This window comes from Gymnoscopelus braueri, assembly GCF_963280865.1.
Source record: "Gymnoscopelus braueri genome assembly, chromosome: 2".
NCBI classification, from domain to species: Eukaryota; Metazoa; Chordata; class Actinopteri; order Myctophiformes; family Myctophidae; genus Gymnoscopelus; species Gymnoscopelus braueri.
The window spans coordinates 58,952,763-59,024,851 of NC_137604.1; the positions used below are offsets into that span (position 1 = coordinate 58,952,763).

The 72,089-nt window shown below is 44.7% G+C and overlaps 2 protein-coding genes and 1 long non-coding RNA gene across 3 annotated transcripts; all 3 read left to right on the forward strand.

Moving 5' to 3' along the window:
* Window positions 1–48,826: 48,826 nt before the first annotated feature.
* Window positions 48,827–51,052, forward strand: LOC308098222. Its single transcript, XR_013934272.1, has 3 exons — window positions 48,827–48,899; window positions 50,282–50,352; window positions 50,568–51,052. It is a non-coding gene; the product is annotated as an uncharacterized lncRNA (long non-coding RNA).
* Window positions 51,053–52,517: 1,465 nt separating this feature from the next.
* Window positions 52,518–55,925, forward strand: LOC308096565 (uncharacterized protein; the record flags this gene model as incomplete). Its single annotated transcript, XM_080443982.1, has 9 exons — window positions 52,518–52,559; window positions 52,867–52,951; window positions 53,173–53,350; window positions 53,435–53,543; window positions 54,487–54,565; window positions 54,669–54,810; window positions 54,917–55,044; window positions 55,249–55,318; window positions 55,804–55,925. Exons 1-9 carry the CDS (start codon window positions 52,525–52,527, stop codon window positions 55,923–55,925), a joined length of 948 nt encoding a protein of 315 aa, XP_080300108.1. The 5' UTR covers window positions 52,518–52,524.
* Window positions 55,926–56,685: 760 nt separating this feature from the next.
* Window positions 56,686–60,645, forward strand: LOC308096576 (uncharacterized protein; the record flags this gene model as incomplete). Its single annotated transcript, XM_080443993.1, has 5 exons — window positions 56,686–56,815; window positions 57,544–57,692; window positions 59,012–59,155; window positions 59,700–59,780; window positions 60,236–60,645. The coding sequence occupies 5 exons, from the start codon at window positions 56,686–56,688 to the stop codon at window positions 60,245–60,247; spliced, it is 516 nt and encodes a 171-aa protein (XP_080300119.1). The 3' UTR covers window positions 60,248–60,645.
* Between the last annotated feature and the right edge of the window lie 11,444 nt (window positions 60,646–72,089).

Here is a 72,089-nt window from a genome sequence, read left to right on the forward strand (position 1 = left end):
CGGTGGACACTGGACCGGCGCCGGGGGACACTGCCGACACTTCTGACATACGCACGCGTGCGGGGACACCTCCCCTACAACGCCACACTCTCGGATAAGCCCGAGAGATGTAAAAAAAAGTGTGGCGGACCGTCCAGTGAGGTCAGAGGTCAGAAAAGTGCAGTTTTCAGACAACGGTGGACACTGGACCGGCGCCGGCGGACACTGGCGACACTTCTGACATACGCACGCGTGCGGGGACACCTCCCCTACAACGCCAGACTCTCGGATAAGCCCGAGAGGTGTAAAGAAAAGTGTGGCGGACCGTCCAGTGAGGTCAGAGGTCAGAAAAGTGCAGTTTTCAGACAACGGTGGACACTGGACCGGCGCCGGCGGACACTGCCGACACTTCTGACATACGCACGCGTGCGGGGACACCTCCCCTACAACGCCACACTCTCGGATAAGCCCGAGAGATGTAAAAAAAAGTGTGGCGGACCGTCCAGTGAGGTCAGAGGTCAGAAAAGTGCCGTTTTCAGACAACAGTGGACACTGGACCGGCGCCGGCGGACACTGCCGACACTTCTGACATACGCACGCGTGCGGGGACACCTCCCCTACAACGCCACACTCTCGGATAAGCCCGAGAGGTGTAAAGAAAAGTGTGGCGGACCGTCCAGTGAGGTCAGAGGTCAGAAAAGTGCAGTTTTCAGACAACGGTGGACACTGGACCGGCGCCGGCGGACACTGCCGACACTTCTGACATACGCACGCGTGCGGGGACACCTCCCCTACAACGCCACACTCTCGGATAAGCCCGAGAGATGTAAAAAACAGTGTGGCGGACCGTCCAGTGAGGTCAGAGGTCAGAAAAGTGCAGTTTTCAGACAACGGTGGACACTGGACCGGCGCCGGCGGACACTGCCGACACTTCTGACATACGCACGCGTGCGGGGACACCTCCCCTACAACGCCACACTCTCGGATAAGCCCGAGAGGTGTAAAGAAAAGTGTGGCGGACCGTCCAGTGAGGTCAGAGGTCAGAAAAGTGCAGTTTTCAGACAACGGTGGACACTGGACCGGCGCCGGCGGACACTGCCGACACTTCTGACATACGCACGCGTGCGGGGACACCTCCCCTACAACGCCAGACTCTCGGATAAGCCCGAGAGGTGTAAAGAAAAGTGTGGCGGACCGTCCAGTGAGGTCAGAGGTCAGAAAAGTGCAGTTTTCAGACAACGGTGGACACTGGACCGGCGCCGGCGGACACTGCCGACACTTCTGACATACGCACGCGTGCGGGGACACCTCCCCTACAACGCCACACTCTCGGATAAGCCAGAGAGATGTAAAAAAAAGTGTGGCGGACCGTCCAGTGAGGTCAGAGGTCAGAAAAGGGCAGTTTTCAGACAACGGTGGACACTGGACCGGCGCCGGCGGACACTGCCGACACTTCTGACATACGCACGCGTGCGGGGACACCTCCCCTACAACGCCACACTCTCGGATAAGCCCGAGAGATGTAAAAAAAAGTGTGGCGGACCGTCCAGTGAGGTCAGAGGTCAGAAAAGTGCAGTTTTCAGACAACGGTGGACACTGGACCGGCGCCGGCGGACACTGCCGACACTTCTGACATACGCACGCGTGCGGGGACACCTCCCCTACAACGCCACACTCTCGGATAAGCCCGAGAGATGTAAAAAAAAGTGTGGCGGACCGTCCAGTGAGGTCAGAGGTCAGAAAAGTGCAGTTTTCAGACAACGGTGGACACTGGACCAGCGCCGGCGGACACTGCCGACACTTCTGACATACGCACGCGTGCGGGGACACCTCCCCTACAACGCCAGACTCTCGGATAAGCCCGAGAGGTGTAAAGAAAAGTGTGGCGGACCGTCCAGTGAGGTCAGAGGTCAGAAAAGTGCAGTTTTCAGACAACGGTGGACACTGGACCGGCGCCGGCGGACACTGCCGACACTTCTGACATACGCACGCGTGCGGGGACACCTCCCCTACAACGCCACACTCTCGGATAAGCCAGAGAGATGTAAAAAAAAGTGTGGCGGACCGTCCAGTGAGGTCAGAGGTCAGAAAAGTGCAGTTTTCAGACAACGGTGGACACTGGACCGGCGCCGGCGGACACTGCCGACACTTCTGACATACGCACGCGTGCGGGGACACCTCCCCTACAACGCCACACTCTCGGATAAGCCCGAGAGATGTAAAAAAAAGTGTGGCGGACCGTCCAGTGAGGTCAGAGGTCAGAAAAGTGCAGTTTTCAGACAACGGTGGACACTGGACCGGCGCCGGCGGACACTGCCGACACTTCTGACATACGCACGCGTGCGGGGACACCTCCCCTACAACGCCACACTCTCGGATAAGCCCGAGAGATGTAAAAAACAGTGTGGCGGACCGTCCAGTGAGGTCAGAGGTCAGAAAAGTGCAGTTTTCAGACAACGGTGGACACTGGACCGGCGCCGGCGGACACTGCCGACACTTCTGACATACGCACGCGTGCGGGGACACCTCCCCTACAACGCCACACTCTCGGATAAGCCCGAGAGGTGTAAAGAAAAGTGTGGCGGACCGTCCAGTGAGGTCAGAGGTCAGAAAAGTGCAGTTTTCAGACAACGGTGGACACTGGACCGGCGCCGGCGGACACTGCCGACACTTCTGACATACGCACGCGTGCGGGGACACCTCCCCTACAACGCCAGACTCTCGGATAAGCCCGAGAGGTGTAAAGAAAAGTGTGGCGGACCGTCCAGTGAGGTCAGAGGTCAGAAAAGTGCAGTTTTCAGACAACGGTGGACACTGGACCGGCGCCGGCGGACACTGCCGACACTTTTGACATACGCACGCGTGCGGGGACACCTCCCCTATAACGCCACACTCTCGGATAAGCCCGAGAGGTGTAAAGAAAAGTGTGGCGGACCGTCCAGTGAGGTCAGAGGTCAGAAAAGTGCAGTTTTCAGACAACGGTGGACACTGGACCGGCGCCGGCGGACACTGCCGACACTTCTGACATACGCACGCGTGCGGGGACACCTCCCCTACAACGCCACACTCTCGGATAAGCCCGAGAGATGTAAAAAACAGTGTGGCGGACCGTCCAGTGAGGTCAGAGGTCAGAAAAGTGCAGTTTTCAGACAACGGTGGACACTGGACCGGCGCCGGCGGACACTGCCGACACTTCTGACATACGCACGCGTGCGGGGACACCTCCCCTACAACGCCACACTCTCGGATAAGCCCGAGAGGTGTAAAGAAAAGTGTGGCGGACCGTCCAGTGAGGTCAGAGGTCAGAAAAGTGCAGTTTTCAGACAACGGTGGACACTGGACCGGCGCCGGCGGACACTGCCGACACTTCTGACATACGCACGCGTGCGGGGACACCTCCCCTACAACGCCAGACTCTCGGATAAGCCCGAGAGGTGTAAAGAAAAGTGTGGCGGACCGTCCAGTGAGGTCAGAGGTCAGAAAAGTGCAGTTTTCAGACAACGGTGGACACTGGACCGGCGCCGGCGGACACTGCCGACACTTCTGACATACGCACGCGTGCGGGGACACCTCCCCTACAACGCCACACTCTCGGATAAGCCAGAGAGATGTAAAAAAAAGTGTGGCGGACCGTCCAGTGAGGTCAGAGGTCAGAAAAGGGCAGTTTTCAGACAACGGTGGACACTGGACCGGCGCCGGCGGACACTGCCGACACTTCTGACATACGCACGCGTGCGGGGACACCTCTCCTACAACGCCACACTCTCGGATAAGCCCGAGAGATGTAAAAAAAAGTGTGGCGGACCGTCCAGTGAGGTCAGAGGTCAGAAAAGTGCAGTTTTCAGACAACGGTGGACACTGGACCGGCGCCGGCGGACACTGCCGACACTTCTGACATACGCACGCGTGCGGGGACACCTCCCCTACAACGCCACACTCTCGGATAAGCCCGAGAGATGTAAAAAAAAGTGTGGCGGACCGTCCAGTGAGGTCAGAGGTCAGAAAAGTGCAGTTTTCAGACAACGGTGGACACTGGACCAGCGCCGGCGGACACTGCCGACACTTCTGACATACGCACGCGTGCGGGGACACCTCCCCTACAACGCCAGACTCTCGGATAAGCCCGAGAGGTGTAAAGAAAAGTGTGGCGGACCGTCCAGTGAGGTCAGAGGTCAGAAAAGTGCAGTTTTCAGACAACGGTGGACACTGGACCGGCGCCGGCGGACACTGCCGACACTTCTGACATACGCACGCGTGCGGGGACACCTCCCCTACAACGCCACACTCTCGGATAAGCCAGAGAGATGTAAAAAAAAGTGTGGCGGACCGTCCAGTGAGGTCAGAGGTCAGAAAAGTGCAGTTTTCAGACAACGGTGGACACTGGACCGGCGCCGGCGGACACTGCCGACACTTCTGACATACGCACGCGTGCGGGGACACCTCCCCTACAACGCCACACTCTCGGATAAGCCCGAGAGATGTAAAAAAAAGTGTGGCGGACCGTCCAGTGAGGTCAGAGGTCAGAAAAGTGCAGTTTTCAGACAACGGTGGACACTGGACCGGCGCCGGCGGACACTGCCGACACTTCTGACATACGCACGCGTGCGGGGACACCTCCCCTACAACGCCACACTCTCGGATAAGCCCGAGAGATGTAAAAAACAGTGTGGCGGACCGTCCAGTGAGGTCAGAGGTCAGAAAAGTGCAGTTTTCAGACAACGGTGGACACTGGACCGGCGCCGGCGGACACTGCCGACACTTCTGACATACGCACGCGTGCGGGGACACCTCCCCTACAACGCCACACTCTCGGATAAGCCCGAGAGGTGTAAAGAAAAGTGTGGCGGACCGTCCAGTGAGGTCAGAGGTCAGAAAAGTGCAGTTTTCAGACAACGGTGGACACTGGACCGGCGCCGGCGGACACTGCCGACACTTCTGACATACGCACGCGTGCGGGGACACCTCCCCTACAACGCCAGACTCTCGGATAAGCCCGAGAGGTGTAAAGAAAAGTGTGGCGGACCGTCCAGTGAGGTCAGAGGTCAGAAAAGTGCAGTTTTCAGACAACGGTGGACACTGGACCGGCGCCGGCGGACACTGCCGACACTTTTGACATACGCACGCGTGCGGGGACACCTCCCCTATAACGCCACACTCTCGGATAAGCCAGAGAGATGTAAAAAAAAGTGTGGCGGACCGTCCAGTGAGGTCAGAGGTCAGAAAAGTGCAGTTTTCAGACAACGGTGGACACTGGACCGGCGCCGGCGGACACTGCCGACACTTCTGACATACGCACGCGTGCGGGGACACCTCCCCTACAACGCCAGACTCTCGGATAAGCCCGAGAGGTGTAAAGAAAAGTGTGGCGGACCGTCCAGTGAGGTCAGAGGTCAGAAAAGTGCAGTTTTCAGACAACGGTGGACACTGGACCGGCGCCGGCGGACACTGCCGACACTTCTGACATACGCACGCGTGCGGGGACACCTCCCCTACAATGCCACACTCTCGGATAAGCCAGAGAGATGTAAAAAAAAGTGTGGCGGACCGTCCAGTGAGGTCAGAGGTCAGAAAAGTGCAGTTTTCAGACAACGGTGGACACTGGACCGGCGCCGGCGGACACTGCCGACACTTTTGACATACGCACGCGTGCGGGGACACCTCCCCTATAACGCCACACTCTCGGATAAGCCAGAGAGATGTAAAAAAAAGTGTGGCGGACCGTCCAGTGAGGTCAGAGGTCAGAAAAGTGCAGTTTTCAGACAACGGTGGACACTGGACCGGCGCCGGCGGACACTGCCGACACTTCTGACATACGCACGCGTGCGGGGACACCTCCCCTACAATGCCACACTCTCGGATAAGCCAGAGAGATGTAAAAAAAAGTGTGGCGGACCGTCCAGTGAGGTCAGAGGTCAGAAAAGTGCAGTTTTCAGACAACGGTGGACACTGGACCGGCGCCGGCGGACACTGCCGACACTTCTGACATACGCACGCGTGCGGGGACACCTCCCCTACAACGCCACACTCTCGGATAAGCCCGAGAGATGTAAAAAAAAGTGTGGCGGACCGTCCAGTGAGGTCAGAGGTCAGAAAAGTGCAGTTTTCAGACAACGGTTGACACTGGACCAGCGCCGGCGGACACTGCCGACACTTCTGACATACGCACGCGTGCGGGGACACCTCCCCTACAACGCCAGACTCTCGGATAAGCCCGAGAGGTGTAAAGAAAAGTTTGGCGGACCGTCCAGTGAGGTCAGAGGTCAGAAAAGTGCAGTTTTCAGACAACGGTGGACACTGGACCGGCGCCGGCGGACACTGCCGACACTTCTGACATACGCACGCGTGCGGAGACACCTCCCCTACAACGCCACACTCTCGGATAAGCCAGAGAGATGTAAAAAAAAGTGTGGCGGACCGTCCAGTGAGGTCAGAGGTCAGAAAAGTGCAGTTTTCAGACAACGGTGGACACTGGACCGGCGCCGGCGGACACTGCCGACACTTCTGACATACGCACGCGTGCGGGGACACCTCCCCTACAACGCCACACTCTCGGATAAGCCCGAGAGATGTAAAAAAAAGTGTGGCGGACCGTCCAGTGAGGTCAGAGGTCAGAAAAGTGCAGTTTTCAGACAACGGTGGACACTGGACCGGCGCCGGCGGACACTGCCGACACTTCTGACATACGCACGCGTGCGGGGACACCTCCCCTACAACGCCACACTCTCGGATAAGCCCGAGAGATGTAAAAAACAGTGTGGCGGACCGTCCAGTGAGGTCAGAGGTCAGAAAAGTGCAGTTTTCAGACAACGGTGGACACTGGACCGGCGCCGGCGGACACTGCCGACACTTCTGACATACGCACGCGTGCGGGGACACCTCCCCTACAACGCCACACTCTCGGATAAGCCCGAGAGGTGTAAAGAAAAGTGTGGCGGACCGTCCAGTGAGGTCAGAAAAGTGCAGTTTTCAGACAACGGTGGACACTGGACCGGCGCCGGCGGACACTGCCGACACTTCTGACATACGCACGCGTGCGGGGACACCTCCCCTACAACGCCACACTCTCGGATAAGCCCGAGAGGTGTAAAGAAAAGTGTGGCGGACCGTCCAGTGAGGTCAGAGGTCAGAAAAGTGCAGTTTTCAGACAACGGTGGACACTGGACCGGCGCCGGCGGACACTGCCGACACTTCTGACATACGCACACGTGCGGGGACACCTCCCCTACAACGCCACACTCTCGGATAAGCCCGAGAGATGTAAAAAAAAGTGTGGCGGACCGTCCAGTGAGGTCAGAGGTCAGAAAAGTGCCGTTTTCAGACAACAGTGGACACTGGACCGGCGCCGGCAGACACTGCCGACACTTCTGACATACGCACGCGTGCGGGGACACCTCCCCTACAACGCCACACTCTCGGATAAGCCCGAGAGGTGTAAAGAAAAGTGTGGCGGACCGTCCAGTGAGGTCAGAGGTCAGAAAAGTGCAGTTTTCAGACAACGGTGGACACTGGACCGGCACCGGCGGACACTGCCGACACTTCTGACATACGCACGCGTGCGGGGACACCTCCCCTACAACGCCAGTCTCTCGGATAAGCCCGAGAGGTGTAAAGAAAAGTGTGGCGGACCGTCCAGTGAGGTCAGAGGTCAGAAAAGTGCAGTTTTCAGACAACGGTGGACACTGGACCGGCGCCGGGGGACACTGCCGACACTTCTGACATACGCACGCGTGCGGGGACACCTCCCCTACAACGCCACACTCTCGGATAAGCCCGAGAGATGTAAAAAAAAGTGTGGCGGACCGTCCAGTGAGGTCAGAGGTCAGAAAAGTGCAGTTTTCAGACAACGGTGGACACTGGACCGGCGCCGGCGGACACTGCCGACACTTCTGACATACGCACGCGTGCGGGGACACCTCCCCTACAACGCCACACTCTCGGATAAGCCAGAGAGATGTAAAAAAAAGTGTGGCGGACCGTCCAGTGAGGTCAGAGGTCAGAAAAGTGCAGTTTTCAGACAACGGTGGACACTGGACCGGCGCCGGCGGACACTGCCGACACTTCTGACATACGCACGCGTGCGGGGACACCTCCCCTACAACGCCACACTCTCGGATAAGCCCGAGAGATGTAAAAAACAGTGTGGCGGACCGTCCAGTGAGGTCAGAGGTCAGAAAAGTGCAGTTTTCAGACAACGGTGGACACTGGACCGGCGCCGGCGGACACTGCCGACACTTCTGACATACGCACGCGTGCGGGGACACCTCCCCTACAACGCCACACTCTCGGATAAGCCCGAGAGGTGTAAAGAAAAGTGTGGCGGACCGTCCAGTGAGGTCAGAGGTCAGAAAAGTGCAGTTTTCAGACAACGGTGGACACTGGACCGGCGCCGGCGGACACTGCCGACACTTCTGACATACGCACGCGTGCGGGGACACCTCCCCTACAACGCCACACTCTCGGATAAGCCCGAGAGGTGTAAAGAAAAGTTTGGCGGACCGTCCAGTGAGGTCAGAGGTCAGAAAAGTGCAGTTTTCAGACAACGGTGGACACTGGATCGGCGCCGGCGGACACTGCCGACACTTCTGACATACGCACGCGTGCGGGGACACCTCCCCTACAACGCCACACTCTCGGATAAGCCCGAGAGATGTAAAAAAAAGTGTGGCGGACCGTCCAGTGAGGTCAGAGGTCAGAAAAGTGCAGTTTTCAGACAACGGTGGACACTGGACCGGCGCCGGCGGACACTGCCGACACTTCTGACATACGCACGCGTGCGGGGACACCTCCCCTACAACGCCACACTCTCGGATAAGCCCGAGAGATGTAAAAAAAAGTGTGGCGGACCGTCCAGTGAGGTCAGAGGTCAGAAAAGTGCAGTTTTCAGACAACGGTGGACACTGGACCAGCGCCGGCGGACACTGCCGACACTTCTGACATACGCACGCGTGCGGGGACACCTCCCCTACAACGCCAGACTCTCGGATAAGCCCGAGAGGTGTAAAGAAAAGTGTGGCGGACCGTCCAGTGAGGTCAGAGGTCAGAAAAGTGCAGTTTTCAGACAACGGTGGACACTGGACCGGCGCCGGCGGACACTGCCGACACTTTTGACATACGCACGCGTGCGGGGACACCTCCCCTACAACGCCACACTCTCGGATAAGCCAGAGAGATGTAAAAAAAAGTGTGGCGGACCGTCCAGTGAGGTCAGAGGTCAGAAAAGTGCAGTTTTCAGACAACGGTGGACACTGGACCGGCGCCGGCGGACACTGCCGACACTTCTGACATACGCACGCGTGCGGGGACACCTCCCCTACAACGCCACACTCTCGGATAAGCCAGAGAGATGTAAAAAAAAGTGTGGCGGACCGTCCAGTGAGGTCAGAGGTCAGAAAAGTGCAGTTTTCAGACAACGGTGGACACTGGACCGGCGCCGGCGGACACTGCCGACACTTCTGACATACGCACGCGTGCGGGGACACCTCCCCTACAACGCCACACTCTCGGATAAGCCCGAGAGATGTAAAAAACAGTGTGGCGGACCGTCCAGTGAGGTCAGAGGTCAGAAAAGTGCAGTTTTCAGACAACGGTGGACACTGGACCGGCGCCGGCGGACACTGCCGACACTTCTGACATACGCACGCGTGCGGGGACACCTCCCCTACAACGCCACACTCTCGGATAAGCCCGAGAGGTGTAAAGAAAAGTGTGGCGGACCGTCCAGTGAGGTCAGAGGTCAGAAAAGTGCAGTTTTCAGACAACGGTGGACACTGGACCGGCGCCGGCGGACACTGCCGACACTTCTGACATACGCACGCGTGCGGGGACACCTCCCCTACAACGCCACACTCTCGGATAAGCCCGAGAGGTGTAAAGAAAAGTTTGGCGGACCGTCCAGTGAGGTCAGAGGTCAGAAAAGTGCAGTTTTCAGACAACGGTGGACACTGGATCGGCGCCGGCGGACACTGCCGACACTTCTGACATACGCACGCGTGCGGGGACACCTCCCCTACAACGCCACACTCTCGGATAAGCCCGAGAGATGTAAAAAAAAGTGTGGCGGACCGTCCAGTGAGGTCAGAGGTCAGAAAAGTGCAGTTTTCAGACAACGGTGGACACTGGACCGGCGCCGGCGGACACTGCCGACACTTCTGACATACGCACGCGTGCGGGGACACCTCCCCTACAACGCCACACTCTCGGATAAGCCCGAGAGATGTAAAAAAAAGTGTGGCGGACCGTCCAGTGAGGTCAGAGGTCAGAAAAGTGCAGTTTTCAGACAACGGTGGACACTGGACCAGCGCCGGCGGACACTGCCGACACTTCTGACATACGCACGCGTGCGGGGACACCTCCCCTACAACGCCAGACTCTCGGATAAGCCCGAGAGGTGTAAAGAAAAGTGTGGCGGACCGTCCAGTGAGGTCAGAGGTCAGAAAAGTGCAGTTTTCAGACAACGGTGGACACTGGACCGGCGCCGGCGGACACTGCCGACACTTTTGACATACGCACGCGTGCGGGGACACCTCCCCTACAACGCCACACTCTCGGATAAGCCAGAGAGATGTAAAAAAAAGTGTGGCGGACCGTCCAGTGAGGTCAGAGGTCAGAAAAGTGCAGTTTTCAGACAACGGTGGACACTGGACCGGCGCCGGCGGACACTGCCGACACTTCTGACATACGCACGCGTGCGGGGACACCTCCCCTACAACGCCACACTCTCGGATAAGCCAGAGAGATGTAAAAAAAAGTGTGGCGGACCGTCCAGTGAGGTCAGAGGTCAGAAAAGTGCAGTTTTCAGACAACGGTGGACACTGGACCGGCGCCGGCGGACACTGCCGACACTTCTGACATACGCACGCGTGCGGGGACACCTCCCCTACAACGCCACACTCTCGGATAAGCCCGAGAGATGTAAAAAACAGTGTGGCGGACCGTCCAGTGAGGTCAGAGGTCAGAAAAGTGCAGTTTTCAGACAACGGTGGACACTGGACCGGCGCCGGCGGACACTGCCGACACTTCTGACATACGCACGCGTGCGGGGACACCTCCCCTACAACGCCAGACTCTCGGATAAGCCCGAGAGGTGTAAAGAAAAGTGTGGCGGACCGTCCAGTGAGGTCAGAGGTCAGAAAAGTGCAGTTTTCAGACAACGGTGGACACTGGACCGGCGCCGGCGGACACTGCCGACACTTCTGACATACGCACGCGTGCGGGGACACCTCCCCTACAACGCCACACTCTCGGATAAGCCAGAGAGATGTAAAAAAAAGTGTGGCGGACCGTCCAGTGAGGTCAGAGGTCAGAAAAGTGCAGTTTTCAGACAACGGTGGACACTGGACCGGCGCCGGCGGACACTGCCGACACTTCTGACATACGCACGCGTGCGGGGACACCTCCCCTACAACGCCACACTCTCCACTCTCGGATAAGCCCGAGAGGTGTAAGGAAAAGTGTGGCGGACCGTCCAGTGAGGTCAGAGGTCAGAAAAGTGTAGTTTTCAGACAACGGTGGACACTGGACCGGCGCCGGCGGACACTGCCGACACTTCTGACATACGCACGCGTGCGGGGACACCTCCCCTACAACGCCACACTCTCGGATAAGCCCGAGAGGTGTAAAGAAAAGTGTGGCGGACCGTCCAGTGAGGTCAGAGGTCAGAAAAGTGCAGTTTTCAGTGAAGTATATCTTCCAGCCATAATCATACCTACAATGAGCCAGAACTCAACTTGTTTAATTAGTACATACATAGTTAAAATAAGAAGTCTGCCAGAGATCCCTTAAAAAGGCAGGACAGGTGAAGGGTGGGGGATACCTGGCCATTTACATTGGCAAGTCAGCTCAGGGACAAAGACAACACCTCACTTTGGAGAACAAAAGAAGCATGTGTTTTCACCTGGACTAGAAAGCTTTTGTCTCATTGTATTCACTTCGTTTGAAGCCCGGCACCATGTGGATCTATTTAGCATGTCTGTGAGAGCTATTGTCTCCCCCAGCCCCGTTTTAAGAACAGAGCTACTAGTTCAGTTAGAACCTGGGTTAAAATACAATGTTACTAAGATGTTATTATCTCTTGGTGAAAATATATACTGAAGTCAAAATGAACAAAAGTATTTAACTATGGCCTGTGTAGGTTTAATATAGGTAAAAGCCAGGAGAAGTAAAACGTATTCACATGAATGGATGCTGTGTTATTAAAGCCTTTAAAGTTAACTATTGTTTACAGATGAATAAGAATGTAATTCCTGGTATCATTCTAAAGTGTATGTTGTACAAAGTATTAATCTAATAACAAAACTTCATTGTGAAACATGGTTCTGTACTGAAAGTAGATATTGCTAAATTGACTCCCATGTACTGTGTGATCTAGAATATTATGCGCAGTAGCGGTCCGCCCGGCCACGACGGATCAGCTCCCGATTGGCTGAGAAGAGGCAGAGGAGGAGCCCTGTCTAAGGAGCGTGTTTTTGAAATCTTCTGTATATAAACCTGTTGTTTAGAGAGTAGCAGTGTGCTGCGATTTCTGGACCCTCCTGCAGTAACCATTTTGATGCTCCTTGTCGACAAATAAAGAAAGGAGATGAACCTTATCAACCTTCGGATTTTGCTGTCTCCCTTTGTTCTAACATTCTCACTAAAGGCTTGAGTTCTTACACGGTTTGAATCCACGGTGTTTCCACACAAATTATACATCAATTGGCGTATGTCGGCAGACGGTTTTAACTATCCGCTTGGAGAGGACTATTTGTGGGTCTGTGGAGTTTGAATTCTTCTCAAAACGGTGAGTTGCTTAGCCACATCTTACGATGGTTTTTTCTAAGGGGATATTCGTTAAAGAACCTTGTATTCTGTGTGCACGCTCGTGGATACGCTGCCTTTGGGGGGGGTGTATGAATTTAGGGGGAGCCGTGGTGATAAAGGAGTACTTTTGGAGTACAATAGACAAGTTGGGTGGGTCTTCTTAGAGGATTCATGCGGCTTGTTTTTGTTTGTTTGTTTGTTTTGTTTTTACATTGGTAAGGCGGTCAATATATCTGGTAACAGGATACGCTCGTTATGCGCATGAATAGGACGCAGGGACTTTTATTTTATATGACTTCAGCGTAACTTGATACTACAGATTGAGACTGGGGGATCACAACAAGTCGGACCTTGCTCGTTGGCTGCCCTTCCCTCATCCTTTGAGTTGTTATAATGGTATGGAGTGTTTAGTGGCAAATTGTGTGTACTCGAAATGCGTTCGGGAACTGCGACGCACTGACGTATGAGTCGGACAATCAATGAGATTAGTTTGAGCGTGAGAGTATAAGCCAGCACTCTGTGCTTATGTGTGGCGTCTGGGATGCCATGTTTATTTTTTTACGTAGACCCTGTTATAAGCTCTGAGCGCGGTGCACTGCGTTCAGAGACATAGGCGCGCGGTATACTCCGTGTGATACTTAGCCCGTAAAATGTCTATGATAGATGTGTAAGGAGTGCCACTGTATGTAGGTGCGGTTGGCTTAAGAGGCATGATTTTTGGTTCAGTGGCAGGTATATACTTTCTTTGAAGTCATTGTTCGAGTTGCGAAGAGTGGGAGTTTTTTCAACGTCCCATCATACTCGGACCTTTCCCTTGGAAAAAGTGTTATCGTGTCGCTGTGTGAGTATATTTGAAAAGTATGTAGGTGATGTTTTTGGCGAATTGATGTTTTGTTTCTGTCTAGGAATACTTGCGAAATACGTTGCGTTTATGGTTGGGGCTTGTAAAGTGACTCTGCATACACTTTGTGTTTTTCTACTAAAAAACATGCTCTTATTGTTAGGTGTGACTAAGGTTACACAGTTCTCTGCATGAAAATTTGGCTGGCTATTTCTCATTTTTCTTCCATTGTGCTCTCTTTGTCAAAACACAGCTGTGTTTCTTCTGACTCCTTTCTTTTTTCTTTCTTGCTAGCTGTTGCTAGTCGTTAGTGCTTCTTTGAAATGTCTTTGTGCATTTTCAGGAGCACGGAGTCTTTCGGGTATATTTCTACATGTCCCATTCATGGCTACACTGTGTGTGCTGCTTATAACCGTTATTATCTTGTGGGTAATGGCGATTGGATTTGTAGTAGGCCCAAATCTTTTTCATCTCTCTTAGTCACACGGGTGAAGCATATTTTGTTGGGCTTCGGCGTGTAATAATTGTCCTTTGGTGATTACGTTTGGTGCTGAGATCAGATTTTAAAAAGCTATAGCTCCATTGTCTTGCGGTTTTTCGGCCATCTTGCTTTGTAGTTTTTGGGAGTTCTTTTTTTGTAGGCTTGTTTTGCGTCTGCTTCATTTCCCCTATTCTCTTTTCCTTTCACAAGTCTTTCTGTAGTTTCTTTATTTTGATTGGCTTTTCATGATTTATTTCACAGCTACAAATATTGTGAGCTTTTTCACAAGGCGTTTGCCACAGGGAACCTAATTTTCAACTATATTGGGTGCTTTGTGACTTAAGCCATTTACATGCGTGTGATATTTTAGGATAGCTTGGTTAATATAATTCTCTCCTTCTAATCGACTTCCATTGTTTCTATATGCTGTTTTTACTGCATTCATAGTAGCACGGCTATGGTGTGTGTGGTTTAAATTGTATTTTCTTTATTTCTTTTCACTTATAACATTGTTACAATAACTCTTCTATGCGGTTTATTCTGCTTTCGTGGTAGCAGTATATTTCGTCAATTTATGGTTGGTTGCTATTATGCATGTGGAGAAGTGGTGTGGCCTTTATTTAATTTCGTAGTATTTCCATTGTTCATACTTATGGTTCTGTGAAGTTGTTTCGGTTTGCCGGTTGGTAGCTGTGCTCAAGTATGTGTTTGATGCTTTGTGTTGTGATGTAGGCTTGTGCTGGATGAGTTAGGAATGTGTCTGTTATGGTGATTGAAGCACTTAGTTGTGATGACAATTGTTGATGCAGTGATTTAGTTGGATGAGTTAGGCATATGCGCTGGTCGCGTAAACTCGAAGTCATTCTTTAATGTGAGTTTATTTGCAGTGTTGATGCAGATGGTTTTAATGTGAGTTTATTTGCAGTGTTGATGCAAATGGCTTTTCCATGATTGATTTTTCAATAAGGTATATTTGTGGTGGTGACACAAAATGACTTATTGGCGTGTTGGTATCCATTTTCGACACATTTCAATTGTTTTATGTGTCGTCGGGGGATGATGAAGCTGACATAAATAGTATGAAATTATTATCTAGGACTCGTGTTGAAATTACATAGATGTGACTATTTAGGTCTAAAAAACAATGAAAATGATCCGTTTGGATTGTTGAATGTAGTTGTGAAAAAAGGACGAAAAATAATTGTTAAATGTAGTAATAAATACATAGGAGTAGGTTAATTATTTCGATTTGTGCTAAAGTATTGTGTTGAGTACTATACTAATAATGATAATAAGGAATAGAAGTGTGAAAAAGATTTGAATTCGGTCCGTTTTGTGTTTTAGACACAACAGATTTAATTTAATAATTTAACTGGATGTTCGCTATAATTTTGTTCCTCCTTGTATTGACTTAAGGCTACTTTTCTGAGAAAAAAACTAACCTGGGACGCTAGGGACTCGACGGAGTCAATGTTATTTTTTAGATATGCCAAGGGTCGATTATTTAGGTAACATTTGTGGCAGCATTTGGACAAATTATGTTATTTAATAGGTCAAACAGGTGTGGTACAATCTGTGTGTTTTAATTCATGGAAGTATTACATTTTGGTTGACTAGGTCGTAAGTGATGCTTATTTTTGGCTGAGTTCAAAAAGGTAGTAATTAAGGTTGGGTGTTAAGATAAAAGTTTTTAGTGTATTGGCCGTTTGGCTGAGCGATACTATATATTACTTTGACAGACTGAGAATACCTTAGTTGTATTTGTACTAGTACAGAGGAGTATCGGATCAAATTCTTTGCTGAGGTGCTGTTCTATAATATTTGACTAATGTTTTTTAAAGGGAGTCGAAGTCTCCTGGTTGCTAGAAGCAGCTATTATACTATAAGAATTTTGTGAAGCCTAGAGTGGCTATTTTTAAGACTGACGAATTCGCTCATACTGAATGTAAATTTATAGGTCACCGTTTTTGAGTGCACGTTTTAAAATGTTTTTTCCTATAAACGTCGGAACGACCGTGTACATAATTGAAGATTTAGTGATTAGTATCTTTTCAAAGAAGTAAGTTGGAATCTGTTAATTTTTTTAACTGTTTGTAAAAAATAATCCCCACTTGAATTATTTTGTGTACATAGCGTTAGTTATGACGTCTGAACAGGAAGTGTCCATCTCTTTCCCAAGTAGATAGTTTGGGAGTTGTAGTTTTCTGCCACAAAGGTAGAACTCAGAACTACAGAACATTGTGTTCTCATTTTAGTTCGTCGATTGTCGCCCTCTGGTGGTTGAGAGATATATTTAGGTTAGTGTGGTGAGTGGTGACGTGTCTTCCAGTGGGAGTAGTGTGTATTCATGAAACCGCCCCTTCCAGTGGTTGACACATCCAAACATTTGACTGACTCCACCTGGTGGTCGAGACGAAGGTTGCATTTTCACTGTATGAATGAGAAGCTTGGAGGGTTTGTGCTCGTTAGTGTTTTAACATTTCTGACTTATAGAGTTAACTCTTCTTTTAACAGTCTTTATCTAACAAGTTATTCAGCCTATTGGTATTCTATGGTGTCTAAGTGTGCTTGATTAATGTTGTTTGTCTGTACTGCATGATTTAATGTTGGTTGTCTGTACTGCATGATTATTTTTTCTAATTTAATCCATTCATGTCTATCAATAGCTTTCCGTGGGAGGGGAGCGTCACATTCGAGTTGTTTCCAGTCCTGGCTAATAGAGGACGGTTCATGTCTGGGATTAAAGTAATGTATTGACCAGACTTACAAATTTATACAAATTCAAACATTTGTCTTATATTTGATTTGGAATATTAAGAGACAGTTCAAGTAAGCTTTTGAAGTAATTTAATCTTTAATTATCATTCATACATACACACACTTATAGTTCTATACTGTTATACTTAGGATATATGAGCAACACTAGTGGGTTGACTCACATGTGTGCTGAGTGATAAAGACACGTCACACTTGCATTATAATATTCTCATATCAATACTCCTTCTAAACTGTTCTTAAGGTACTGACAGAGGTCCGTTGTGGACTCAAGACATTTATGATTTGTGTGTGATTTTTAGATAAAGAATAACCATATTGTAAGTAAGATCTGATTCCAGAGGGGAACACCTATAGAGGTTGAAATAACGTAACAATAATTGTGATTTAATATCATTTGGATATTTGATCAATAATTATGGGGCAGCAGCAGAGTTCCTTGGAACAAAATGATTCTTTCATTGACGTGATCAATATGATTTTGGGACAATGGGAGGATAATTGGCCAAAATTTTCTGGGCCTTGGCCACAAGACAGCATATTCGACCCAGAAATTATTGACACATTAGGAATGCTTGCCAGAGCATATCAGAAAGATTGCTCAGACACAGGGGCAAAGGAGAATACAGTGTTTAAATTGTTTTTCAAAAAGGGTAAAAAATTAAATGAGGCTTATGTGAGATACCAAGCCAGAATGACAACCGCACAGGTGCACCCAGAACCAGTTGAGAAGAGCGTTTCATCTTCTGATCCCACTACGCCACCGGGTGAGAAACCTATCGACCAATTGTCAGCCCTGGACACAGGGCATTGCAGTGACAGTGGACTACGAGATGGGCTGGGAGCTGGAGCAGTGGTTGATTTGGCGAGACAAGACCCGAAGAGCAGAGGTACAGCAGGTGTCCAGGAAATAGGTGACGGACAAGCAAACCCTACGCCGTTACGACGACGTCAGAGAGGTCCATTCAGAGGGCTGTGCTACATCTGTCAGGAATATGGACATGCTTGGCGCCAGTGTAACCAAACACCACCGGCTGTCAACCCCATTGCTCCACGTTCAGCCCCCGCTCTTCAAGGTACCCCACAGTTTTCACCAGGTTTCAAGCCGTCTGTCTCTGGTCCTAGGCACAGTGGTGTTCCGGCTTCACTCCAGGGAGTCGACCGGGCGGTGCAACAGGTACACACAGTCTATCAACGGCCGGTCCCCCATCCAGGTGGCTATCAGTCTGCACCACAGCAGACTCACACCCCTTACATGCAATGGACTGAGTCAGAGTTGGTGCCACGGGTGCCCCCGGTACCTGCACTGCAAGATACATATCGACTAGGACGGATGTCCAAACGTTTGTCTGAGGCCATGGGCAAGCGGGGTTACACGGGCTGCTATACGTGTGGTCATATGACTCATTTTGCACGAGATTGTCCACTACCTGGACAATTCACTCCAGTTATTGCTCCCTGCCGCATGGATGACAAGGCGGTACATGGCTAGGGACATTTGAAAAGAAACGTACAGAGACATTACTTTAGACTGTGATGGAGGCTGGACATATTGGAACAGGTGACGTAGGGCAATGATGGAATACATAACGATGGCCAAAACGCAAAACCTCCTATCTGAAAAATGTTCATTGTTGGGAAAATGAAAAAGAAAACTACAAAATGTTGTATTTTTTTTGCACAATGCTATTTTTTTATGAAACCCATCACATAATACACAGTTTCTGGATGTCTGGACTATATTACATTATCATATGTTAATTACACTTATTTCATATAGCAAATGCAGATAGGAGGTTTTTCCCCACTTTTCCTGGATAATTCTGCAGATAGGAGCTTTTACACTTCAATGTTAAGTGATTGCATAACTAAATAATGACAAATAATACTGGCTGTAAATACATACATTTACAGCTGCAAACAGTTGCATCAGTGGTGTGGTCTAGTTTTTTTCCCGAAGGTATACGATAATCATTCCCTGAGATGCGCGTGGTCGTGGGTATACGCTAGCGCGTTTTCAATGGATTAAATGGTAGACTGTATACGTTTTTCCCAAAAAAATCTGCACTGTATACAGCGTATACAGCGTAACACGGTAGAACACACCACTGAGTTGCATTGAATGCTTTTTTATTTTATTCAACAAAAAAAAAAAGTTTGCAGGGCAATGCTCACAAACAATGTGCTAAGAACAGTCCCCAGCAAGAACCTAAACTAAAAGTGCTTACAAATAAAATTTACAAAAAGGACAACAGGAATACAATTAGGTGGACTACAAAACAACTGGCCCAGGCACCCCTCGACATAATCCCCCCTATACTCTCTACCCCCCAACTCCACCACCTGAAATACCTCCCCACTCCCACAACCCCCATTCCCCCCAACCAGCACACCACATGCCCCAAACCCCACCCACCTAAACCCTCATGCCCTCCAACTCCCCTAACTCATACAACTGGATCACCAACCTTGTGTCCAGTGTGGACAGTGGAATATGTAAGATCATTGAATGTCTTAAAGAGCCTATAAGCAAGGAGGAAAGACGGATGCCTTGACCCTAGAATCACCAAAGCCAGGGAGGAGATGAGAGCAGCACACAGGGACTTTGTCGCTGACCAAAAGGGAGAGGGTCTGAGGGAGGAATATAAGCGGAAGAAGGAGGAGCTATACCACGTGTATGCAACTGGAACAACAGGAGCTGACCCAAAAGATCAGGGACATTAAAGAGGTGCATGTTAACCAGAAGCATGGCAAGAACTGGAAGCTCATCAATGACGTTTCTGGCAGAAGCTCTTCTCAGACTTCTGGAGAGAAAGCGCACAGGAACGAGTTGAAACATGGTACCAGCACTTCAAAACACTCCTAGGAAATCCTCCTTCAACCGAAGAAGAGGATGATCCGATGTTCCCGTCTGGTATGGGAAGGTCATGGAAGACAGATCATTCACCATGGATGAGTACCAGAGGGCCAAGGCTACTATCAAGTGAGGCAAGAGCTGCAGGGAGGATGGAGTGATGTATGTGCCCATAGACGAGGTGGTGTTGGATTTTATCAAGCACACACGTCTAGCGAGCTGCCGAAGCTGTGGCGCAAAATGATCATCAATCCAGTACCAAAGTCAGGCGACCTCACCAAGACAGACACCTCCAAGGCATTAGCCTGAGCTCACAAGTCGCAGGTTTTAGACCCATCTCAGACCCTGTACTGAGAAACTCGCAGAACGGCTTCCGCCCGGAGCGAACAGCAGGCGGGCAGGTACTGGTGCTGAGGAGGATACTGGAAGGAGTAAGGGAGCGGAATCTTTCAGTGGTGATCACCTTCATGACTTCCAAAAGGCTTTTGGCACCATCCACCGGGGGAAACTGATGAACATTCTCTGGGCCTACTGAGTTCCTGAGAAGATGGTTCAAATGATGGAGACAAGCTACTCGAGGCAGTCCAGGACTTCAAATAACTTGGGCCTGGACTGCTTCAATGGAATAGGACCTGAAGGTCCAGGGGGTACTTGACTAGAATGCCTTGCATGGGATGAGGAGAGTGTGGAAATCAGACATGGGAGAAGACCTCAAGAGGCGGCTGTTCGTATAGCTACAGTGTCAGTACTGCTGTATGGGGCTGAGACATGGACCGTCACAGCACAACAGGAAAGGGCCTTGGATGGAGTCTACACAAGAATGCTACGAATGGCACTAGTCACATGGACGGACCACATCAGAAATGTGGTCCTCTACGGTAACTTACCATGGGTCACAGACAAAGTCAGAGAGAGAAGGATGAGGCAGGGCACTGCGTAAGGCACCCATAACTAGTGGCAAGCAAACTGACACTATGGGAGCCAACCCAGGGCAAAGCCAGGAAAGACAATAAGTGCACCACCCTACGTAGATGAACTTCGGCGTAACAGCTTAGCTAACAACACTGTAGAGCTCAAGACCCTGATCAACACCCTGATGCTAGATAGGAGAGTGTGGAGGGCAGCGATTCAGGAGTCCTGAGTTGGTGTTGGCTAGACCATACCCCCCCCATACCCTATACCCCCAACTCCACCACCTGCAATACTCCCCCACTCCCACAAACCCCATCCCCCCAACTGCCAGCCCACACATCTCCGCCTCCATAACTCAAACCCCCATCCCACTTCAGGAGTCCCGAGTTGGTGTTGGCTAGACCACACTCTTGCATCGCATCGCAAAGACCCAATCCTATATGATCCGGCCTAACTGGCCTATGCCCCCCTCAACATATCCCCCCCATACCCTATACCCCCAACTCCACCACCTGCAATACTCCCCCACTCCCACAAATCCCATACCCCCCAATTGCCAGCCCACACCTCTCAACCCCCATAACTCAAAACCCCATCCCACTCCATACCCTCATACCCCCAAATCCCACCCAACCCATTACCCCCACTCCCAGAACCCCCGATCTCCATGCCCCAAACCAGCACACCACAACCCCCAAACTCCACCCACCCAAACCCTCATGCACCCCCCACCCCATAACCCCCCAACCGCCACCCCACACCTCCCACACCCCATAACTCCAAACCCCATCCCACCCCCATACCCTATACCCTCCAACCAACACACCACAATATTCTCACAGGTTTGTTGGCTGCCACGGTGTTCACGTGTGATTTTGATCTGCAATTATTAAAAAATCACGACATGGACGTTCACATCTAAGCAGCAATGACAACCTCTAACCACAAGTTCAAAATGTTCAATGCCAAAACCTCCTATCTATACCTAAAAATGACCTCCTATCTACATAGATGCACATAGGAGGTTTTTACCTAGAAATAGTTAGGCTTACAAACAAACATTATGTTGTTAAATAATGCTTTTTTTATGCTCATTTTGAGATCAAGACATTCTACAGTACTGTAACAAGTAATACCATTAACATTTTTGATCAACTCACACTCTTGGTGTGATAAAAGTTTCACCACCTGACACTAATCATTAGCAATCAACAAGGCAATGCAATTAACTTGACAGTTACTAACAAATACTTAACTAGTAAGGGTGGAAGACACTTTTTTATTTTGAAAATAATTGATTACTACAAACTGAAAGACATTTAGACGGTCTACATAACATAGAATTCCCAAGTTTCAGCTCTGTCTGCTGCTCAACTAGTTCTGGTGCAGATAAGAGGTTTTGCGCTTCAACATTTTAGCACTAATTGGCACTGAACAAGATAGGAGGTTTTAGTCAAATGACTTTTTCTGACAAAATGAGGGGCGGGACTATCTTGCAGACAGACTGAGCATGTGCAGCATAGCCTATAGTCCTCATCCACAGTGAAATCCGAAAATCATGAAATTTGCACTTAGGAGGTTTTGCATTTTGGCCATCGATAAACCGTTGTTGACAAGAAAAGAAAACCCTGAGTCACCGTTGAACTTGACATGATCAGACTACGGCTTGATGAAAAAAAAAAAAAAAAAAAAAAAGCAGCAACTTTCATTTTCTACCTATTTTGAAACATAATACTGATCACTGTCCATATTCTAATTGGAGATTTAGCATTGAGTCTAATATGCTTTCAGGTGGTTGACTAAATTTGTACAAAATTCTGAACCTAGTATAGGATGGATTGTTGGGAGGAGCTGGAGATGCTGTTGGTCTTTTTTGACACTTGTATTTCTTTCCTGTTATAGGAAAGTGTCACAGGAATTTCGTGTAAAACTATTGTAAATACTAGAAACAAATTTCCTACGAAAATTTAAGTGTGCCTGCGTTGGCTGAGGGTTTTGCCTATAACTTTGCCGTGGTACCACGAAACGGTGAAAAAAGTAATAGCCCGGTTGGCTGTTGGGATGAATGGGGGAAAAAAAAAAGACCACTAGGGGTCTGGCAGTGCTCCGAGGAGCACTTATTCTAGTTGGGCATATATTCTGAATTCTACATATTCTGACTGTCCAAAGACAAAACATACATAATGAATAAAAAATGTAAGCCCATTTAAAAAAAAAATAGGTGACGAGGCTTCCCACAACAACATGGATTGTTGTCCAACATGGAGTGGCAGTCCTTCTACACTGGTAGGTACTTTAGCACGGGCCAAGACATCCCTGTTAGCCACCTTGTCTTCCCAAGAGATGCAGAGTATTTGCCGAAGACGCCTTCAGTAGACTGGCCATAGGTGGATCGATCATGTGTGACAGTCCCCTTCATGTTGTCATGGAGTGTTGGAGGACAGCCAATTCTCTGAAGTACCTGCACAGACCTCTACTTACCAGGTAAAAAGAGCCCTTCCTCCGGGCCTGGCTCCAGAGGAGGGCCCCGGGCTTCCTCCTCTGGAGCCTCCTTCCTTAGTCTTGTTACCTAAACTTCATATCCGTCCAGTCTGGCTAGCTCGCCTGTTTGGTATCTATCTTCCAGCATCGCAGCCAGCCCCTTCATGTTTGTGTTTTTGAATTGGTTTAGACTTTTGAAAATGAACGGCTGGTGCCCCACTGAAGCTTGAAGGCCTACAAGAAGGACCCTGAAAGCTACACCTACTAAAGATCCAGCTGGCTGGATACCCATTACCAACAGCCTGTTCTTAAGCCGATTGTCGTTGCCCTTCAAACGGTAGTAGCAATTGTACATGATTATACGGCACTCATTGTCCTCCGGAGGCAGTTTGCCCTTCAATGATCCGATGTAAGACTTATGTTCTCCACCTTGCATGTGCTGATTGAGCCTATACACTGAAATAGTATGAGCTGGAGAACCAGGGGCTGCACCTACAAATTGCAAGATGGCTGCCTTTAACTGTGGTTGTTCCATTTCTTGGAATAACGCAGTTACCTCCGCAGCTGCCATTTTGAATAGGTTTGAATTGTCAGTGACAGGTATGATTGCCAAGGAATAAGCAAATGAGAATTCTGTCGACGGCCAATATATACTCTTTACTACTAATATTTGTGACATCACTTGTGATGCAGGTGTCCATATTTGGACATTGTGGTTTTGAGGATCTCCGTATATGGGCAAAACATGACACGTGTTTCACTAATCAGAGAAGCCGCTGCCGTTAGTAGTATAGGAGGGCACCACTTTACCAAATCCTACCGCTAGGGGAAATAGTGGCGCTGTTGAGCACATTCCTGAAATTCCTCACATTCCTCACATTCCTCACAAGTTTGACATTCTTGACATTCCATAATCCATAATCCATAATTAATAATTTCAGATTGATTATTTCATTACTCAGTCAATTTAATTAAAATCGGTGATGTCACAGGGTATAGTGCAATATCAAAGCCTACCCATAGGGGATAACATGCTAAGCTAATATGCTAATATGCTAATATGCTAATAGCATTAGCATGATGTTACAATGCATAGTGCAATACCAAAACCTACCCATAGGGGCTAATATGCTAAGCTAATATGCTAATATGCTAATATGCTAATATGTTAATAGCGTTAGCATGATGTCATAATGCACAGTGCAATACCAAAGCCTACCCATAGGGGCTAACATGCTAAGCTAATATGCTAATATGCTAATATGTTAATAGCGTTAGCATGATGTCATAATGCACAGTGCAATACCAAAGCCTACCCATAGGGGATAACATGCTAAGCTAATATGCTAATATGCTAATATGCTAATTGCGTTAGCATGACATCACAATGTACAGTGCAATACCAAAACCTACCCATAGGGGCTAACATGCTAAGCTAACATGCTAATATGCTAATATGCTAATAGCGTTAGCATGACATCACAATGTACAGTGCAATACCAAAACTTACCCCTAGGGGGCTAACATGCTAAGCTAACATGCTAATATGCTAATAGCGTTAGCATGATGTCACAATGCACAGTGCAATACCAAAACCTACCCCTAGGGGCTAACATGCTAAGCTAATATGCTAATATGCTAATAGCGTTAGCATGATGTCACAATGCACAGTGCAATACCAAAACATGGGACCATCAGTGGTCCTTGATAGGGGTTCCAGGCGATCCCCAGTTAAATAATGAAGAGTTGGTAACCAAATGGACCCTTATAGATCTCCCTCTATAAATCTATTTTCAAAAAGGTCTGACGCAAAAAATTACCATTATACATTTGTTTGCAGACGCCTATTTAGGGGGGGTAGGCGAAGTTTCGGAGCATTTTGGGCACTTTTCAAAACCGGAAGTGATAAATCCACTTCCTGTTGTGACGCATGTGTTCGCAGACCTCCATTTAGGGGGGGTAGGCGAAGTTTCGGAGCATTTTGGGCACTTTTCAAACTGGAAGTGAAGAGGTCCAAGTCCGAGTTGGACCATTGAGCTGCATACCCCTCAGAGAGTGTTTTGGTGTAAAAAAAAAAAAATCGAAAAAAAAAAGTTTGGGAAAAAAAGTGGGAAAAAAAAAATAATAATAATCGGAAAAAAAAAGTTCGGAAAAAAAAAGTTCGGAAAAAAAAAATGTTGAAAAAAAAAAAATATGGTCCACCCAAAAATATGTCCACCCATCAACCTGCACTCTTAACCGGATCTGTAACCGTTAACATGGGTTTGAATGGGGGACTGTAAGGGGGCGTGGCTACGTGGGTGGGGGCGTGGCTATGTGGTTGGGGGTCCCCGGACCCCCAACACCCAAAGTCATTGATAAGCAGTTGGCCATGTGGCCGATGAGAGGAGAAGAGATCGTGGTCCATTTCAATGTAAAAGGTGTATTACATCATCATCCTAGATGAGGATGATGATGATGAAGGGTAGGTTTGTAGAAAAAGTCTGAATTTTGGACTGAAAAGGGGGCGTGGCTCCGTTGTTTCGCCTATAACGTCGCCGTGGTAACGCGAAACGGTGAGAAAAGTAATGCGGTAAGTGGGACGGTCGTCCCGCACGTTTTGATGTATACATTGACACTAACGAGTAAACCGTGTGGGAGGAGTAGCGTTTTGCGCGGTACGTGCGGCCAAAAGGGGCGGGGTTTAGCAGTTTTTGGCTAATAACGTCGCCATGGTAACGCGTGACGGAAATTCACTTCCGAGCACACGATTCCCGAACTGGCCGCACGTTTTGATGTATTTATTGTTGCGGTAGTGTAAATCGTGCGGCCTGTACGGTCCGGCAAACTTTTGTGGCGACATAGATATCTGGATTATTAAATATGGCGGAATGCAACAAGTGTGCCACTGCCATTGCATGGCAGGCACACTTAATTAGGACTAAATTGTTTAACCATTTCCACAGTAAAGTGTGGATTGGGATAGATCCAGTAAACTGGTTCGGTGAGCATACACAAATGATAAATTGTTGTCAGTAATGAGAAACCGTGGAGAAATGTAACATGTAACACATCCGTATGACATTCTTTTCAGGAGAACTTCAGTTCTTTATTGATCTTTTGGGGTTTGATGAGACATAATGTCCAATAGTATTGCCTTATGTCTCAAGAGGGGAGGTATAAAGGGAAACATTTAAAAATTGGAGTTTTGGACATAGTATTTTTTGGAACAAATTGACCAGTTCATAGGCCAGTTTAATATTTAATTTTGAGTTTTTCATGATCTACACTAATATCTTTGCATGAACTAAATTGAGTGAATGAGTAACACCTCTTGTGTGTGTGTATTGAGGTGGGTAGGTGCATGTTGTACTTTCTAGGAAAGAGTAGGGACGTTTTTCCCCAAATATTCTCGTGCTAATAGATGGAGAGCTGCTGAGGAGATGAACGGCTGTCAGAGGACTCAGGCTGCAGAACCAGGTGTCGATGAGAGGTCGAACGAATCATGTTGGTGGAGATGACAGCGGCTATGAGACAACCTCTACCCATCACTGTTTCTGCTGCCAAAGTGAGACCGCTACACACCAGGAAGGGATTTTACCTCCCCCAGTCAGCTCTACAGGAGCCCAGGGTGTGACCTCACAGAAGCAGTGTAAACCTTCAAATCTACAGATCGAGGATAACGGGTGTCCAGGTCAAGGGGATTCCATGCACGTGTCAGAAAGCTGGTGTGTCTCTTGAAGAATGACACATCACGCCCATACCCTATGCCCTTTGACGCAGATAACAAAGATCTTCATCAATTTCAACCCCTTTTCTTTTTCTTGCCCCAAGCTGTGAACAGTTTTTGCTTCAAGGACTGAACATTCCCTAAATACAGGAAGAAGAAGAATTGCGTTTGTTAGTTTAAGCGAAAAAAGAGGAGAAAAAACAGAAAATTGTCCTTCTGTAAGCGCGCAGTCCCTTATGTAAACCACATGTCATAATGTATTCATGATGTCTTTTTGCAGGTTGAACTGAGGTACAGATTCTGAATGATATTAATTGGTTTCTTTAATGAAGTATTTTGGTTTTATTTTGTGGCTTTGTATAGGTACCATTCTACAATCAAGAGGGGTATAAACTAATCGTTTTTGCAGGTTGTTTTCCAGTCAGAGGTTTGGATTATGATTTTGTGCTGAAATATGTCTTCTTTCGCCCGAGCTCTGAATTACGGAAGACGTTATAAGTCTTCCGAGAGGGGTTTATGAAGTATATCTTCCAGCCATAATCATACCTACAATGAGCCAGAACTCAACTTGTTTAATTAGTACATACATAGTTAAAATAAGAAGTCTGCCAGAGATCCCTTAAAAAGGCAGGACAGGTGAAGGGTGGGGGATACCTGGCCATTTACATTGGCAAGTCAGCTCAGGGACAAAGACAACACCTCACTTTGGAGAACAAAAGAAGCATGTGTTTTCACCTGGACTAGAAAGCTTTTGTCTCATTGTATTCACTTCGTTTGAAGCCCGGCACCATGTGGATCTATTTAGCATGTCTGTGAGAGCTATTGTCTCCCCCAGCCCCGTTTTAAGAACAGAGCTACTAGTTCAGTTAGAACCTGGGTTAAAATACAATGTTACTAAGATGTTATTATCTCTTGGTGAAAATATATACTGAAGTCAAAATGAACAAAAGTATTTAACTATGGCCTGTGTAGGTTTAATATAGGTAAAAGCCAGGAGAAGTAAAACGTATTCACATGAATGGATGCTGTGTTATTAAAGCCTTTAAAGTTAACTATTGTTTACAGATGAATAAGAATGTAATTCCTGGTATCATTCTAAAGTGTATGTTGTACAAAGTATTAATCTAATAACAAAACTTCATTGTGAAACATGGTTCTGTACTGAAAGTAGATATTGCTAAATTGACTCCCATGTACTGTGTGATCTAGAATATTATGCGCAGTAGCGGTCCGCCCGGCCACGACGGATCAGCTCCCGATTGGCTGAGAAGAGGCAGAGGAGGAGCCCTGTCTAAGGAGCGTGTTTTTGAAATCTTCTGTATATAAACCTGTTGTTTAGAGAGTAGCAGTGTGCTGCGATTTCTGGACCCTCCTGCAGTAACCATTTTGATGCTCCTTGTCGACAAATAAAGAAAGGAGATGAACCTTATCAACCTTCGGATTTTGCTGTCTCCCTTTGTTCTAACATTCTCACTAAAGGCTTGAGTTCTTACACGGTTTGAATCCACGGTGTTTCCACACAAATTATACATCATCAGACAACGGTGGACACTGGACCGGCGCCGGCGGACACTGCCGACACTTCTGACATACGCACGAGTGCGGGGACACCTCCCCTACAACGCCAGACTCTCGGATAAGCCCGAGAGGTGTAAAAAAAAGTTTGGCGGACCGTCCAGTGAGGTCAGAGGTCAGAAAAGTGACCGTTTTCAGACAACAGTGGACACTGGACCGGCGCTGGCGGACACTGCCGACACTTCTGACATACGCACGCGTGCGGGGACACCTCCCCTACAACGCCACACTCTCGGATAAGCCCGAGAGGTGTAAAAAAAAGTGTGGCGGACCGTCCAGTGAGGTCAGAGGTCAGAAAAGTGCCGTTTTCAGACAACAGTGGACACTGGACCGGCGCCGGCGGACACTGCCGACACTTCTGACATACGCACGCGTGCGGGGACACCTCCCCTACAACGCCACAATCAGTGCGACGAGGACTGGCATAGGGATACAATGACAACAATAGCAGTACATTGACATGTTAGTTAGAATTAGCAGATATACATGATACACAAGTATTTGAGCCTATATGCAAGACTCTAAACAAGCAGATATACATGATAACCACAGGTATTTGAGCCTAAGCCAGACTCTAATCAAAAGGTGGAGGCTGGGGTGGAGGAGGAGCTAACAAAATGCATTGGTTCAGCAACCAAGAAAGACCTAGAGAATAGAACCGTATTTAAAGGATCCTCTTTGCTCATGCGTGAGCTGTGATTGGATAATGAGTGTGTGACGTAATGAATGGGGAATAGAAAGCTGATGTTCACATCAGCTGACTGCCCGCTGGTTACAGCTTTGGCGTGCACGACTTCCGTGTCCTGCATGAACTAACGCTATGCTTCATTTCAATCAGAAACACTCTCGTCTTAGTAGATTCAGTTTACCATTTATTGACACAAATGGAAACAATTAGGCTTGGCATTAAAGCTCCCGCTCTCGGGAGAATATTCACTGAATTTTGTCGAAGCAGCTTGCTAAGCATATATTCAGAGAAAGCTTATACAAATCCCCCAACCTAAAAATGCATACTCTCTGGTTTCAGCCAAGCGGCAGCTAGGATACTCAGAGAGTGCATAACAGAAATTCCCCCCAACACACGGAAGCCAACGCCAAGCCTAAAGAACGCCTTTATCAGTCATACTATATTATGTGAAGTAGCAAACCTGCTACTGACTTAAAATAGAATGCGCACGCATTCTGAAGTAATTCTACAATTATGTGATAAGAGACTATGTGTCACAGCAAGCTTGCTGAGGACCTCTGCATTTAATTATTAAGCAATACTAAAAGAATGCAGCATGCATCTTTTTAAACAAAGAGGTCATCCTACAATAAATGAGATATATAATATGTATGTGTTCAATCAGCCATGTTAATCCTGTACTTCAGGAGTGCCTCAAATGCAGCATGCATTTATGTGTTCAACAGCCATGTTGATCCTGAGCTTCAGGAGTGCCTCAAATGCAGCATGCATTTATGTGTTCAACAGCCATGTTGAATATATATATCATCTATATATACAATTGAGAAAAGTCAGCACTTCCTGTCCCCCACTGAAGCCACCCCTATCTATATATACAAACCCCCCCTGGACAGGAAGTGAGGTCAGACAACACACTCCATATTTGGGCATAGCTCCATTGTGAACATCTCCTATTATGGCTTTATATATTATAGAGACTAACAAACACAAAGCACCGTGCAGCGGATAGGGGGGAGGGGCGCGCAGCGCCCCGACCCTCTAGTATATTACAATTGGCTTAAGGGAGGGCCTGCCAGCGTGCAGGCAGATGTGTGACGTCACGCTTATGTCACCATGACTCAGTCATAACCATATAAGGAGTTCCCAATGCAGCCACGCTCAACTATGGAGTGTGTAGTCTAACCTCAATGGTTAGACTACACAATCTATATACAATCTCTCTCTCTCTCTCTCTCTCTCTCTCTCTCTATCTCTCTCTCTCTCTCTCTCTATATATATATATATATATATATATAGTATATATATATATATGTATGGATCCCCCCTTTTTTTTAAAGGAGGGCAGCCACTGTAAAATGCTAAATACAACCATTAATGCCTTGAAGTATACATCCTTTACAGTGTTGTAGCGTGAAAATGCCGTAAAGGTGAATATTTGAAAGCATTAAGTGTGTGTGTGTGTGTGTGTGTGTGTGTGTGTGTGTGTGTGTGTGTGTGTGTGTGTGTGTGTGTGTGTGTGTGTGTGTGTTCAGTGTGTGTTCAGTGTGTGTTGCCCGTTGCAACAAAGCCAATCCAACAACTGATTATCATTGGATGATGAGTTGTGTTCCTGCCATTGCAATCTGATTGATTATTGGATCATGATTGTGAAACGGAATGAATCATCAGATTCAGCTCACAATGCTCACAATTTCACTATTTTGAGAAATTCTTATAATCTTATCATTTTGGTGGAACATAGTAGTAGTAAATGCATTGATATGAGAAAAATAACAAGTTATATAACAAGTTTTATAATGCCTTGTAAGTGCATTATAATAAATTATACATATGGTTATAACACATTATAGACCGGACCTTAATATAAAGCCTTACCACATGGGTGTACTTTTGAATACTTAAAGGACGACTTCACCCATTTTCAACCTATCTTCATACAATTTGTCCTCACTAATGCACATTGTAATATGGTACTATTTTAGTCGACTCACTCTATGTCTCAGAGGAGGGCTGTGGACAGTTCAGAAACCCGCCTACCAGTGGCATAATCAAAGGGGAATCCAAGCTAATAGAAACTGCAGGCTTTCTATTCCTGGAAAGCTAGCGTGCTATAATGGAAGCCATTGTTCTCACGTTAATAAAAATCTAAATACAAAAATTGAAATCTTGTGTGCCAGAGGTTTTTAACATTTTTTTTTACCTTTTCAAGTAGTCACAAAATATTTTCCGTGATCACCGTCCTCATGGTGATCCCCTCATTACAAACACAGGGGTCTCGTAGAATCGAGAAAAAAAAAAAAAAAAACCATTCGGTAATCCGTTCCATAGTTGCAGCCAGTTGAAAATAGCATGTTTCACCAAAAATACATAGTAAAAAAAAAAAAGTACTAAGAAGCCGAGATACAGGCTTTTAAAGTTAACCAGGAAGTGGATAGGAGTCTATTCGAAAAATGACATATCTGGTGCTGTGAAGATTTTTCTTTTTCTTTTTTCCCAAAAACGGCCAAAGCCATTTTTGGCACTCAAGGGTTGGATTATGAAAAACGGCCAGGGCCGTTTTTGGCACTCAATGTGAAAACCTGCCTAAGGGCGCGCCCCCACCAAGAGTTGGCTGGCCGCTGATAAACGCAGGTTGTGCGCGGCCACAGTTTTTTGCAGCCAGCGGATTCTAAAAAACGGGAGTGTCGCGCCTGTCACTTTCAGGAGCCTCCCCGTAGCCCTCACTGCCTGTGCCTGCTGCCTTGAGCACCATGTTGCTTCCTGAGTCTTGAGACGGTCCGCCTTCGACTCACCCGATTGGACAGAGGGAGAAAATCAGCGTCTGCCTCCAGCAGTTTTATGCTTAGTCGCGGAGAGCAGATAAACGCAAGGTCTGCGCGAGAGGCGGAAAAATCTGCTCTTGCGTGAATCAACGCATTTGCATTGACAATGCATTGGCAGATTCTGCAAACAGCAGCCAGCCAACTCTTGGTGGGGGCGCGCCCTAACAATGATGTCACTGGTAGGTGGGTTTCTGAAGTGTCCACAGAGTAGGAAAAATGTGTACAATTTTATCATAAGCATTAGTGAGGACCAATTATATGAAGATAGGTTGAAAATGGGTGAAGTTGTCCTTTAGTAATTTAAAAAGTCCTCAAGTCCTTTAACTCAAGTAAAAAAATAATATACTGAGCAACTTTCAGTTGTAGTTGAGTATAAATTGATCAGGAGTAATGTATATGTTACAGGACGATTGAATAACCAGGACGATTGAAGAAGGAGCGCTTGTTTTCAGGCAATTCTGTAAAACCAACGCTAGAGGGCAATGCAAGCCAGACTAGAGGGAGGGTGTGTGTGTGTGTGTGTGTGTGTGTGTGTGTGTGTGTGTGTGTGTGTGTGTGTGTGTGTGTGTGTGTGTGTGTGTGTGTGTGTGTGTGTGTGCGCGTGCGTTTGTGCGCACACGCACATGCATGCACACACATGCGCACGCATGCACACACATGCGCGCGCGCATGCACGCGCCCGTGCACACACGCATTGTTTTAGTTTCTCCCTGAGACACACACACACACACACACACACACACAGTGATCCATGAAAATAACTATTCTGTCCCTATCGGTTTACAACTCGGACGGCGATGTGTCGACTATCAGAGCATCGGCCGGTCAGCGCGGGCACTCGCGCCTCCTCTGCCTCAAGCTCTGCTGAGTCGGCGCGCCTCCGTCATGGACAATAACTATTATCACGTGCGTGTGAACGCGTGTTCAGCGTTCCCCTAGCGTAGCTTCCTGGTTGCTAAGTGGGGGGGGAACAACAACAGACAGGTCCGCGTCGCAGCAAAGCCCCGCCTCGCCCCGAAGCCCCGTGCCTAAAAACGAGCGCTCTGTCTTCAATCGTCCTGGTTATTCAATCGTCCTGTGACATATACATTGACTCAAGTACAGGGGTTGAGTAGGCCTACGCTGTCCACCACTGAATGTAACACCATCACATTCAATTCAATTCAATTGTATCATGTTGAAAGTCCTTACCTGATGAATCCACGCTCCTTGTCTGAAGAAATATAAATGTAATTCATTGTAATGGATGAAATTACATAAACATTTTATTGTTGAATGTCTTAGCTGCTGTCAGTCAAACAGTGTCAGGCAGGAGCTGATATGTGATAATAAGATGTTTTTCTATTACCTTTGGCTTTTTATATAAAGAGCCCAGCTGGGCGGAGACACAGAGATAGAGAGAGATGCAAATCTAGTGAAGCTCTGCCCACAGTCTGTGTGTGTGTGTGTGTGTGTGTGTGTGTGTGTGTGTGTGTGTGTGTGTGTGTGTGTGTGTGTGTGTGTGTGTGTGTGTGTGTGTGTGTGTGTGTGTGTGTGTGTGTGTGTGTGTGTCTGTGTGTGTGTGTGTGTGTGTGTGTGTGTGTGTGTGTGTGTCTGAGCAAGACTCTTAACCCCTAATTGCTCACAGGCCCTCATTGGAAACAAGCCCGCAAGGACTTTCATGAACGTCCTGTTAAAAGGAATTATCCTTATCCTGTGTGTGTGTGTGTGTGTGTGTCAAACAATGTAATTGGCAACACAATATACTTCAAGTAAAAGGAAAAGTAGTTTTTTTTCCCCCCAAAAGGAGAAATTGTTTGTCGTACATCGTACATATGGTAGTTGAACTCAGGGGGAGTGGTCATTATATATATATATATATATATATATATATATATATATATATATATATATATATATATATATATATATATATATATATATATATATATACATACTGTACGCACGCACGCACGCACGCACGCACACACACACACACACACACACACACACACACACACACACACACACACACACACACACACACACACACACACACACAGGTCAAGTGTCAAAATGTAATTCAGTATAACTGTCTGGGCTAAATATTAATGACAAAGGTATTTTTAAATTTTTTATCCAACCTCCCAAAACACAACAATTTGCTTCGAGAAAACGCTAATAAAAAGATCACAAAAATGCCCCCATTTTTCCGGTCTATTGGTCTAAAAACACTTTTGCCTTTTCTGTTAAGGATTGAAAAACTTGAAAATGCTAATATAAAAAAATCACAAAAATTGTATAATTTGTATGTTCAATTTGAACCAAACAGAAAAAACCTTTGTGATTTTTGTCCTCCAAAAACAAACTAAAATTTGCATTTTTACATTCTGAATTGAAAAATTGTGAAAACGCTAACAGGTAAAAAATCACAAAAATGACCCCTTCTTTTGGTCCATTTGTCTTTTTTTTTTTTGTAACAAAAAAATAAGCCATGGCTCAGTTTTGCCCTTTTTTGTTCATAATTGAAAGTGTGTGTGTGTGTGTGTAATGAGGGTGCTTGATGCCATTGCCAGTGTGTGGTCACACTGACATACATAATACAAATAACAGTACAATAACATTTGATTTGGTGTGTTGTAAACACCAAATATGTAGTTATGATACTGCATACTAACCCTAACCCTAAAAAACATGATTATAATTATAAGTATGCATATGGAATAAATGTTCTAAAATCATCAGTTTGAGAAACCATCCTTTATCAGCCGGGGTTGCTTACACACTACACTCATCAATCTTTCCGGATTAATAATTAGTTCTAAAAGCATGTCTTTGATATGCAGGCTGCAGCTGATGTGACAGCTGATCTTTCTTCATGAGCTGCAATATCAAACGTTAACTTTATCCTTTTAGATTCATCCAACCTGTCGCCTATATGAAATATCCATTAAAACAAGGAGGGGAATTTTGCTTTTTATTCTGCATAAAGTAACGCTGCGTTACTCCTAACAATGTCATTTGTTTTTGTTTCTGACCCGAGATAAAATTGCTCGCTATTCTCCCTGTATTGGTCTGTCTGTGTCTAGCTGACATGCTGCAGATCCGTGGTGCAGAAAATTCCACTGCCGTGTGAGGTCTCCATCTTTAGTAAAAAATAAATAAAAACTACTTCGCTATTCATCGAAACAAATGCTGTTTTGTGTTGTTGAAAGTCTATTCTCCAGGGTGGCAAGCTTGCCCCTCAGCACCCCACCTACCTGAGTAGCAAAGTAGTTTTGTTTATTTTTACTAAAGACGGAGGCCTCGCACGGCAGTGTAATGTTCGGTCTATGAGCAGAGCAGCGCCTGGCAGGGCGTTAGAGAGAACTCACTAACGCTCTGGACCAGGGCCCCTGGTCAGACCTCCTTGACCTGAAAAAAAAAGGCATGTACACATGCATACTTTCAACACTTGGCAGTAATGTCATTATTTTATGTTAAGGGTCACTCGAAGATTAGACTGAGAGAACGAGCCCAATCGATGGTCTTTAAGGGCGGATCCAAACTCAGCCGCACGGATTCGTGCGGGGCTTCCTATTGCTTCACCAATCTATGTCCCCGCCTCCCCTCCCCCCCCCGGCCTGTGCACGGAGCACGCTGACGTCACCAAATTTAGAGCGACGCCCCTCTGCACTCTGATTGGTTAGGAGATAACAAGGTCCTAAGACCATCGTTCCTGCATGGCTCCCCCAGGCTTTTTTTCTTTTGTAACAAAAAAAAAAAGCATGGGTTTCCGAGGCTACTCGAAGATACAAACCTTGTTGTCCATTGTAAACTTTGTGCGGGTACAGGGCAGCATAGGGCAGGCTAATTGCTTTCAACCGCGGACGTGGTCTCTGACTGTGAAGAATTGAACTGACATCTAATACAGAACTTATACTTTGTCGTACTCGTACGCCGGGGTCGCGCACCGGAAATAACCGATCAACAAGCTCATTGGCTGTTTCAGCTGTTTGGTACTGTAGATTTTTGACTCCTTCTGACTCCTGTATAAGGACAGGGATGTTTTTAACCTTTTTTTGCATGCAGCTGCACACATAAATGTAAGTCAGAGCTTATTTCCACAGTGGTCTTTAGGTGTATGTGCGTGTGTGTGTGTGTGTGTGTGTCACATAAGGGGGTGGGGGGAGCAGAGGGAGCTTCACTAGAATCAAATTCATTAAAATAAAAGCAATACGCATACATTTTAATATAATCAAATGATGTACTGTACACAACATCACAGCAGATCGAGCTAAAACCAGTAAACAGAAATTGTTAATTTAATTTAGTCATGTTGAGATATCTTGTCAACTCGGATGTCTGAGAAAAGCTTTTATTAATTGTTTAATTATGTTGAACTATCCCTGTTATGAATTAGCATGTGTGTCTTCAGACTTCCTTTGCGATTGAAGGTTTTTTCACAACCTGTACAAGTAAAGGATTCTGCCCCTGTATGAACCATCATGTGTGCGTTCAGATACTTCGTCTGACTGAAGTTTTTACCACAAACGGTACAACAGAGTTCATCCTTTGAATGAATCTTCATGTGTGTCTTCAAATTACATTTAACTGAAAACCTTTTTTCACAAATTGTACAAATAAAGCGACGGGGGCTCGGACGATGCCCTGAATGACGCTTTTCATGTGCACCTTCAAATTAGCATTTGCTAGAAAACTTTTGCTACAAAGTGTACAACTAAATGAACGCAGACGCTTTGTGTGAATCTTTATGTGTCTTTCCAGGTAACCCATTTGACTAAAGACTTTGCCACACACTGTACAATTATAGTTTCCTCCCTCTGAATGTGTCTTCATGTGTATCGCCAGACCTCGACGCTGCATATATATTTTGCCACAAACTTCACAAATACAGGTAGTTTTCCTTGTGGTCTTACTTCTTTTCCTTGTAGTCATACTTCTTTCCCCTGTATGCTTCATCATGTGCGTCTCAAGACCTCTGCTCTGATAAAAACCTTCGTCACACAATGTGCAACTAAAGGGTTTTTCTCCTGTATGCGTCTTCATGTGTGTCTTCAAATAACCTTTTATTTTAAAGCCTTTACCACAAACACTACAAATAAAGGGTTTCTCTCCTGTATGAATCATCATGTGACTCTTTAAACTTGACGAAGTAGTAAACCTTTTGTCACAATCTGCACAACTAAACAGTTTATCCCCAGTATGGTTTCTCCTGTGCAATGTTAAATATCCATAACGAACAAAGCTTTTGCTACAAACCGTACAACTAAAGGGCTTTACCCCTGTATGACTCCTCATGTGTATTGTCAGAGAATGCATTTGACGAAAGCCTTTACCACACTCTGTACAACTAAATGTCCCCGTATGAGTCCCTTCCGCAGTTTGTGTCTTGTGTGACTTCCTTCCATTTGAAGACGACTGATCTTCCCTGGTCTCATCCCACTCGGCATCACTGTCTTCAGTGTCACATTCAGAGATCAATGGAGCACAGTGCTCCATTGATCTTTGAAGTGGATCATCTGGTTCCTCCTTGACCAGACTGCGGCTCCTCTCCTGCTGTTCAGGGGAAACCTCTTTACACACAGAGGCAAAAGATAAAATGAGAGAAATCATTACAATGACATTTCCAGAGCAGTTTCTGCTGTTTTGGTGATGTGGTAGTTGGAAGAATTTCTGCTGTTAGTAGCATATCTGTGCCTGTTTTTTATTCAAGTGTGAGATGCCATGCTAGTGTTATTCCAATTTGCTCAGGGTGTTCAACTAATTCCATTTAGGAAAGATTCCGATTTGGAAAAATTCCAATTTGGAAAGTTTTGGAAAAAATCCAATTTGGAAAACACTGCTACAACCAAGGATAACTAAACCGAAGGGTAAACTTTACTGAAAGGCCATCAATTTAATACTTTTTCCATAAATTGGAGCTGTAAGGCAGCCAAAGTGATAAAATGATTAGTGAATGAACGATTTCAGCTCCATTTCAAAAATAGAGAAAATAGCCAATCCACAAGCTCACAACTTATCTCATCACGATACTTGTGAGCTTGTTTTTGCCTTGTGTTCTGTGGCATCTTGTTTTTATTGTTAAATGTCAGAGACTACAGATGAAAATTTGGCTCCTTTATATTTACACTGCTTTCATAACTGTGCTTTAATGTACTGTATTTGAATGCCTAGTTCATTAATACATACTGACCCTCTCAAATAAAGGCAAAGACTCAAGTATCGGGATTGAGTACTTTGTCCACACTCTGCCAACAAATAATTACACTGCAAATGTATTTGATCAAATCAATGGCCATATGAGTGTGTCTGTTAACACAGATCATTCTCTGCAGTAGTAAGTGGAAAATGGCTCTGGTCCATGGCGTTAGAAGGAGTTCTCCTTAACGCTATGGTACTTTCGATTCTATCCCCTCGCACCGCGGTAGCGCAGCCTCTCGTCTGTAGTAAAAATAAAAAATACACTTTCACTGCTCACCAAAACAAAGACGGTTTTATGGAGTTGAAAGCCTACTCTACTAAGGGGGAACTCTCTGAGTGAGTCCCCCACCTCACGTCTAAAATAAACTTTTTGGCCAGAAAAGAAAATATTTTACCGGAAGTAAAACATGTTTTCAGGTTACTCCACTGTGCCCTCTACAGAGCTGGTCAATGAAAATTTCCTACTGACCAGATTCTTCCTTCCGGTGAAATATTTTCTTTCCTGGCCAAAAAGTATTTTAGACGTGAGGTGGGGGGCTCAGAGTGTCCCCACGTAGTAGAGTAGGCTTTTAACTCCATAAATCCGTCTTTGTTTTGGTGAGTAGCAAAAGTGTATTTTGAATTTTTACTACAGACGAGAGGCTGCGCTACCGCGGTGCGAGGGGAAAGAATCGAAAGTACCATAATAGCGTTAAGGAGAACTCCTTCTAACGCTATGGACCAGAGCTAAGTGGAAACTAACAGTTTAAAAAACAAAACAAAACTGTACATACCCATCCTGCACAACTTCACTACAGGGTTCATTATTGCATCAAATAAAGCAACAAAAAAAAAACAGATCTACAAGCTCACAACTAGCTTGTAGATCTGCATAGTTTTATATTGTAAATATAAAACTATGCAGATCGTGTTTGTAAATAGGCTACATCGTCATCATCATATAGATCACATGCATAATGTATTCAGAATAAATACATCATTTCATCTGAATGGAGACCGGTCACTGTTTAGAGTGGGCGGGTCTTAGACCGTGCAGTGAGTGAGAAGTCCCTGTTTTTTTGGTGTTGCCAGATTTTGGGAGAGGAATAAGCAACCATGTCTATGAAAACAAGCCCAAAAGAAGCGACTATATGCCAAAAGAAGAGACTATACTATTGTCACGGCTATTTTCAACTAGGTTTCAAGTGCTCATCTGGCCTATAGTCACTATTAGGCCACATGAGCACTTCAAAACTATTGGAAAATAGCAGTGAAAATCACATTCACAATAATACAATTCCGACATGAATTCTTTACACTCACTGAGGCACTCCAAGCTGTAGAGCGTCGGACATTCCCCAACATTTTCTTTCTAAGCTCCAGCCTTGGATTGCCTTTCAATAAAACTATATTTGATAGACACTGGAGGTGGAATACATGGAGGCTCTGGTGGTATATTATGATATAGAATACTTTGTTACATTAAGAACGTGGGTTTTCATACCAAAACACTAAACACCTCATCTTACATAGATAGCAAAATTAATGTTTATAAAACAAAATGTTTTAATCTCTTATACGACTCAGGCATATGTCGTCAGTGGTGGAAAGTAACTAAGTACATTTACTCAAGTACTGTACTTAGCTACACTTTTGAGGAATGTTTACTTTACTGGAGTATTTAAAATTTTCAATACTTTTACTTCTACTCCACTACATCTCAGAGGCAAATATTGTACTTTTACTCCACTACAATTATTTGTAAACTTTAGTTACTATTTACTTTGTAGATTTTGATTATTATTACAAAACATACATTAACCACTTCAGCCCTATATACATTTCGGCCATTTGAAAATAGCCAATCTGCAAGCTCATCGCAACGCATTGTGAACTTGTAGATCGGCTATTTTCAAAAGATTTTATAGTTTATACATTTACATACATTTGAAAACTTGTGAAATGGGACATTCTGGGTCAGGGGGCCTATGGATAATTCCTTTTCTACGCCAAGTTCAAAAAACTAAAAAGCCATATCCGTTTTTCGTTCTAAAGCAAACAAACAAAAAAGGACTCTTTTTCCATGTTTACTCTACAAACCCAGAAACACTAAAACGACACCAAAGCGGTCCCTTTTTTCGTTTTGCCTCATTCCTTTTGTCATTCTTTGCGGTGCAACTGAAGAAGGAATAAGGTGTTGCTTTGCGCTTTTTTCATATTGAGAACTCGGATCCAAAACGGAAGTGGCGTCATTTCACCGTTCTGCCTTACAGAATTAATAAACGCTAAATCAAGTCAAAACTGCCCGCTTTTTCATTTTTGTCTTTTGCATTCTATCATTATGTATTTTGGGACTAAAGAAGTAAATTGGCGTCATAGTGTTTTCCTTTTCAGTTTCACAATAAGAAAAACCCAAATGGATTATTTTATTTTGATTTATTATTTATTTCCTTCTCAGTAAAAAGAGAGTAAATTGGCGTCATGGTGTTTTCCTTTTCAGTTTCACAATACGAAAAGCCCAAATGGATTATTTTTATTTTTATTAATTATTTATTTCCTTCTCAGACGTCACGGGAGAGGTGGGGCAGAGGCTGCGGGCATGAGGGTATGGAGTGGGTGAGGTTTGGGGTTTATGGAGGTGGAGGATTTGTGTGGGGGGGGGGCTTCACGTCGGAGGGGGGGGGGGGGGAAACAGCTTACGTGCATTTTCTTTCTTTATTATTATTTTTTCTCACTTTCCCCGATAATTGTAATAAATAGAGCATAAAGTTTCATTAGATTAACAGTAGGCGATTAGCGTAGTGGTTAAGCAGTCAGATTTCAGTGTGGGAAGCTATGGTTCGAATCTTTCCTGGAGTCAGGTCCTCTTTATGTCTTCGGGTGTGCTCTGACCAGGAAAATCAATTTTTCCTCCTTTTTTATTAGATATTCATGTGGTATTTTTCTGCCTATATTGATAGGAACAGTAGACTGATAAGAAATGGGGAGGTGACACGCAGCAAAGCTCGTCGGGATCGGGAGTCGAACCCGCGGAACGCTGTCATTGCCAGGCTGGATTACCTGCCAACGGTCCGGGCCTATTTGGTGGAGCTGCCCCTGTGGCACTAGCTGCTGCTACCCCTCCTCCACCAAATACTTTCAACAGGTAAGAACAAATTATATGTACTGTATATTATGCAGAGTAATACTTTGTCTGGATGTGAAGCCAGGAATTGTACAAAAATCAACTACCCCCCCCCCCCCTCTGTCTGTACAGAGACATATTCATTGGGAGAGTGGAGAGAGGAAGACTGGTCCTGGAGCAGAGGATGATCCTTACGCTGACTCAGCAGGAGGCGCAGTCTTCTGTCGTCTGTGAGAAAATCAAGCTCGAGCTGGCAACAGACCAACAAGTTGTACTCTGCGATGCTCAAGGCAACCTTCTGGTTGTCTCCAGCACAGACTCCAGTACGTTAAGATATTTTCAAATCTGGTCATTTTCTCTGGCTTGGCTGAATGCTTCAAATCTCAGAGCCTTTGTATGTTTGGGTATTTTCATCTTATGTCTTTTATTCTTTTAATGAATAATTACGTTTGTTTAAAATCTAGTGACATTGGGAAGCTTAGCCTGACTAAGCTTGTGTACTTAACATTATAACTAAAGTCTAACAAGTTGCAACAGGGCAGATCTGCCCTAATTATAGCCTTTATAATCGGATATTGTATACTTACATTTGCATATATCTATCTATCTATCACAGAGGGGTGGGGGCAGGGCAAGATAAATAGACATTTATTGATACTGCCAGGGGAATCTATTGCAGTACCTACCTAAGGTTGCAGTTCGAAAAAAATGGCAGATGAAAGTAAAAGAGACATCTATGCCTTCAAGAGTAAACTTGTCTAAGATTAAATGAAGACAAAAAAAAAAAAACTAGCAACAGACAGTTGTAGGATGACACAAAATAACTTCTGTGTGGATGTCTGCACTCTGACTTTGACATTATTTGCCCAATGTTTTATCTATCTAATATGTGAATGGTTTAATGCTGTACAAGTTCTTGAATCAATTTTGCTTCATTGTTCCATAGCAAACGTGTGGAAACGTGGAAGCACACGCCAAGTGGTCGCACTCATGGAGAGCGACTACCAGGAGCTCCAGCGAGCCATTAGACGGAGGACGAGGTAATAAGCATTGAATTTATCCAAACCAAAAACCATTTCTAAATACAGACATACACATTGCAATTGATTGAATGGGGAGGTTTCACCATGTTGGTAAATATGTGCCACAGGTCGGTGTGAGGTGTCTGCTTATCTTTATTGAAAATGTGAATTTTTTTCTGATCAGAGGAAGAGACTATCACAACTACCAGCAGGCAGGCTATACAGTACATGACTAACTCTAACCCCAGTGCATACTGATGGACGATCTATGTACTGAAAAGACACTTTTGTATGCCACTGTGAGAATTTGTATGAACTGCTTGCCCACACAGTGATGTGATGTAATGTCTCTTACCTTTAATAAAAAGTTGGTCACAAAAAAAAAGAAATGTGACCTTTTATGTACATTGTAAAAACAGGGAGCAGATGTGGCACTATAACTGGGTGATAACTGGTGACTGAAGACGGTTCATTACAATATATAGAGAATCTGTTACACGAAAACATGGACACAGTATAAATGAAAATCATCAAATCTATGGCACTTGCTAATCTTATGTTTTTCATGGTCTTCACATTTTGATATTTGATTGCGTTAATTGTTATCTATTGAACAAATGTAAAGAACCGAAACCTTATTGTAATGGAAAGTGAAATTTGTATTGTCTCAATTAAATTTTTTTCCTCCTTCCCACAGTGCCCACGGTGTCGACAGTGAGACCCAGAAGAACGTCGAGGACCTTGTTCTGGCAGCTGATGGCCTCCCAGGTGCCATTGAAGACATACGCCAACTTATCGACTCCTCCCAAGAAGTCATGACAGGAGCTCAGATTGCTACTGTCAGAGGGACACTGAAATGTGTTATCTGCAATGGTTTGTATTTCTAATTCACATTTACAAAAAAAATTTTAACAACTGTATACTACTGACATATGAGAGATACTGATCAAATTATTGTTCTGTTTATGAATCTTGAAGATACCATCGTGAATCCGGTCATGGATCCCGCCTGCAAGGCTATCATTGGGTGCCGAATTTGTGTCCAACAATGGCTCCAGAATGCAAGAAACTGCCCCAAATGTGCAGACCCCAGCTTCGGTGCCAATCATTTGGAGCTCAGGGGACTGGAGGACATCCTCGACATCCTCAGAAACACTACAGAGAATAACTGATATTCTTGTAGTGTTTCTGAGGATGTTGAAGTGTTGCTGTTTTTTTGCATGTTTTCTGTACAAATGAAGTACAAAGTTTTGTACAAATGTTTGCGTGTCCTCCCATTTTATAAATTGTAGCGATTTATGTTTGTAGACAGACTCTGGATCATTGGACTAATCCCTTCTCTCAGTAGTCGATTTAATTATTTTTTGAGTGGCGGCCTCTCCCCTCACCTCCAGAGTAGGGAAGGAGTAAGTTAGTGTCCCAATGATGAATGAAACATGTTGCAGTACTGGGCTGATGAAGGTCACGTACATCTGCGAGAGTCAGTCCACATTCTGGTCTTTACTTTTCATTCAGTATCATAATCAGTACCCTCTACCCTTCAGTGCTTGAGGTGTCTCCAGAGTGCAACTGTTTCTCCATTAGCAAATATCTCTGGGGCACTCTGCTCTCCATAAAGTCCCTCCTACACTGCTTATTACAGTCACCCTATCATAGGCACCCCTTCTTGATGCTGCACACCCTTACTGGCTGCCTACTGCACACTGTGCTCGTTAATATTCACTTTTCACATTGAGCACATAAGCATGAGCTGGCCTATACATTATATTCTTGCCTGTTATAGTGAGTTACTGAGTACTATAATCAGCTCGTTGTATGAAGTGCATGTTTTTGTACAAATGTTTTATATAAAGTTTTGTACTTATATTTGTATTAAATGTTTTGTACTAGAGACTAACTGTCCTGTTTCTTTGATGAGTATATCTGAAGGATTACCATGTCCATCTGCAGGTCACACTATTAACAGCACAGATTCTGCATTTTCCATATTTGCTGTTGGCTTTTTTTTTTTTTTTTACAGATTTGAAGTAATTCAGTTGCTTTCAGCTATTTATCTCTGCTTAATTGTAGTCCTGTGAATAATGGCTTTGTTTCAGAAGAGGTACGATACATCAAATCTGCCAACAGCATTCAGCAAAGATATTTTGACCTTTTGCATTATAGTGATCATCTTAGTGACCTTTGCACTTGTATTCATTCTTTATGACATTGCCGTCTGCTCATTAATTCTGACAATAGCTAAATTCTATACAATGGTCCTGGTTATTTTTCTGCAGTGTAGACTTAGTTACACCACCTTACTTCTACCATTACTGATGGCAAATATTACAAGTGACAATATTACAAATATTAAGAAAGTTTAATGATGAGATGGTTAGAGGTGGTGTCCTACCTCCTACTGGTTGACAAGAGGTATAACATTAGGCAGTCATTTATTTTGTATTACGATGGGGTGAAGTAAATGAAACATGAGGCTGCTTTAAAAAATATATTTATGAACTGTATTTAAGTGTTACATAGCACTATATTCACATAATTAGTGTTTGGTAACAGTGTCTACACTACCCGGGGCAGAGCTTCCCCTGGTGGGCATGCAATCCTCCTCCGCGGCGGAGGTCTGTTGGTCGTAGGCAGGCCGGGAAGCAACTCACCACTCCTGGCCAGGCAGCGTTGTATGCGGTGCAAGCCTGCATGCGTTCCTATGTTATAGCCGCTTTAATGCGAAAGTAGCAGATCTACAAATTCAGACCAATTAATTTTTTTGTATTGGTACCAGACACGGTAAAACTTAGGCTAGCCTATACTACTTGTCACATTTCTCATGTAGGTACGATGACGTCATCGCGCATTCGCACATGGTCATTATGATAATAAATAACAATACAAAAACACCAGACCGCTCATGGTCATTATAATAATAAATGGAGAGAGAGCAACACTTACAGTCTATGAAACACGGCACGCTCATTTATGGCAAAAGTATTGGCATAAAAATATACTTAAAGTAGAAAGTATTATGGTTTGTTGTTTCTTTTAAATGTTTTGTCCATGTCGGGTAACGTTATTGATTTATAAAGCCCGCTGATCTGACGCACACACTTAGCCTCCTATAGTCTATTTCAGCTCCTTCTAGTCAGGCCATAAATAATATTCAGAATAATGTTAAGGGAGAAAAGGTATTATTATAATTATTATTATTGGTGGTGTTATTATTATTGGTTTTTGGAGTTTATCACAAGCCTAGCCTAGTGCACCTGACGTCAGTATGACAGCAGCAAGACAGACAGCTGACAACAAGCTGCGTAGGCCTACTGCACTGAAGTTAAACAGTCATCTTTGTGGAAATGTTTTCCACTGCCATTGTGTCTTACAGTGAATTTCTCTTGTTCAATTATGCTGGTTTACAATCAAATGTATATAAAAGATAAAGTTTATAGAGTTAACAGACACCCAACAAACCCCCCCCCCCCTGCAAATGGCTCCTGTTAAAATGTACGTTAATATGCATATTTGTTATATGGACCCCTGCGGGGATGAGCGCTTTTCGGTGAGCTTCTGCAGAGGCTTAATATTCCTATCAATATTCATTCAATGTGTCCACACATCCAGTGTGGACGATAGATAGCGCTCACTAACTAGACAGACAGACAGACAGACAGACAGACAGACAGACAGACAGACAGACAGACAGACAGACAGACAGACAGACAGACAGACAGACAGACAGACAGACAGACAGACAGACAGACAGATAGCGCTCACTAACTAGAGAGACAGACAGACAGACAGACAGACAGACAGACAGACAGACAGACAGACAGACAGACAGACAGACAGACAGACAGACAGATAGCGCTCACTAACTAGAGAGACAGACAGACAGACAGACAGACAGACAGACAGACAGACAGACAGACAGACAGACAGACAGACAGACAGACAGACAGATAGCGCTCACTAACTAGAGAGACAGACAGACAGACAGACAGACAGACAGACAGACAGACAGACAGACAGACAGACAGACAGACAGACAGACAGATAGCGCTCACTAACTAGAGAGACAGACAGACAGACAGACAGACAGACAGACAGACAGACAGACAGACAGATAGCGCTCACTAACTAGAGAGACAGACAGACAGACAGACAGACAGACAGACAGACAGACAGACAGACAGACAGACAGACAGACAGATAGATAATCACTTATGTTGCATGCAAGTAAATCCAACGTGCGTAAAGACGGTGCGTATAAGTCCAGCCCCTGTGTGCAAAACTGTTCTTATATTTAAAATATACAGCTCAAGCAATTCATTATTAGTTATAAATTAAGAATGTATTATTAATGAGTTAAAGGGGGGGGGGGGTGATCCTCGATGATTTCTCGATGAGTCTTATAACAATTTTGCTTTCGAGGAAAAATACAACAACAATTAAATAGGTGTGGATGGCTTCAGTCAATGAATCAACAGCGGTCGTTAGCTCCCCACTGGGAGATCAGACAAACTTGATGGCCCATTCCCGCACACATCAGAGGTGGTTAGGATCAAAGGCATTTGTAGACAGACGCACAAGGCATGAATGGATGCCGGTGATCGTAGGTTTGACAGTCGGGAGGTTTGTGGCGAGCTGTGTGCGGCCGGGGAACGAGCGGCCATTCAATTATTATTATTATTATTATTATTATTATTATTATTATTATTATTATTATTATTATTATTATTATTATTATTACCCTTATTATTATTATTATTGTCATAAAATAGCTAAACAATCCATTTTTACGCACAGCAGCCCAAATACATGTCATGGTCCAGGTCCATGGACAGTTCATTCGCGATCATTACAAAAAGAGTGTAGCAGTACCTTCAAATAGGCCAGTAACATTAGTATTTATCTGATGAAGGTGGCTGGTGTTTGGGCTATTTCAATGGCATTCGTCCTGGGTTGTCAAACAGAATGATCACAACACCGTCACCAAGTCCAAGACAAGTGGAGTTTACTGGCCAGCTCAATAACAGACATATAGCATATTCCTTCTGTAAATGGGGAGTGGTTGGTTGGTCAAAGACGCACACAGGAATGAGTAGGAAAGTTGGCAGTGTTGAAAGGTCATGTCAGTCCAGTTGCTGTATAGTTCTTATAGGCTACCATAAGAAGCGCACACCTCTCTCTCTGCCTGCTATGTAATTTGTTATATGATGGTTGCTTAGGTTGCAGTCACGTGTAATTGCGCATGACACATGTGTGCCACACATGTCTGTTTGGTTAATATTATGATTATTATGATGATAATGATTATAATACAATACACATGGGACGTTATACAAGCATTATAATATGATTTCGTTTTGATATTATTTCAACGGGGCATCATTCGAGAAGGCTTTCTGTCCGTCAGACACACTGTTTGTCATTATAATAATAATATGAATAATAATATGAATAATAATAACCATGACTATGCGCGGACTTTCGATTGTCCGTCAATCTGTCCGTCAATGATTCATTGTTTGTCAGGATAATAATGATTGGATCCGTTGAAATCATATTCAGATGTGCATGCTTCCTGCATAGATAGATAGATAGATGGACAGAGGACAGAAAGACATATATTCAGATGTGCGTGCTGCGTGCAGATAGATAGATGGACAGACAGACAGACAGACAGACAGACAGACAGACAGACAGACAGACAGACAGACAGACAGAGCAATCCGATCTGCTGCCAGAGATGTTCAATATTACGATATATATAAAAAGGGGGGAGGGAAAGAGAGAGAAACATACTCGAATTCGGAGCATACACACTAAAAAACAGTGGGTTATTTCATCTACCCAACCATGGGGTTATGAAATGTTTAACCCATTCTGGGTTATTAATATGGTAATGGGTTATTTTTGTGCAACCCAAGTGCTGGGTCAACATATTTTTGTCTACCCAACCATGTGGTTATGAAATGTTTAACTAATTCTGGGTTATTTATATGGTATTGGGTTATTTTTGTACCCAACATATATATTATTTCTTTACCCAATACCTTAAGCACTTTGAGCTGCATTCATGTCATGAGAGGTGCTATTAAATAAAGTTTATTATTAATATTATTATTATTATTGTTATTATTATTAATTTATTATTGTTATTGTTATTATTGTATTATTATTATTATTATTATTATTATTATTATTATTATTATTATTATTGCCCCTTTGGTGGGTTTTGAAAAAGAGAGCTTGCTCATGGGCTTCCCTGAATAATAAAAGAAAGAAAATAAAAAAACAGTGTTTGCGATTGTGGTCTGGAAACCAAATAGAAGAAACTATGTCACTCTCAAACTCACACATCGTCAACATTTAATTTATTTTTTATGAATTATTATTATTTTTTTAATTGTATTTATCCATCTGGAACGCAAAAGTGGTGTTGTACTACTGGGGTTCCATGTGTAGTTCATTTGACTGGAAGAAAACTACAACAAAATGGCGGCCGAGACTTGTCTACGCGCAGCGTGGACCCTACGTCTGACGTACTGACGTCAATGCCTTCATAAAGACGTGTTTGCGTCACTGCATTACCGCGACACACGAACAGCTGTGTGTGCAGTTGTCCCAGCAGACTAGATGTGAGCAGAGCTGTGTATCCCGTCGCGTGGCACATTAAATTAAAAAGGTTTGTGTACTTTTATATCTACATAGCAAAGTCGCATCGTCTGTTTTACCTTAGCTAACATTACCTAACATCAAGAAGTCTATATTTCCCTGCTATTTTATCGAGGCTAGCTGGTTAGTTTAGCTCAATGCTAACATGGCCTGTTCTGCTAGCATTGAGCAGAGCTAACATTTCCACGGGCTTAGCGTTAGTTTTAAAGACTAATTCAGATTATTTATAAATCCTGAAAGCGATATTCTGTTGTCAATATAGCAAATGTAATATCAAATTAACATTAGATGACCAAATGCATTCACTGGGTGTAGCAACCATGACCTCACTGTTTGTTTTTCACGGTGCTTCAAATAATGCTGCGTTAGGTTAGGTTTAGCATTGATGTACTTTATTTAGTAAGACATGAGAACAACAGTAGGCCTACATGGAAGTACAAATTAACAATACAAGGTCTATTAAACTGGAAGACTCATTAAGCACTGAGCTTGTTTAAGATGAGATCCCCATGCACACAAATCATGATGAGCTTTAGCGTCCTAACGTTAAATATGCTGGCTAAACATTCATTTAGTGACTGCTTTTGGTTCTCCATTGGTATGCAGTAGAAATGTCTTTATGACGGTACTTTCACCGCTCATTTAGTTAATTTGTTTTGATGATACAGAGAGATGGCTGTTAGCTGTTGTAGCTAGCAAACATTACATACTGCTGATGCCCTGTTAGGTCATGTGAGGTGTAGTTCAGTGGTTCTCAACCTTTTCAGGCCGTGACCCCCCCCCCCCCCCCCCCCAAAAAAAAAAAATCCTATTTGAACTGGGGTCCCCAGGGTAAATATTGTGAAAATAGCAGATCTACAAGCTCACAATGGCTCGGGCATTGTGAGCTTGTAGATGTGCTATTTTCAAATGTTGTGCCTCTTTCTTATATTTGGCCAATGTTTGACCAGTTTAAATAGTTTGTTTACTTTTGATGCAGTAATGTTGTTTTTAGGTATTAAAAAGGTCCTAAAAATCCTTACATTGTCACTTCACTGTCATCTGGGGACCCCCTCCCAGGTTGAGAACCACTGGTGTAGTTGATTAACTAATCTTGCTCTATTGTGGGTTGACCTGTTTCTAGCGTCACAAAAGTGTATCACTCTATATAAAAATAAAGGCTTTGATATAACTAAGTCTGCAGATAAAATACAATGCTAATAACCATAGTAAGTGGGGCTCATGTGTGCTAAATACAACGGGTAATTTTTTTTTAAATAGGAGAAGCAGACATTTGTCAGTTTTAGTAGCCTCATCAACTGAATAAATTAGCCACAGCAGTGAGGTTGAAGTCATGCAAATGTACATTTTATGTTTTGTTTTAATTAAGCTCTTTATGTGTTTTTGTCTCAGATCGATGGACACCTTCGTGTGTGACACTTTGACTCAGTGGCAGTTGACAGACCTTATCGATAGATTTAAAGGTAAGAACATGGTTTTTTTTACGTTCACAGCAAGCAGATGGTCTGCATAGCTAGGTAAAGAAATTATTTGAAATGGCATTGACTGCATAATTTGTATTTTGTTACTGAAAATGCATTTTTATTCCAATAGCTTCCATGTATTTAGCCTCTTATTTTTTGCTGTTCTCCGTGGTTTAAATAAAGATGTCCTTGTATTTTGTTTTTTTGTCTTTCAGACGAGGGAATTGACGAGGAGAGCTTTGTTCTTTTAGATGAGGGGACCATCAACCAGTTGATTCCAAAAGCTGGCCCCAGGCTCAAGTTCCTAAAAAAATTTAGAGGACTTGTAAATGTGAGAGGCTACACCCCCCCACACACACATTCATTCTGAGGATTTGTTCAAATTAGTGAGCAGATGGCATATATTTGCTTTAAATGCAAGAGGCAAATTCCAGGCGATGCCAAGGCTCTGTTTCAACATTTACGTGCAGTACATCATGTAAACCATTCATCAACATATTTCCAATGTAGTGAAACTGGTTGTGGTAGAACATTTTCTTTTATAAGGTCTTATAGAAGACACCTAGGAAAGGAGCATGAAAACCAAAGTGATACTCTCGATGATCCCCTTGAAGGTCCAGCCCAGCCTGTTAACATACAGCTTGCTGAAAATGAGCCGGTACAGGGAGATGAGGAAGTTGAGGATGAATGGGATGGACTAGGGCAAGATGACATGACCAACCGGGTAGCCCTTTTTTTTATAGCTCATATGAGGTCTAAACCTTCTTTGACATTCTCTAACTTAAACTTTATGGTTCAACACACCTCTAGTTTAATTGGTGATATTGTGGGCAAACTAGAATCAAAGGCCATGTCTTTATTTCATCATTTTGGTCTTGATCAAAGCCCAGAGGTAAAAGAGCTTGGTCTGGAGTTCTTGGAATTAGCCGAGCCTTTCAAAGGACTTGATACAGATTATAAACAAATGCAGTATTTTGCTAAATCAGGAAACTTAATTCAGCCAGTTGAGGAGTTTTTCCCTGGGGGGGCATCCTTTGTTCAGCAAAGGGCCTCTGCCACTGGCACTGTCCGGCAAGTCTCAGTTCCTGATTCATATCAGCGTATTCCGCTGCAGCGCCTTCTAACCAAGCTACTTGAAATTCCTGGGGTTTTACAGGCCATGCAAGAATGGCAGCAGAGAGAGAGATGCTCTTCAGGATTTATTTGATGGGGAGTTTTGTAAAACGCATCCACTGTTATTAAAAGAGGTTTCGATCCCACTTATGATTTACCAAGATGATTGTGAGACAGTCAATCCGCTTGGGTCTAAGACTGGGGTTCACAAGTTAGGATTTATATATTTCACCCTAAAGAGCTTGCCACCAGACCTGCTATCAAGTTTGCAGTCACACTTCCTTTTAGCAGTGTACAAATCCGATGACGCTAAGACCTATGGCCTTGATGTAGTGCTGCGCCCTATTGTGGAAGAGATCAGGTGTCTTGAGAGGGATGGCATCACTGTTGATACCCCCAACTTTCAAGGTGTTGTTAAGTTTACAGTGGTCCAGGTAGTGGGAGACAATTTGGGCGTGAATGCCATGCTTGGCTATATTGAAAGCTTCTCTGGAAATTATGTCGGTTTTGCAGAATAGATAAGAATACCCGGCGGTCTCAGACGCTGGCAGATCCTGCACTGTTGCGTGATGTCAATAGTCATGAGGCAGATGTGCGTACAGCCGACCGCTCCCAGACAGGCCTGAATAGAGACAGTGTCTTAAATGACTTGTCTTTCTATCATGTAACCGACAACATAGCACCTGACATTATGCATGATATACTGGAAGGCGTAGGGCCAATAGAAGTCAAGCTTGTGTTGAATTCGCTGATTGAGCAAAAACATCTAACACTTGACAAACTAAACTACAGAATCACAAGCTTTGACTACGGCTTTTGTGATAAGGGTAACAAACCCTCTGTAATTGGTAAGGATGATCTAAAAAAGGTTAAAGGTGCCATGCATCAATCAGCAGCTCAAATGTGGTGCCTCCTTAGATTGCTGCCGACAATGATAGGTGACCTGGTCCCCATGCATAGCAAGGAATGGAAACATCTCCTACTCTTACTGTCATGTATGGAGTTTATCTTCTCCCCTTCTCTTACTGTTGAAGCAACACTGTACTCCTCGTCCGTATTATGGTATCTCACCTCATGGAGAAGTTTGGAGAGAGGTAATAAAAAAGTTTTTTTTGTTCTTGTTTTTGCTTGAATGTTATGGATGTTTGAAAAGGTTATATAAATCTTCTTTCAGGGGAAAAGATAAGACGGGACACTACTTTCAAGTCTGACCTTTACCACCAACATAAACATGCACAACACATGTACTAAAACACACGTTCAGTAGTGCTTTTAATGTATTAGGATCCCTATTAGCTGCAGAATATGCTACAGCCATTATACTGGGGTGCGAGACATGTTTTAGCAATACTTTAGATCTAATTTGACTCTGCTGGTAATTTAGTTTTTCTGTGTTTGCAGTCCTACCAATGAGACAAAAAAGGCCCTGGCTGCATCGTTGATTCATGGGTTTCCCTCCTTGAAGGACGACTCAAGCAGTGGCTTCGTAAGTAATTAACATTTTATTGAGGAATTGATGCTAAAACAGTCAGTTGAACACAATATAACTCATCTCCCAGCACCAGAGTACTGGACTTCTCTGCTATGTCGTCAGACAGGCACAGTCATATAGACAAACCCTGTTCTAGATGGCTCAGCCACATCTTGTAGCCACGCTATCAAAATGTGCCTCATCTCTATTCACCAAAGACTTTCATTTCTTGACAGGGAGTCTGGTTCACCCCAGGACGGAACCGCCACCCAGCCTGTGGATTCCTTGAAGACAGGCTTCGGAACGTGAGGAAGAGGATGAGATCACAGAGCAGATCACGGGACAGGTCACAGAGTACGCAGCAGACACCGCCACAAAGTAGTGAAGCTGGCACTCGTAGGACATTCATACCAGGTAATCGTTGGAACTGAATAATTTTTTTAAGCAATACAGACATATCATTTTGAGATTGTTAATATCCTTGTGTACTTTTTATAGAATGTACCGTATCGGAAGAAAGAGCCATACAGTGCAAAGAGTGGCTGAAACATAATTCGCAGCCCCTCAACCAGGTGGAGCAATACATGCAGGATACAGCAGTGTACAGGTCAGTAGGAATGCACTGAGGACACTAGCTGCAGCACTCTTTCAATGTCATTTTGCCTATGCATGTGCCTCATGGTACTGTAGCACCTCAAAGTCATTCAAATCTAAACTACAGACTTCTCAAAACAAACTACTACTAGACCTCTAACACCTATGACCCTAACCCCTGCTCATTATGATGCTATAGAGCATCGCAGTTCCCGCCCCTTCCGGGTTCCACCGCAAAATACTCAATGCATTTTTCCCATTGACATTTCCAAAAATATTTATATCAATTAATTTAAGCCTAGACTCAAGCCATCCAGGGTCCTGGTGAATCATGACCATAAAACGTTTGATTCTGTGATTATTATTTTTTTGAAAACGGCAAAACAAAGGGTATTTATTAAATATAGTATATCATATAATTAAATATAAAAAAAAAAAATCACAGAAAAAAACGTTTTATGGTCATGATTCACGGATGGCTTGATTCTAGGCTTAAATTAATTGATATAAATATTTTTGGAAATGTCAATGGGAAAAATGTGGTGCCGGAAGTTTTTCCTTCCGGCACCAGGAAGTGGGCGGGAACTGCGATGCTCCATAGTGGGATGGCTCAGGGTAGAGGACAGAGTACAGCAACTTGCAATGGGCCTGGTTTTCAAGGGACCAGTGCCCATGTACCTGTCAAAAAGAGTGAGAAAAGGGCACATCACCAGTGGAAGCTCCATTACTCTTGTCCCCCCCCTCCCCCCAAAATCTGCACAAACTTGGGGATGAATGCATTTCACTATAATGCTACCAAAATGTGGAACAGCCTACCACCAGCCATCAAGAAAGTGCAACTCCTTACCCTCCAAAACTGTCATAAAAGAGCACCTGTCTGCAACTGCCCAAGGCCTTTTTGTGTTATCCTTTTTAACATTTTTGTACTGCTGTACTTTCTACAAACTATCAAACAGGGCCAAGTCTTTAAGGGAAAACAGGTGGGACATTCAGAGGATCCGTCTTGAGTTCCCACATCTTTTCACTCCAGGCATGGTAAGTTAGAAAGGAGTATACATTTTCATATGATGTTGATGCATTGTTTAACAATCTTTTATCAGTATGTCCGCTGCCGCATTGAATTTTCTATTTCTTTTAGATTGCACAGGACTTTCAGATCCTACATGGAGAGGCTGCGCCGAAGCTCTTCGAAACCTGGCTGCCGTGTTTTAAAGACAAGATTCTGCAACTGGCGAGACGGGATGGGAAACTAAACTTGTCGCTTGATGAATTAACACCCGGTAATACATTGTTATATTGTACAGCAGACTTTATTTTACTACTAAATTACCAAATCACAGATATGCCATTCCACATATTGATACCTATACAATTGTCTTCCTACAGATTGTTTGGGGGAACTTGCGCTGTGCCAACTACCAACGCTGCTCCCACCAACTGTCTACAAGGTTGGCCGAAAAGTGGTCCGGCACACTATCGAGGAGTCTAAGTTGGCCTTCATCGATCATAAGCCTGTAAGTCCCTCTGCATATCTAAAGGGAAATGTTATACTTTTAACCACTTGAACCCAGCATCCATATTCTTGGGGGGGGGGGGGCAGATATGCAAGCTCACAACGCTTTGTTATCAGCCACTGCTCTCGGTGAATGCCAAATCTTGCTTACTCTTTGCTTTTACTTTGTTTTTATCTTGTCTTTTGTTCTTCATTTCTTTCTCAGGTTGGAACTAACTTGGTGGAGTACCTCCATGAGGCGAAGGTGTCAAGACCTTGCCCATATGTCCTGTCCTGTAACATCAAATATGCACTTGATCACAGAAGGAGGAGACGTGATACTAGCTGGGCCAACAGGAGTTTTTGACCTTCCCTTGGGGCAGAGGTGTGAAGTTTGTGGGGAAGAGGGGTCTTCCTCCCTACATGCAGGTATGGCTATATACTAACCATCATTTCTATTGCCAGTTTAATGATTGATGTCCCCAAGCTCTTGAGGTGTAATTTTTTCCCCAACACAGACATTAAGTGTATTGTCAGAGGAGTAAAGAAGCCAGAAACGATTCACATTTAAACATTTAAACTATCCAGTCAGTGAATTTAGACTTTGTCCATTTTATCAGGGCTGAAATTACTGACGTGACAATTTCAACAGTGACATTTTATCTGTATGAAGGTTGTTAGTTTTCACAGACTAGCATTGGATTGTAGAGACTAGAGCTATTTTAGTCTCTACTATGATCATATTAATAGCTGACATCTACTTGAATCGTATCATCTGCAGATTCCAGTGCACCCAGTACCTCTGCAGCAGGAACGGGGTTCTGGTTCCCTCAGAGGCCTGGTGGAGCTGCCCCTGTGGCACTAGCTGCTGCTACCCCTCCACCAAATACTTTCAACAGGTAAGAACAAATTATATGTACTGTATATTATGCAGAGTAATACTTTGTCTGGATGTGAAGCCAGGAATTGTACAAACATCAACTACCCCCCCCCCCCCCCCCCCCCCTCTGTCTGTACAGAGACATATTCATTGGGAGAGTGGAGAGAGGAAGACTGGTCCTGGAGCAGAGGATGATCCTTACGCTCCTTACCTGACTCAGCAGGAGGAGTAGCTCCATAAAGAACCTCTCACTCCGCTATACAGCTCCGAGATGAGGTTCTATGTCGTTACCTTCCAGAATCGGGTGAACGTCCGCCATGGCTCCGCTGTTTACCCTTTTGTATATGTTGTATCCCAAAACTAATGGTAGATTCCAAGCCGCACGGATGTTTAAAGTTTGGAACGGAGCATAATATTTTAGGTCCGAAGCGAAACTACCCGTTTAAATCGCTTATTTAGTCAGTCTGTGGCCATGTTTCCCATTCAACCCGGAAAACCCCCCTACGTCCACTGCCAGTACTGCTCCCGGTTTGGCTACAATGGGAAACATGGCCACAGGCTGACTAAATAAGCGATTTAAACGGGTAGTTTCGCTTCGGACCTAAAATATTATGCTCCGTTCCAAACTTTAAACATCCGTGCGGCTTGGAATCTACCATTAGTTTTGGGATACAACATATACAAAAGGGTAAACAGCGGAGCCATGGCGGACGTTCACCCGATTCAGGAAGGTAACGACATAGAACCTCATCTCGGAGCTGTATAGCGAGTGAGAGGTTCTTTATGGAGCTACAGGAGGAGCAGTCTTCTGCAACGGTCTGTGAGAAAATCAAGCTCGAGCTGGCAACAGACCAACAAGTTTTGCTCTGCGATGCTCAAGGAAACCTTTTGGTTGTCTCCAGCACAGACTCCAGTACGTTAAGATATTTTCAAATCTGGTCATTTTCTCTGGCTTGGCTGAATGCTTCAAATCTCTGAGCCTTTGTATGTTTGGGTATTTTCATCTTATGTCTTTTATTCTTTTAATGAATAATTACGTTTGTTTAAAATCTAGTGACATTGGGAAGCTTAGCCTGACTAAGCTTGTGTACTTAACATTATAACTAAAGTCTATTCCGAATTGAATTCCGGACTTTTCATTGTAACAGAGTATTTCTATATTACAGTATGATACGTTTATTTGAGTACTTTTTACACCACTGACTGATATAGTGTTGTGAATGCGCACGGAAAGCGCGCTGGAATGAATTAATGATGGCTTAATTAGGTCTATAAAATGTGTGTTCCCAAAGCCCTATACAAGGTCTAGTTTTTCCCACCACTCAGTTTACTGTCATAGTTGAAAGCATTTCTGGCTTTCAACTATCCAAATTGTGAATTATTAACAATACTTTAATGAAACATCTGGGTCAGAAACTTCTAGTTAGAATCTATTTGAATTACTATTATTGGTTGTCCAACACAGACTCTGGTACACTCTGGTATTTTTAAAGTTGATGATGGTTTTAAATGTAACCAGATCTTGGAATTCAAATCAACTGTTGCTCCATTTTCTGTTCTGTAGCAAAGGTGTGGAAATGCAACACTTGGAAGGTCAATGGTGCAGTCTCTAAATATTTTTTTTCTCCTCTCTTCCCCCAGTGTTAAAGACATTGAGGAGCTTGTGCTGGCAGCTGATGGGCTGTCACCCAGAACATCCGCCAACTACTTCATTTGTTCATGAGGCAAAGCAGAGTGTCCACGGTCGCCTTGACTCAAGCACAGAGGGTCACTCTGAGGTGTCTGCAGAGGTTTGCATTTTTATTTTTTACAGTTTCAGACCTGAGGATGACTCTAAAAACGCCTTCTAAAGCCTTGCCTCGAATCACATGTGATCAGTATGAAGAGACATAAAGTGATGTTTTCACAGCCTGTTATCCGGCCGTGTAGCTTTTTGGTTTATCTCCAGCACCTCAGTTAAGTCGATGCTGTTTGAGCATTGTATTAAAGATACTAAAATGGATGTTGATCATAATGTGATAATTAATATTAATGGCTGACATCTGCTTATCGTAGCATTTCAGCTTCCCCTGCACAAGTACCTCTGCAGCAGTGGGTTATCATCCACAAATTAACTTTTGCGTCGAGGAGATCATTCTACCTGAACTGGGTTCCGGTTCCCTCAGAGGCCTTTTAATGTCTTATAGACATTTGAGTACTTTTTACACCACTGACAGAGTGTTGTGAATGCACACGGAAAATGCGCTGGAATGAATTAATGATGGATTAATTGTTAGGTCTATAAAATGTGTGTTCCCAAAGCCCTATACAAGGTCTAGTTTTTCCCACCCACTCAGTTTACTGTCATAGTTTAAAGCATTTCTGACTTTCAACTATCCAAATTGTGAATTATTAACAATATTTTAATGAAACATCTGGGTCAGAAACGTATAGTTAGAATCTATTTGAATTACTATTATAGGTTGTCTCCAACACAGACTGGTACATTAAAGTTGGTGATGGTTTTAAATGTAACAAGATCTTGGAATTCAAATCAACTGTTGCTCCATTTTCTGTTCTGTAGCAAAGGTGTGGAAATGCAACACTGAAGGTCATCGTACTCTTGGAAAGTGACTTCCACCAACTGCGGGGGCAAGAGGCGCAGAAGCAGGTAATGAGCATTGCGTTTAATTAACAGCTTTTCTAAACACAGACATAAACGTTTCATGTGTTTGAATGGGGAGGTGTCACTATGTTGGACTGTCTCTGTATGCCACAGTCTGCCTATCTTTGACAGTAAATTTGACCTTTTATGCACATTGTAAAAATGGCCAGATGTGGCTATGACAAGCCAGTAAATTAGAATATTGCAGATCTGCTTGGAACAAGAGAAAGGTGACACATGAGGTAAATGACAAGCCTCAAATGTCACTTGCTAAGCTAACTTTTATTTTTACATTTGCTAGCTAATGTTTAGCCGTTGTACAAATCTAAAGAACAGAAGCATGTTTATTTATTGTAATGTTGGCAAGTGTAATTTGGAAGTCAATGGTGCATTCTCTAAAAAAAAAGTCTCCTCGCTTCCTTAATATATTAATGGCTGACATCTGTATCATTCGTATCATTGCAGCTACCTCTGCAGCAGTGGGTTATCATCCACAAATTAACTTTTGCGTCGAGGAGATCCATTCTACCTGAACTGGGTTCCGGTTCCCTCAGAGGCCTGGTGGCACCAGCTGTTAACCCCTCCACAACCACCAAATACTTTAAACAGGTAAGAACAAAAATATGCACTGTATCTGCAGAGTAATACATTGTCTGGATGTGCTGCCAGGAATTGTACAAAATTAAACTACAGTCTTCACATCTCAGAGGCTTTGTATGTTTGGGTATTTTCATCTTATGGCTTTTATTCTAATGATGAATAATTACATTTGTTTAAAATCTAGTGACATTGGGAAGCTTAGCCTGACTAAGCTTGTGTACTTCACATTATAACTAAAGTCTAACAAGTTACAACAGGGCAGATCTGCCCTAATTATAGCCTTTATAATCTGATATTGTATACTTACACATTTGCTTATATATCTAGAGGGGTGGGGGCAAGATGGATAGACATTTATTGATACTGCCAGGGCAATCTATTGCAAAGGTTGCAGTACGAAAAAAATGACAGATGAAAGTAGAGGGACATCTATGCCTTCAAGTGTAAACTTGTCAAAGATTACAGTTGTAGGATGACACAAAATAACATCTGGTGTGGATGTCTGCACTTTAACCGACCATTATTTGCCTAATGTTTTTGCTTCATTCCATAGCAAACGTTTGGAAACGTGGCAGCACACGGTCGTACTCTTGGAGAGCAAGTACCAGGAGCTTCAGCGAGCCAAGAGACGGAGGTAATAAGCATTGCATTTATCCAAACCAAAAACAATCTCAGACTGATTTTCTAAATGCAGACATACTATTTTGTAAATACAGACATACATATTGCATTTGATTGAATGGGGAGGTTTCACCATATTGGTGAATGTGTGAGGTGTCTGCTTATCTTTATTGAAAATGTGACTTTATGTGCATTGTAAAAACAGGGAGCAGATGTGGCACTATAACTGGTGACTGAAGACGGTTCATTACAATATTGAATATTGAGAATTTGTTACACGAAAACATGGACACAGAATAAATGAAAATCCTCAAATCTGTGGCACTTGCTAATCTAATGTTTTTCATAGTCTTCACATTTTGATAGCTGTAATTGTTAGCTATTGAACAATGTAAAGAATCGAAACCTTATTGTAATGGCAGTGAAATTTGTATTGTCTCAATTAACATTTCTTCCTCCTTCCCACAGTGTCGACGGTGACACCCAAAAGAACATCAAGAACATCGAGGACCTGGCAGCTGATGGCCTTCTGCTCCGCATCAAGCTCTGAGCGTTCTGCTGTCTGTCATCATCCAAAACATCCGCCAACTACTCTCCACGGACTGTTAAATGAGTGCATTAAATTGAACAGGCAAATGTCAACATAAATGAACACATTTATTCCAGAGATTATCAAGGATGTCGTCCATTCCAGTGAGCTCCAAGTTATTGGCACCAAAGCTGGGGTCTTGACATTTGGGGCAATTTCTCTCATTGAGGATCCATTGTTGTACATAGATGACTCATCATGGTCTCTTCAAGATGAATAAACGGAACAATAATTTGATCAGTATCTCTCAGTCAGTAGTATACAGTATCAGAAGAGAAATTTAGTCCTTCGCGTAGAGAACTGGAGTTTTTTTTAAAAAGATTGTTATGGACTAGCCTAAAAAAAAAAGTGTTTTGAAAATGTGATTTAGAAATGCAAACCATTGCAGATCACACACTTCAGAGTGTCCCTGACGGTGGCAATCTGCGCTCCTGTCAAGACTTCTGTGGAGAATATACTAACTGTATATACTGCTTTGAACAATTACACTGTTGCTACAATATGCAATTAAATTTAACTAACTTCAGCACTTGTATTCATTCTTTATGACATTGCCATCTGCTCATTAATTCTGAAATTCTTTACAATGGTCCTGGTTTTTCTGCAGTGTAGTTACACCACCTTACTGATGGCAAATATTAAAGTCTATGAAAGTTTAATGAGATGGTTAGAGGTGGTGTCCTACCGGTCCTACTGGTAGACAAGAGCATTAGGCAGTCATTTATTTTGTATTACAATGAGGTGAAGTAAATGAAACATGAGGCTGCTTTAAAAATATATATGAAATGTATTTAAGTGTTACATAGCACTATATTCACATAGTAGGCTATCATTAATGTTTGGGAACAGTCTCTGCATTTCTATAGAAAAAAGAAAATACTAGGCCCGGACCGTTTGCAGGTAATCCAGCCTGGCAACGACAGCGTGCTGCGGGTTCGACTCCCGATCCCGACGACCTTTGCTGCGTGTCCTCCCCATTTCTTGTCAGTCTACTGTTCCTATCAATATAGGCAGAAAAATACCACGTGAATGTCTAATAAAAGAGGAAAAATAGATTTTCCTGGTCAGAGCACACCCGAAGACATAAAGAGGACCTGACCCCAGGAAAGATTCGAATCCCAGCCTCCCACACTGAAATCTGCTTGCCTAACCACTACGCTTATCACCTACTGTTTAAAGTTATGACACTTTATTCTGTATTTAACACAATTATTGGGGAAAGTGAGAAAAAAAATAATAAAGAAAGAAAATGCACGTAAGCTGTTCCCCCCCCCCCACACAAATCCTCCACCATAAACCCCAAACCTCACCCACTCCATACCCTCATGCCCGCAGCGGCGCAGCCTCTGCCCCACCTCTCCCGTGACGTCTGAGAAGGAAAAAAAAAAAAAAAATCCATTTGGGCTTTTCGTATTGTGAAACTGAAAAGGAAAACACCATGACGCCAATTTACTCTCTTTTTACTGAGAAGGAAATAAATAATAAATCAAAAGGAAAACACTATGACGCCAATTTACTTCTTTAGTCCCAAAATACATAATGATAGAATGCAAAAGACAAAAATGAAAAAGCGGGCAGTTTTGACTTGATTTAGCGTTTATTAATTCTGTAAGGCAGAACGGTGAAATGACGCCACTTCCGTTTTGGATCCGAGTTCTCAATATGAAAAAAGCGCAAAGCAACACCTTATTCCTTCTTCAGTTGCACCGCAAAGAATGACAAAAGGAATGAGGCAAAACGAAAAAAGGGACCGCTTTGGTGTCGTTTTAGTGTTTCTGGGTTTGTAGAGTAAACATGGAAAAATAGTCCTTTTTTGTTTGTTTGCTTTAGAACGAAAAACGGATATGGCTTTTTAGTTTTTTGAACTTGGCGTAGAAAAGGAATTATCCATAGGCTCCCTGACCATTCTGCACAATGAGTACTTTTACTTTTGGTACTAAGTACTGTACTCAAAATTGTACTTAAGTACAGTTAAGTACTTGAGTAAATGTACTTGAGTTACACCACTTGAGAACGACATTAGTATGTTGTGAGCTTGTAGATTGGCTATTTTCAAATAACCGATCTATATATAGGGCTGAAGAGGGTAATGTATGTTATGTAATAATACAATACAAATCTGCAAAGTAACTTGTAACTAAAGTATTCCAAAAATTGTAGTGGAGTAAAAGTACACTAATACTATTGTCCTCTGATGTATGTGGAGTAGAAGTAAAAGTACTGAAATTTGGAAATACTCCAGTTAAGTAAAACAAATACCTCAAAATTGTACTAAAGTACAGTACTTAAGTAAATGTACTTGGCTACTTTCACCACTGGTGCAGTGGTAAAGCTTGTATGAAAACATCGAACATCAAGCTAACATTAGCACAGGCCTACATAGCCCTGGTCCAGAGCGTAGTGAGTTCTCTCTAACGCTCTGCCAGGCGCTCGGCTCTGCTCATAGACAAGGAATTCCACTGCCCTGCAAGGGCTCCAACTGTAGTAAAAAATAAACAAAACCACTTCGCTATTTACCAAAACAAAGGCTGTTTTGTGTTGTTGAAAGTCTATTCTCGGAGGTGGGAAGCTCGAGTCTCAGCACCCCACCTTCTCTGTAAAATACACGTTTTGGCTAGAAAAGAAAATATTTCACCGGAAGGAAAAATCTGGTCAATAGAAAAATTCCATTAACCAGATCTGTAGAGGGCGCAGTGGAGCAACCAAACATTTTTTTTTCTTCCGGTGAAATGTTTTATTTTCTGGCCAAAAAGTGTATTTTACAGAGAGGGTGGGGTACTGAGAGGCTTCCCACCTCCGAGAATAGACTTTCAACAACCCAAAGCAGCCTTTGTTTCGGTGAGTAGCAAAGTGGTTTTGTTTATTTTTTACTACAGTTGGAGCCCTCACAGGGCAGTGGAATTCCTTGTACATGCTCTGGACCAGCAGTGTTCCGTCAGCAAATATAACGGAGCAAATTATAAGACTTCCGGTGGAAGATCTCTTCAGAATAAGAGTACCCTCTAGAGCAAAAAGGAGCCATTGAAAAACGGTTAATTTGCACATTAAAACTATAAATTAAGCATTTAAACAACATATTATGTTTCTACACAACACATATTATGTTTCTGTGTAACAAAAACGGTTTTTTAAACATTAATAATTTATCTAAATGGATAAATGGTCAGAAAAGGGCCGTTTTCAGACAATAGTGTCTACAAATTGGACACTGGACAGGAGACGGTGCTTGGCGCCGGAACTTCGGAGGTACGCACGCGTTCGGGGAGAGCCCCTCTACACTGCCACACTCTCCGCTAAGCGGGAGAGCTGTATTTGGAAAAGTGGCGGGCCGTCCAGTGAGGTCAGGGGTCAGAAAAGGTCCCTTTTCAGACAATACAGTGGTTACCTGCTGACCTATACGCCCCAGTCTCTGAAAGGTACCTACCAGGACTCAGCTCACCCTAGGTTGTGAAAGGTTGGGGGTGTGGCTATGGCTTGGAGGTGTGTTTTGGGCTGCAATACAGTAGGTGGACAGTAGGTGGCATAAGAGAGCTAAAATGTTTGCAGAGGAAAGAAATTACTCTAGATTACATTACATTAAGGTATATGTCTATTTATTTTTTTAAGTAACTAAAAAGTAATATGTAATATTAATCTATTGCAGAATGTCCCGTTTTTTACCACAATATAAAAATACTCTGTTACAAGTAAAAGGCCTGTGTTAAAAATATTACTGAGTAAAACTAGGCTACAAAGCCAATACAAAGTATTGGCATCAAACTATGTGCTTAGTTCGTTTTCAAATAATTGTAGTGGAGTAAAATAACTTACTTTACACCACATCTAGTTAGTATTATTAAAGATAGATTGTAACATCTACAAAGTACATCTCGTGCGCGCTGACAGACAGACAGACAAACAGACAGACAGACAGACAGACAAACGTTGTATATATACTAGGCCTATTGTTATTATTCATCCCGAATCAACTGCTGTGTTGTAATTACTTCTTTCCTCTGTGACTCAGACAGTCAAGTTAGTCTAGTGGTTACAGCTGATGCCCTGTCATTTTACGGCCCGGGTTTGAATCCCAGGCAATGAGCCTGAAAGTCAGCTTTTTGTTTTTGAAAGCTAGAAACTCGAACTTTGATCAGTGATTTTATTATTAAACATGTACTACATAGCCTACTGTTGTTTGATTATTAATTATTTAGTCACATGGGAAGCCTAAAAATACACATGAGGACTCATACAGGGGGAAAAACATTTACTTGTTCCGTTTGTACCAAAGGTTTTGGTGAAACAAGTAATCTAAAAAGACACATGAGGACTCATACAGGGGAAAATACAGTTACTTGTTCTAGACTAAAATGTTAGATAATAGCGTTGCATCGCAACTCGTTGTGAGCTTGTAGATTGTTTTTTTTCTTTTGCCTATTTAATAGCCGCGCTGAAATTGCATCTGAACAAATAGCCTGGCTTGATAGAACTCCCCCTCCCCCGCTCAAAGAAAGAGACACACGCCACACGGTGTAAGTGCACACACGGAAAGCACAGAAAGCTGGAAATTACTCAAGTAGGCCTACAGTACTTGAGTAAATTTACTTAGTTACTTTACACGGTGAAACCCCAAGCGTCCCTAACTTCTTTAATCAGAAGCTTAGCTTGAAGGTGCAATGAAAAAATGTTTTTGAGGGTGCAGTTAAAACTAAGAATAAAATAAGTGGTCAAATAAAATGTGCATTTGGCAATGCCATTGAATTGTTGATTGTTTACTTATTATATTTATATCCATAATAATTAATTAATTTATCCCTGTTCAGTAGCATTCGAGTTGACACGGTGAAACACTATACCACTTTACACACACAATCACATCTACTACGCACAAAAGATGCAAATGATCCCTACCCCCAAACTGTAACAATGACACATGACACTCCACGGTCTAAGCCTGGTGTGAATAGACTACTGTAACCTGAGAGAAAAGGAAGCTCTCATGTAGGCTAGAAACTAGTTTCCCTGCCCCCAAAAGCGGATCGGCTATTTTCCCATTTCACAAGTTTTCACAAGGTTAAAAAAAAATAGCAGATCTGGGCTAGGGAGTGCTTGTGTTTACAGTACGTTGTAAGACCGCATGGCTCATTTGCGTACTCAGAGAGAGAGAGAGAGAGAGAGAGAGAGAGAGAGAGAGAGAGAGAGAGAAGCTGTGTGATCAACAAACACAACATATCTTCAAGCTGCAATGCTCATGGGAGAGACACATTGTTAGCTTGTAGATCTTGTTATGACCTGATGAGATCCTCCACCCCACCCCCCCTCCCCCACCTCGCCCTCCTGCAGACCCCCCAGACACACTAACAACACGAGAGTGGCTCGTTTCCGAGGTTCCCGAAAGCAGATCTTCTGTTTTGATATGGGGGGGGGGGATTCGACCAACCCCATGGCGACGCATTGTGAGCTTGTAGATCGGCTATTTTCAAATGAATGAGAAAATAAATATATATATTCAAAATGTACTTGAGTAATGGGACATTCTGAGAGAGAGAGAGAGAGAGAGAGAGAGAGAGAGAGAGAGAGAGAGAGAGAGAGAGAGAGAGAGAGAGATCACTACCAGGGGGGGTCCTTGGGAGTGTTCCAGGGGGTCCCCAGCAGCTTAACTTGGCAGCAGCCTCCTGTACTACTGGCTACTGTACATAAGTAAAGATTTTAGGTATTTTTTTAGTATTTCCAATTTCCAATAGCTGTGCTTCGCTGTGCTTTTCAAATGTATAAAATATATAAAACATCTTTTGAAAGTAGCAGATCTACAAGCTCACAATGCCTCCCCAAATGTAGCCTACTTTCTGTGCTGGACCCCCGGCAGTAACTCTGAGGACCCTCTAGGGGTCTCGGACCTCCTGTCGAAGACCCCTGATTTAAGTCTCTCTCTCTCTCTCTCTCTCTCTCTCTCTCTCTCTCTCTCTCTCTCTCTCTCTCTCTCTCTCAGAAAATATATAAATAAATATTTATTATTATTGTACGTTTGTGCTTTTTGCGGGGCTTTGGAATAGCGGCGCTGGCGTTGCATATAAGACAAACACACATGGAATGGGGGGAAAAAAGTCTTCCTCCCATTCTGTATGGAAGTGGTAGGTTTTCGGGTTATTTTTTGTCATGCACATTTTTTATAACTTTGTAATACTGCTGACGTTTGTGCGCAATGCAACACTTGAAAACAAAGCATTGTATTGGGGGGTTTGCCTGCTAAAGCCGTGAATGGAGCTGACCGGCCCTTCTTGATGTTAACCTAAAAAATCTCCCTTTTAAGAACATTTTATCAACGACACCCAATCAGTCTGGGCTACACAAATCCCCAGTCTTATCTATAGGCAATACTACAGTAGCCTATGCTGAAAATAGCCCATCTGCAAACATTATTGGGGGAAGGGAAGGGCTTTCTTTGAGGGGGGGGGGGTTCTATCAATGTATTTGTTCAGATGCAAATTCAGCCCGGCCGATTTTAAGTAGGCCTACATTTTCATGTGCATGCAACAGCATGGTTTATACAGGTAGCCTACATGGGTTAGAGGGATGGGCAGAAACCGTGTATTTCCACATTCAACTGTTTATGGGTTTTTCTTTCAATGATCCAGGCGGTCTGAGGTGTGAATATAGGTCCGCCTGCTTGTGGTGGCTTGTGTGTCACAGATGCGATGCGCAGTGTTTGACAACATTAGTTGCTTGTTACTTTGTAGATTTTGATTATTATTACAAAACATACATTAACCACTTCAGCCTTATAGCTATTTAAAAATAGCAGAACTAAGCTCACAAGCTTGTAGATCTGCTATTTTCATGTGAAACGGGACATTCTGCATAACGAGTACTTTTACTTTTTAATTTAAGTACGTTTTGATACCAATACTTTTGAGAGAAAGAGAGAGAGAGATAATAGCAATCTACAAGCTCACAACGTGTGAGCTTGTAGATTGGATATTTTCAAATAGCTGATAACAACACCTCTCTCTCTCTCTCTCTCTCTCTCTCTCTCTCCTCTCTCTCTCTCTCTCTCTCTCTCTCTCTCTCTCTCTCTCTCTCTCTCTCTCTCTCTCTCTCTCTCTCTCTCTCTCTCTCTCTCTCTCTCTCTCTCTCTCTCTCTCTCTCTCTCTCTTCTCCTCCGTTGTGCCGTGCGCTCAGCTAGGTTTCAATTGTGTATATACTTCGTTTGGCGGGCGGTATTGCGCACCAAAAATAGGTCGCACGACTGACACAAAGAGATCCATAATCCATAAGTGCGTAGCGCCTCCCCAAACAAGACTTCATTCAGATTTTGTAGATCGGCTATTTTTATATTTTTACTTATGTACAGTACTTCAGTAAATGTAATTTGTTACTCTACACCACTGTAAAATGTTTGAAAATACACTGTTTAAATCACTAATTACGGTTCGAGTTACGATCACACTCTACACTAACTGGGCTGTCTCATTTACAGAGGAAACAATTAGGATATATACTACACAGCATGTGTGATGCGAGAAAAAATAATAATATATAAGACTGTTTCATTGAATACTTTATTTACATTTGGGGTGGCAATGTGAGCTTGTAGATCTGCTACTTTCAAAATATGTTTTATATATTTTATACACACACACACACACAGACGGATGCAATGCGCAGTGTTTGAAAACTAGTTAGGCTACTAGTTACTTTGCAGATTTTGATTATTATTACAAAACATACATTAACCACTTCAGCCTTAGCAGAACTAAGCTACATGTTGTAAGCTTGTAGATCTGCTATTTTCAATTTTAACATAACATGTGAAACTGGACTTTCTTTATAATGAGTACTTTAACTTTTTTTAATTTTGATACCAAGCGCCACCTGGTGGCTGAACGGCCACACTAAACGTTCTAATCCTTGCAATGGGAGGCGCTAAGATTCTGTGGGCGTCAACTTTTAAAGGTATGTTTAGGTACCTCTGAGGTCCAATAGGCGGCAATAGGCGGCCGTTTGAAGATCGCGCATGAACGAACAGATAACCACTGTAGTGTATACAAATTGGACACTGGACAGGAGACGGTGCTTGGCGCCGGAACTTCGGAGGTACGCACGCGTTCGGGGAGAGCCCCTCTACACCGCCACACTCTCCGCTAAGCGGGAGAGCTGTATTTGGAAAAGTGGCGGGCCGTCCAGTGAGGTCAGGGGTCAGAAAAGGTCCGTTTTCAGACAATAGTGTATACAAATTGGACACTGGACAGGAGACGGTGCTTGGCGCCGGAACTTCGGAGGTACGCACGCGTTCGGGGAGAGCCCCTCTACACCGCCACACTCTCCGCTAAGCGGGAGAGCTGTATTTGGAAAAGTGGCGGGCCGTCCAGTGAGGTCAGGGGTCAGAAAAGGTCCCTTTTCAGACAATAGTGTATACAAATTGGACACTGGACACTGGACAGGAGACGGTGCTTGGCGCCGGAACTTCGGAGGTACGCACGCGTTCGGGGAGAGCCCCTCTACACTGCCACACTCTCCGCTAAGCGGGAGAGCTGTATTTGGAAAAGTGGTGGGCCGTCCAGTGAGGTCAGGGGTCAGAAAAGGTCTGTTTTCAGACAATAGTGTATACAAATTGGACACTGGACAGGAGACGGTGCTTGGCGCCGGAACTTCGGAGGTACGCACGCGTTCGGGGAGAGCCCCTCTACACCGCCACACTCTCCGCTAAGCGGGAGAGCTGTATTTGGAAAAGTGGCGGGCCGTCCAGTGAGGTCAGGGGTCAGAAAAGGTCCCTTTTCAGACAATAGTGTATACAAATTGGACACTGGACAGGAGACGGTGCTTGGCGCCGGAACTTCGGAGGTACGCACGCGTTCGGGGAGAGCCCCTCTACACCGCCACACTCTCCGCTAAGCGGGAGAGCTGTATTTGGAAAAGTGGCGGGCCGTCCAGTGAGGTCAGGGGTCAGAAAAGGTCCCTTTTCAGACAATAGTGTATACAAATTGGACACTGGACAGGAGACGGTGCTTGGCGCCGGAACTTCAGAGGTACGCACGCGTTCGGGGGAGAGCCCCTCTACACCGCCACACTCTCCGCTAAGCGGGAGAGCTGTATTTGGAAAAGTGGCGGGCCGTCCAGTGAGGTCAGGGGTCAGAAAAGGTCCCTTTTCAGACAATAGTGTATACAAATTGGACACTGGACACTGGACAGGAGACGGTGCTTGGCGCCGGAACTTCGGAGGTACGCACGCGTTCGGGGAGAGCCCCTCTACACTGCCACACTCTCCGCTAAGCGGGAGAGCTGTATTTGGAAAAGTGGCGGGCCGTCCAGTGAGGTCAGGGGTCAGAAAAGGTCCCTTTTCAGACAATAGTGTATACAAATTGGACACTGGACACTGGACAGGAGACGATGCTTGGCGCCGGAACTTCGGAGGTACGCACGCGTTCGGGGAGAGCCCCTCTACACCGCCACACTCTCCGCTAAGCGGGAGAGCTGTATTTGGAAAAGTGACGGGCCGTCCAGTGAGGTCAGGGGTCAGAAAAGGTCCCTTTTCAGACAATAGTGTATACAAATTGGACACTGGACAGGAGACGGTGCTTGGCGCCGGAACTTCGGAGGTACCCACGCGTTCGGGGAGAGCCCCTCTACACCGCCACACTCTCCGCTAAGCGGGAGAGCTGTATTTGGAAAAGTGGCGGGCCGTCCAGTGAGGTCAGGGGTCAGAAAAGGTCCCTTTTCAGACAATAGTGTATACAAATTGGACACTGGACACTGGACAGGAGACGGTGCTTGGCGCCGGAACTTCGGAGGTACGCACGCGTTCGGGGAGAGCCCCTCTACACTGCCACACTCCGCTAAGCGGGAGAGCTGTATTTGGAAAAGTGGCGGGCCGTCCAGTGAGGTCAGGGGTCAGAAAAGGTCTGTTTTCAGACAATAGTGTATACAAATTGGACACTGGACAGGAGACGGTGCTTGGCGCCGGAACTTCGGAGGTACGCACGCGTTCGGGGAGAGCCCCTCTACACCGCCACACTCTCCGCTAAGCGGGAGAGCTGTATTTGGGAAAGTGGCGGGCCGTCCAGTGAGGTCAGGGGTCAGAAAAGGTCCCTTTTCAGACAATAGTGTATACAAATTGGACACTGGACACTGGACAGGAGACGGTGCTTGGCGCCGGAACTTCGGAGGTATGCACGCGTTCGGGGAGAGCCCCTCTACACTGCCACACTCTCCGCTAAGCGGGAGAGCTGTATTTGGAAAAGTGGCGGGCCGTCCAGTGAGGTCAGGGGTCAGAAAAGGTCCCTTTTCAGACAATAGTGTATACAAATTGGACACTGGACACTGGACAGGAGACGGTGCTTGGCGCCGGAACTTCGGAGGTACGCACGCGTTCGGGGAGAGCCCCTCTACACTGCCACACTCTCCGCTAAGCGGGAGAGGGGAGAGCCCCTCTACACCGCCACACTCTCCGCTAAGCGGGAGAGCTGTATTTGGAAAAGTGGCGGGCCGTCCAGTGAGGTCAGGGGTCAGAAAAGGTCCCTTTTCAGACAATAGTGTATACAAATTGGACACTGGACACTGGACAGGAGACGGTGCTTGGCGCCGGAACTTCGGAGGTACGCACGTGTTCGGGGAGAGCCCCTCTACACTGCCACACTTTCCGCTAAGCGGGAGAGCTGTATTTGGAAAAGTGGCGGGCCGTCCAGTGAGGTCAGGGGTCAGAAAAGGTCCGTTTTCAGACAATAGTGTATACAAATTGGACACTGGACAGGAGACGGTGCTTGGCGCCGGAACTTCGGAGGTACGCACGCGTTCGGGGAGAGCCCCTCTACACCGCCACACTCTCCGCTAAGCGGGAGAGCTGTATTTGGAAAAGTGGCGGGCCGTCCAGTGAGGTCAGGGGTCAGAAAAGGTCAGTTTTCAGACAATAGTGTATACAAATTGGACACTGGACAGGAGACGGTGCTTGGCGCCGGAACTTCGGAGGTACGCACGCGTTCGGGGAGAGCCCCTCTACACCGCCACACTCTCCGCTAAGCGGGAGAGCTGTATTTGGAAAAGTGGCGGGCCGTCCAGTGAGGTCAGGGGTCAGAAAAGGTCCCTTTTCAGACAATAGTGTATACAAATTGGACACTGGACACTGGACAGGAGACGGTGCTTGGCGCCGGAACTTCGGAGGTACGCACGCGTTCGGGGAGAGCCCCTCTACACTGCCACACTCTCCGCTAAGCGGGAGAGCTGTATTTGGAAAAGTGGCGGGCCGTCCAGTGAGGTCAGGGGTCAGAAAAGGTCTGTTTTCAGACAATAGTGTATACAAATTGGACACTGGACAGGAGACGGTGCTTGGCGCCGGAACTTCGGAGGTACGCACGCGTTCGGGGAGAGCCCCTCTACACCGCCACACTCTCCGCTAAGCGGGAGAGCTGTATTTGGAAAAGTGGCGGGCCATCCAGTGTATACAATAGTGTATACAAATTGGACACTGGACACTGGACAGGAGACGGTGCTTGGCGCCGGAACTTCGGAGGTACGCACGCGTTCGGGGAGAGCCCCTCTACACTGCCACACTCTCCGCTAAGCGGGAGAGCTGTATTTGGAAAAGTGGAGGGCCGTCCAGTGAGGTCAGGGGTCAGAAAAGGTCTGTTTTCAGACAATAGTGTATACAAATTGGACACTGGACAGGAGACGGTGCTTGGCGCCGGAACTTCGGAGGTACGCACGCGTTCGGGGAGAGCCCCTCTACACCGCCACACTCTCCGCTAAGCGGGAGAGCTGTAT